The following is a 60948-nucleotide window of genomic DNA, read 5'->3' as shown; positions in this document are numbered from 1 at the left end:
TTTGTACGTGGCCTTATTATAATTACAATTTTTTTTTTTTGACTGAAAAAAATCAATTTTTTATTTAATTTTATTTCAAACTAGTAGGTATTTAGTGCGTCGTTTCTCTAACGTATGTTCTTTAGGTCAAATTTCATAATAACTTTGATCACTGTTCCAAATAAAAATTTCAGATAAAAGACTGTTTTGAAAAGAAAACAATTGGAGAGGGGGTCAACCCCCTACCCCATTCAACTTCCCCGTTTTATGCATACATCATTTATTTATATAGACATAATTGTAGAACACAGTCTGTTCATTGTTTACAACTAAATGTCTAAGGTTTACTACTAATATGTCCTGGTATAAAAATAAATGAAATTTTAAAAAAAAGCTAATGTATGTATATATATATTTGCATATTTTAAACCAAAGTTGTCAGATTCAAAGCATCTTTCAGATGGTTAAATCTCCCAAAACTTTCCGCCATGATGTTAATTATACTACGTCCCAAGATATCCTCGATTCACGTGGAAAAGACTACAATCAACCCGCATTCCTGGGCACCCTGTTCTTTCAATCAAATCTTAAATTAAATTATTTCATTTTAATTATTATCTTTTTTGTATTTACCAGAGATATTCGATCGAAGGTATCTGCCCGCGATGCATGATGAACTCGTCCTAGTGCACTTTTCGCCATGACGTTAATTAATCAACCCGCGTTCTTGGTTACCCTGTTCTGAAAAGTTCTATCCCATTCTCTCACCAGAGGGTTTGCTTCACAATGAGTTCTATCCATCAAAACTAAAATCGCAATTCAAGAAACCAATTGCCTTAGTTTCTTTATTCAACATTTGTCAAATTTTAACTTCTCTGTGTACTCTAAGAACGTTCCCAATAAATGTATTCACACTTTAAGTAATCATTCAATATCATTTCATTGTAAGTATATATTTTGATGCAAACTCCAACTGACTTGGATCCACCAAAGCGTGTCCACCACCTTACTCTGATATTTGCTATTTCGGACTGGTTTTTTGAAAATGAAAGAAGGTTTTACAATAATAACTTATCAGGTAAAATTCAATTATAGTTTACGGACATCATATCACACATGTTGAAATACAAAGGGTGTAAGCAGGTACTCTAGTGCGGGCATTTTATAGTTTATTGGCAAAATGTTTAATATATAAGTATAGATTTAAACATGATCAGATCATAGTATCAAGGAGTCAGGAAGAGGCCTTTACATGGGTTAAGATTTTTTAAAAGAGTTGACTTAGATGTGTTTTCCCTGCTTTGTGATCTCGTGTTTCAGATACTGAACATGTTTTGTTTAAAAAAAAACTGCGCTGTGTTTAAGAACCTCAATACGTACTTGGATTTTTTGTACAGTATGGCCACAACTCATAAATATAAAATGAACGATATTATTATTGATTTAATAAGCGACACTCATTCCTATAGAAATTTGTCTTAATTTGCATGTCTGATAGCAGAATTCATCTACAAGTAATTGAAACAAATGTCGGAATCGAGATCATTTATCCCATTCTGTTTACTGGAGCTGAGTAATAAGCGCTTCCGGTTTATCACTCCCTTTCGATCCTCGTTGATCACGTGGGTTGTGATAGTATATAAGCGGCTACAACGGAGGTTGTAAGGCTGTTGCAGTCTGAAGCTGAATGTGTTCACTTCGTAATAGGTGAGGACAAACCCTTGGTATAAGGGTAAGTCTTATGTGCCTGAATAAGGCTTTCGAGACTTGAGTTGTTATTGTATAAGCTTGTGATAGCTGTCATGGTTAATAGAGAGAGCGCGCGCTCCATAATAGAGTGGGATATTGTAAATATTATTGATTAAAATATTTGATTGAGAAAGTTATAGTTTATTTACATATTTCTTAAATTGCTCAGGCAGAGCAGCCGAATACCTGAACCCAGAAACGTTGCATTAATTTGGTGGCAGCGTCGGGATTCGGCAAGAGGTATAATCTATACTAATAATTTTAAATCAGTATATACAATGGAGGAAAAAGTAAATGAAGAAATCTCTTTTTTGGAGAGTAGTTGCGAGCGATTGCGCAAGGAGATAGAGAGGTACTCAACACCGTTAGATAGACGAGCGCAAGCGCGCGATTCGGGTAAAGCGACTTTGGTTGGTGCGACCGGGAACCAGAGTCATGCAACTGATGATACAGTGGTACTGCAGGAAAATGAGCAAAGTGGAAATCTTGTTGAAGGAGCATCAAATGAACATGTTACAGCGCGACCAGCGAGAGCGCAAAACAGAATTGGCAGAAGTGAAAAGGAACTTGCGGATGCGCTGTATAATTACAGCTTAAGGAATGATGAACATCCAGTTATGGTGAGCGCACAGCGGAGAGCGCAAGCGCCGTCGATTGTGAATGCTTCTGCTTTATAAGCGAATGCGCCAAATGATAGACAAAGAGATTTTCATAACAGCGCACAGACGCATAGCCTGGGAGATGGAACCAGAAATTTGATAAATGAAAATCGACTATGATAGGAATTTGACCACGGTAATAAAGGTTCAAGGTGTAACATCAAACCAGCGACATTTGATGGAAGTAATTCTCGGCTTGACTACAAGTCCCATTTTGATGCATGCGCTACTATAAACAATTGGTCGGAAAAAGAGAAAGGCCTGTATTTAGCTGTATCACTTAAAAGGACAGCTCATGGCGTACTGGGAAATGTTTCGAAAGAAACAGGGCAGCATTATGACATGTTGGTTAAAGCTCTAGAAGAACGGTTTGCGCCACCCAATCAAACCGAACTTTACCGGGCGCAGTTAAAGGACAGAAAACAAAGAGCGTCTGAGACCCTGTCCGAGCTAGGACAGGCCATCCGTAGATTGACGTGCCTTGCTTATCCTACGGCGACAGTGGAATTAAGGGAGACGCTTGGTAAGGACGCATTCATTGATGCACTAGTTCATTCGGATATGCGCTTGCGCATTAAACAGAATAGGCCTGAAAACTTAAATGATGCAATCCGACTTGCTGTAGAACTAGATGCATACTATAGAACAGAAAGGCGAGGTGATTTGCGGATGATTGAGGGTAAGGAACGTGATTGCGATCAACCCGCACAATCAACAGAGCTTATTGAATTAATGACGAGGATGCAAACCCAGTTAGATAACTTGGAAAAACAGGTCCAAGATCAGAATATTCGGAGGAGACGAACATTACAGTTGCCAGTCAGAAACACAAATGATGGGGTGGCTTGCTATTATTGCAAGGAAAAGGGACACATTCGTAGAAATTGTTCGAAACTTAAAGATAAAGAAACAAACAGAAACAGTAATGCATCAGCGAAGAAAGGTGGCAATGCGCGGCAGATTCGTAGTGAGCGCAGGAGAAAGCAGCGCAATGCGCAAGGATATGTTGGTGAAAGCACCATGATTAACGAATCTGGTATTTTTGTTGAAGCTGATATACATGGAGTACGGTCTAAAATGTTGATTGATACAGGTGCATCATTGACGTTGATCTCAAAAAGGGTGCATGATATAATTTCAGCAGAAAAACGCCCAGCACTAGAGGAGAGTGGACAGAAAGTTTTGAACGCAAGTGGAAACCCACTTTCTCTATATGGAAAAGCAGAATATCATCTCAAAATTGGAGAGACTGAAGCATTTATCCCAGCAATGGTTACAGATATTACGGTCCATGGAATCCTTGGTCTAGATTTTCTGAAGAAAGGCAAGGGTATTATAGATCTCAACTCTAATACAATACGACTTAACAATGAGGAATATCGCATTTCTTGTGAGGGGACCCTGGGTTGTTTTCGTGTTGTTGCGGCCGACGATATTTGTATCCCTCCTAGGAGTGAAATGATTGTAGAGGCTAAAGTTCCAGGACAGAATACATTTGGAGCCTCAGACTATATTTTCGAGCCAGAAGAGAGATTTCTTGAGAAGGGGCGTGCTTTCGTAGGTAGGACATTGGTTAAGGGCAGTGAAACGGTGCCTGTATGGCTGATGAATGTTACAGACGTTGCTCAGCAAATATACAAGGGAACTTTGCTGGCAAAGATGACGGCTGCTGATGAAGAGAATCCGCAAGAAACAGCGGTAGTAAATATTTCAAAACTACGACCTGATTTGCGAGAATTGCTTGATCGATGTAAGAAAAATCTATCTAATGCACAAGCTATGCAAGCCGATAAATTCCTTCAAAGGTATCAGCACTTGTTTGCTTCTTCGAACTTTGATATAGGTCGAACCTCAGTAGGTAAACACAAAATTAACACTGGGCCTATAGAGAAACAAATAAAACAAGGGGCACGAAGAATTCCTTTGCCTCTAATGCAAGAAGTTGATAAACAGGTGAACGAAATGTTGGAGAAAGGGGTAATTGAACCCTCTAATAGCCCCTGGGCTTCACCTGTGGTTCTTGTGCGCAAGAAAGATGGGTCGATGTGCTTCTGCATAGATTATAGACGACTCAATGAAGTCACAGTTAAGGACGCGTATCCCCTTCCAAACATAGAAGAAGCATTTGATCATCTGTCAGGACATGCTTTATTCTCTACGCTTGACCCCAACAGCGGCTACTGGCAGGTTGCAGTGGAAGAGGATGACAAGAGTAAAACAGCTTTTGTAACGCGCAAAGATTTATTCTAATTCAAGGTAATGCCGTTTGCTCTTACCTGTGCGCCTGCAACATTTGAACGCTTAATGGAGACGGTCCTTGCAGGTCTACAATGGGACAAATGTCTTGTTTATCTCGATGATATTATAGTTATTAGTAAGTCATTCGACGATATGCTTAGCAATCTTGAAAGGGTATTTGATAGACTGCTGAGAGCGGGGCTTAAACTAAAAGCAAGAAAGTGCAATCTGTTTGCCACTAAAGTCTCGTATCTAGGGCATATCATTTCACAACAGGGCATTGCAACAGACCCGGAAAAAATCAAAGCAGTTGCGGAATGGCCAGTTCCGTCTTCTGTGTCTGAGGTCCGCTCCTTTCCAGGATTGTGCAGCTACTATAGGCGATTTATCAGATACTTTGCTTCAGAAGCAAAACCGTTGCACCGCTTGACAGAGAAAGGGCGCAAGTTTCAATGGGCAAAAGAGGCACATGATGCTTTCGAGACACTTCGAAACAGGCTGATTTCTGCACCAATATTAACACTGCCAGACATATCAAAACCATTTATACTTGACACAGACGCAAGCAATTGGTCTATAGGCGCAGTGCTTTCTCAAGGTATATATGGAAAGGAGCGCGTGATAGCTTATTCAAGTCGCACACTGACAAAAGCCGAAAAACGATATTGTGTGACTCGAAAAGAGTTATTGGCTTTAGTGCACTTTATTAAAGACTACCGCCATTATCTGTACGGCAGACGGTTCCTACTAAGAACAGACCATGGATCGCTTAGGTGGTTGCTTAAATTCAAGAACCCAGAAGGCCAATTGGCAAGATGGCTCGAGGTCATTAGCACGTATGACATGATGATTGAGCACCGCCCAGGTAAGTGACATTAAATTCGGACGCGCTTAGTAGGATACCCTGCAATCAATGTGGATATGTCCCTAATTGGGAAGATTCGCCTCTTCCATCAGTGAAAACTTTGCAAGCGTTTCCAAAACTCGATAAAGAGTACTCTGAATCAGAAAATGGAAATCTACTTGAAGCGCAAGGAGGTAACAAAGATATTCAGCTAGTGCGCCAGTGGGTCGAAAATGGCAGACGACCAGCATTTTCTGATGTGACACAATATGGTTATGTAGTGAAGTCACTATGGAACCAATTTGAGAGACTGAGCATTCAAAATGGATTCTTAGTACGGCGATGGATTTTGCTTCCTTCAAACCGAGACACATTTCAAGTCTTAATACCTGACTCAGAGAGGAGGAATGTACCAAAGATGTGCCATGATAATAAAACATCAGGCCATCTTGGTGTTACGAAGACATTGGCCAGAATTAGACAGAGGTATTATTGGCCGGGATTGCAACAGGACGTCCATCATTACATAGCAGGATGTGATGCTTGTAGTAGACGAAAGAATCCAATCCCTAAGCGTCGGGCTCCAATGCAGATTGTAGCATCTGGTGTGCCAATGGAAAGATTAGCCTCTGATATTCTGTGCGAATTACCCGAAACAGACAGGGGGAATCGTCATATTCTCGTCGTGGCCTATTATTTCACGAAATGGACGGAGGCGTTTGCTCTGCCGAATATGGAGGCGGAGACTATCGCCCGCACAGTCATGGAGCAAGTGATAGTAAGATTTGGCGTGCCCTCTATTATCCATTCAGATCAGGGGCGCCAGTATGAAAGTAAGATATTTATGGAGATGTGTCAGTTGTTGGGAATAACAAAAACCAGGACTACCCCCTACCATCCTAAATCGGATGGGGTGGTTGAGCGCTTCAACCGAACGCTGATATCAATGTTGAGCACTTATGTTCAAGAAAATCAAAAGGATTGGGACTTGCATCTTCTCTATATCCTTATGGCGTACCGCTCAACAGTACATGAGAGTACCAACTTTTCCCCAAATATGCTAATGCTTGGAAGAGAGGCAACAACACCTCTAGATTTAATGTTTGAAATGCCAACGGAGATGAAAGACATTCCAGCGCATCAATGGGTCTGGGTTTTGCGCGAGCGCTTAGAAAACGCGCATGCGGTTGTAAGAGAACATATGCCAGGTGAGATGCTTCTACAGAAAAAGTAACATGATACTAAGGTGTCTTGGTCTTCATTCGAGACAGGAGATTTGGTATATATATACTTTCCGGTAAGGAAGAGTGGATGCTCTCCAAAGTTAACATCTTTTTGGATGGGGCCTTTCGAAGTACAGAATAAACTGTCTGATGTTCTTTACACGACCACATGCGGCTCTCGCGGGAAGAACACAGTAATACATTGTGATAGAATGAGAAGATGTCAACCTCAGATCCTTCAGGGAGAAACTGAGGAAGATCTGGTTGAGAGAGAGGATAATCAGATTGTTGACGAGAAAACTCAAGACAATGTTCTTGTTGCTGAGGGACCTTGCGCATTAAAAGAAGAAATTGGCGCATGCGAAAATAGTAGACCGCGGCGTACTAAAAACTTACCTAAATGGCTGCAGGACTATGAAGTCGATTACAGCGCTTAGAGCTTTAAAATTTCAAAGTAGATAAGTGTAAATGCTGTGTTCATTTGAGTTGTTGAAATTCACGAGGACGAGAATTGGTTTTAAAGAAAGCGTTTTTGCAATTGTTGAATGAAATCTTTTGAAATCATAACATTTTTTTTGTGATCATAAAACAGCGGCGCTTGCGCCACTCATAAATCATTGGCTGATTTGTATTATGATGGATTTCTTTTTACGACAATGACTCTTTTTGCTGATTTTATTTGTTCATAGAGCATACTCTATTAATCATTTGTTGATTTATCAGAATAATTGAAAGTCGTACATTTAGTCTTTTGTTGTTGTCATTATTATAGTTTTCATGTCCCTTGCGTGATAGTTAGACCAGGTTAATGATTTAAATGCGAGACGCATTTCCTGGAGGCGTGGGTAATGAAACAAATGTCGGAATCGAGATCATTTATCCCATTCTGTTTACTGGAGCTGAGTAATAAGCGCTTCCGGTTTATCACTCCCTTTCGATCCTCGTTGATCACGTGGGTTGTGATAGTATATAAGCGGCTACAACGGAGGTTGTAAGGCAGTTGCAGTCTGAAGCTGAATGTGTTCACTTCGTAATAGGTGAGGACAAACCCTTGGTATAAGGATAAGTCTTATGTGCCTGAATAAGGCTTTCGAGACTTGAGTTGTTATTGTATAAGCTTGTGATAGCTGTCAGGGTTAATAGAGAGCGCGTGCGCTCCATAATAGAGTGGGATATTGTAAATATTATTGATTAAAATATTTGATTGAGAAAGTTATAGTTTATTTACATATTTCTTATATTGCTCAGGCAGAGCAGCCGAATACCTGAACCGAGAAACGTTACATAATATTTATTACATGTAACTTAACGCCATTAATTTACTTTTATTTTTTAAGAACTTGCCGTAAGTTGTTTTGCGTATAAGTTAAATTGATATATCAGAAAATCATGTATAAATTTAATTTTAGATGACCAAATTTTTTTTTAATTTTTTTTTTTTTTTTTTTTTTTTGGGGGGGGGGGGTAATCAATCCCCGAATGAAAGGTGGAATTGATGGAATGGGTAAAACATGCTTGGGCATGGTAGATTAATTGTTGCTGATCGTGGCACTTTCAACCAAGACCCCGTAACCTGTAAATGACACTATTCATACGGTGTGGACCATATTCACCATCTTTATTTTTTTCTTTTTCTCTTTTTTGTATTCTTTTTTCTACGCACATGTGTAGATTCATTAATTTTTATTTTTTTTTAGAATATTGTTGTAATTTCTCAGAAAACAAGAGTTGTCGTAATTAATTATATTTTGTTATTTAGAAACTTTCTAAAAGAACTCACCACAACTTTAGGCAAATAAAAAGCTTTTAAGAAAGTTCAACTAATATTAAAAAATGCAAATATGAGGATGTTTAGCTTTATTTATGCAATATCACAATACTACCATGCTCAATTTTATCAATTAAAATGTTTCTATTATATAACCTTTTCTCAATTTTTTTTTTATAAAAGAAATTGTATAAATCATAAGCCATGAAGAATATATTACAAACCAACTTTGAGTTTTGCCAATTACAGGTATTGTACAATATCTTGAAAATAACTTCAGTATTTATGGTTGTACACTTTCAAATTACAAATATTGTGTAGTAAGTTAGAATTCGTCTTTTCCAAATACTTAGTAGCTTTTAAGTTTTTCTTTCTTTGTCCAATTTAATCTCAGAGCATTGATTTCATAGTTATTTTGCCAAATATCAATTCCTAAAAAGATGTTTTGGTAATTCTTTTTTCACTGATAAAAGACTAATTGGTCTTTTCATTTACATGTACAGGTGAACAAGTAAATAATCATTCAGGGTTGTTTTGGGTATTTTCTATATTAAGTCTAGGTTCGGCAACTCTTGGAAAGTCTTAAGATTGTTCATGATGTTATGATTTATACTGTGTTATCTATCATCACACTTGTGCGATCATCGACTAATCTAAACGATTAAACTATTTTTATAATTCTGTTATTTGTGATATTTTTTAATAGAAAAGCCCTTAAATATCATCATTACTGCCTAGTTGAACAGAAAATATTTCTGGTACAAATATTTTTTTTAAAAAATAAAAGAAGTAGAAACCAGGCAGTCTTGACGAATTTCTTTTTGCTTTGCAAAACGTTTTGACATCTTTTTTTATTATTCCTATGAAATTGATCCAATGTTTTCAACTTTAGAATTTGACTTTTCAAGATAAAAGTTGGAAATAATTTTTCCGAGATTAAAATTGGAAATTCCAACTTTTATGATGGCATTTTAAGAATTATTTATTACCAAATTGCACTAATATACTTATGTAATGATTATAATAGAATCAAATGCTTTTTCAAAACTCTTCACTCTAAATGATTTTGTAAATAGTACTCAAAAACATTCAATATCAATCGTGCATGTTCGCTAATATATCCACTTTTTATTTTGCCACTTTGGTTTATGCGTTTATTAGTTTTAAACTGTCAGGCTGGTGGGAATATGAGGCAGAAAACAAAACAACTTTTGTAAAAAATTGTCTTCAGATATATATTGATATAAGTGATGTCAGTTTCCGATGGGAATTGCGCCGCGATTAAGGTAGTCCATCCATAACTAAGGTTAATTTAACAATTTTGATTGATCTATCCTACATCAAATACATATTTTGAAGCTATTATGAGGCTGACATAAACCAAACTTGGGTGTATGTATGTAGTGAACTGCATGAACTTTTTGCACTTAAAACTTTTTTAAAGAGTTGTCTGTCCTTTAGGAAAATTTAAAAAAAACATTTTCTGAAAATATGTAAGGTAAACTATGAATTATTTTCCCATCGAAGACAGAGAAAGCTTTTGCAACTTTTTACCAAGAGAAATGTGAGAAAATCACTTTTTCTTAAGAAATATATTTAAAAATGCATTTTTCTCATAGACTTCAATGTTAACTTCAACATATGATAAATCAATTAAAATTAATTTTTTCTAAAGATTTCATCGGTGAAACTTTATTATTTAATAAACTCCTTAAAATCACACTTAGATTTTAGTGATCAAACTTGCAATCTACATGTATTAGATATGAAATGTGATAGTTATGGATGGACTACCTTAAATAAACCTCATGTCCCGAGATATCTATTTGCATCGTGCAATTTCCTATGAATACACTTTGATACAGTACCGATCAGACTCAACCTAACACCAGAGTAAACCCCAACTAAACCCCGGGTTTACTTTTGGGGTTTACTTGGGGTTTACTCTGGGATTACTTTCTGAAAATTTGGGTCCAATCGGGGTTTACTTTGGGTTTACTCGGGGTTTACTTTAGGTTTACTTTGAAATTGCTTTTGAGGTAAACTGTATGCGTTGAAGTGTGAAGCAGACTAGTATTTTATCTTACCATCCTACTGCCTGTTATTCCTACCCTTTTTATATTCCGAATACACAGTTAGCGTCTGCTTTCAGGGGTATACTTCTGACTGGGTTTACTCTCTGTGTCCACTGTGGGTTTACTCTGGGTCCACTCTGGGTCCACTCTAGTAAACCCGAAGTAAACCCAGAGTAAACCAAGAAAGTAAACCCATCCAAAAATAAGCATTCAATGCTTAAATGATGCATTTTCCGAATAGAAAATAAATAACATTTTGCATATTTGGTTATATATTTACAATATATATTTATTTATTCACCAATCAAGGGCCCTCAGGGGGCATATACATTTAAAAAAAAAAAAAATATTAATAATATCATGATTATAACAAATAATGAATGAAATACTGTTCACAATGTCCAGGCAACAATATGCAAAATGTTTCATTAATACAATGAAATATATGTATGGGATTTACACATCAGTGAATACAACAGCTATACAGAAACAAAGTGGCCTGAAAACAGAGAGTACCAAGGGACGGTGCCTGCACAGTCGATTAGACTGGTCTACTTGTACTCAAAGTGTTCAAGCCAGTATGCTTATACATAACATACCCCCCCCCCCCCCCCCACCAAAGTATATACATTGCATAATATATCTGTATATATAACTATAACCATTATATTCCACCTTTAAGAATCATTTCACTGAATTGTACAAGTACTTGTAAATCTTCAGTCGTCATAAGCCAGTAAAATTTTTGATTATTGTCCATATATTGAAAATTTTTACAAGAGTCATTAGCTAATTTGTACAGAGTATCTCTTAATGCCTTATTATGATCACATGAGAATAAAAAAATGTTTTTCATCATCCACTGATTTGACATTACATCTATTACAGTATCTTTCTTGTCGTGGAATGCCTTGATATCGTCCTCTTTCAATATTAAGTCTATGAGCGGAAATGCGAAAACGAGTTAAACTTCTCCTCTGCTCAAAATTTTTAAGTAATCTTAGGTAGTTCTCTTGGCCAAAATTTTGCTTAAAATTGCTGTAGCAACTTAGTTTTTTGTCAGCGTGTATAGTGAATTTAGAATTCCATTCTTTAATATAATATTTAAATAGATAGTCTCTAAGTGCTCATTTGAATTTTTGTATCGTTACCGACAGCAAATTGTTTGTGCCATCCATTCTGTTAGTTAAAAATTGAATTGAGCCATACCAGGAGGGAGTATTTTGTTGAAACAACTGTTTTGATTCACAATAAGCATTATACAAAAGTGGAAATGATTGACTTTGATTCTCAAGTCTGTACCAATAACTTAACATAGATCTTATGACCGATGGTATATCAATTTTGGACATAACTGATAACAAGTACTTAAGAACAAGTTTTTCTTTTATATATCCATCTCTAAAATGTAATTTTAGCCCAATAATATACAGTCTTTGAGGATAAAAATGTATTCTAAAATGTTGGAGTCGCCCTGAAAACGGCCTATAGAGAGGGAACATATCCTCAGCCGGTCATTTGCTAAATCACTTTAACCATAGACTGATATATTTATCAGCTCTCTATAGTTATTTCAGCATACTGTATTTTGATATCACTACAGTTATTTTTTTATATCTAATCAATTATATATCTTATTTCTTAAAATTTTAGAGTAAGTCAGTAAATAAAATATGTTGAAATGTTTTCAATTGGAATATTTTTTGCATACTTAAATCTTAATTTTATTGGAACATGTATATATATTTGTGTATTTTTGGTTTTTGGTCGTTGAAAGTCGATTGACTTTAAACAATTTTGGCTGAGCTTAATTTATTCTGATATATTAATTTTCTTTTCAGCTGAAAAGAAATTTCAAACACTGCCCACTCTGAAGATAACCCGAGTCAAACGTTTATATTTTAGAGTTACTCCTCTTTCGCTTCCAATGCGCATTAATAACATTAACGACCCGTTCAACTGTGAAGATCTCATAAAATATTTTATTTTCCCTCTATATCAATTTTTTTTGCAAATAAACAAGTTGAAACACATTTTCATGTATATGGGATTTTTTTATTTAATTTTATTTCTTATTTAATAATTATGTAGCTAGTTACATGTAATTTCCCATAGTAATATTTTTTTTATGCTGCTGATTATGAATTTTCTCACTCACACGAGGGAAATACGTAGTTAAGTTGTTGTATATCCAATGCTTCATTTTCTCATTAAGTCTATAATACTTCTAACTAATTATAAATAGTGCAGATTGCGTACTCTAAAAACTAATACTGTAGATTCCTTATTAAATGCAAAGAATTTTAAAATATCCGTGTAAAATCGCGAGAAGCAATCCCTCGGGGATTTTAAAATCTCGCTTTTATTTTTTAGCCATTTTTTAACTTTATGAAATTATAACAAAAATTTGGTGCTCGTGATTTCTATATTTGTGTGTTTTCAAAAGTGTCAGAAAATTTGACTCCCTTGCTCTGTCAAAATTTCCTTGGCATTATTTATGAAATAAAGAAAGATCAAATATATATCTTTCGGTTGTCAAATTAGTCTGAATAAATGATTTCTATTTTAATTTTTATTTCACCGTGTTCAGAAATTTTAGTTCCTGCTCTCCAGCATTTTTAAATGTTATCAAACATCTATGTTTGGCATCATTTAAATGTATTAAAGAGCGTACTAAAATTTTTGAACATATCGACGAGCAAGTCTACTCAACCTTAAAAGTCGAGTTTTCTAAAAATTAAATTAAAAAAAACCAAGACCGCTTCATCGCCTGGATTAGTTTTCTACTGGATCACAAAATGTTGTCTGAGATATTTAATATTATTATCTAAATAACGGGTGTTGTCTCTGGCAAGATGATTTATTTATCCTGTATAGAATTCTAACAGGAAGGAAAGTATTTAATTTTATTGAAAGCATCGCCATTCACAGTCCAACAAATGCTTTGTATCTGTAAAACAATTTTACTAAACTTCTTTCAAGAAATGACACACAAAGATGCTACATAAAACATTTTAATGATCAAATGTTTCAAAAAAGAATATTGCTTGAACAATCGCTACAAAATAAAATTATACGTACACAATAATAAAAATAACAATATAATTATATACAAAATACAATTCATATTCCCTGAATTGCTACATATCACAAAATGATTTTTTTCTCCTTAAAAAAACACATAAATATTTACAATTCATTTTTAAGTGTCGAATTATGCATCACAAATTCTTTAGCAATAACTCTGTAAAATTGTGGGCAGCAAACAATGAATACCCCGGGGGAAAATCTGCCATAATACGACAAAAGATAAATATGATATGGTCATTTGTAGAAACGATCCAGTTTTTGTCCAAATATTCTTTGCATATCTATCTTGCAAATATACAATACAATGTACCTCAGACAGAGACAAGATGTAGCGACCAACCCTCCAAACGAAATACATTCCATTTCATTCACTTATTGAATATCTGAATGGCATTTAAGTGTTAAGTTATAATGCTGCTTTTGGGTTGATTGTTAAGTAATTAAAAATATGTAAATGTATGATGTACAAGAAATATTAAAATACTGCCTAAAGGTGACACGCGATTACTAAGCATTTCCGATGAAAAACGTCAATGGAATATATAATTTTTAATGTTTATGAGAGTGAATTCTATAAGTTAACGGTTCGCCACAGAACTTTTACATGAGGTACAGGTCTCAAAAGGTAAAGACCTCCTAAAAAATACAAAACAAACAACCGTTTACAGCTTTACTGAGGCCTCTTTTGTCTGAATGTGTCCAACAATAGAGTAGATATTGTGTTGGCGTTCATCGCGTTCACGGTTGACGTATTCACGCCCAGGAGTTCCGCCATTGATTTACTGTCCATACCGGAAGCAGCGAACACTTTGAAAAAGTCAATCTCCTGTCCGTTATACTGGTTCCGGAAGGTGGGACAAAAACTATTGCACCACTGAGGTAGGGGGCACTGCTCGATCAGGTGATGGCTGCAGTTACTAACGTTCTTTGCAGATCGCTGAGACCTGTTCTTCTTTCTGTTTTCTGTAAAGTTATTTAAAGTTTGTCAGTTTGAATCATTATTTCAAAACCCTATACAACGATATTTTACTTTTACCTCTTTTCTTTTTTTTCGTATCCATACCGCAATATAAGCATGTTTTCTTATCCCCTGACTCACAAGGGTATAATTAAAGTTGCAGAATAATTTTTGATCTCGTCGTTTATACTTAAATAATATCAAAATGCTCATTTTTCAATTTTTCAAAATTGTTTTCCTTTAAGACCTTAAATATATTTTTAATATATTACTTACTTCCTTTTCCCTTTCGCTTCTTCTTTCTATTCTTCTTTCTTTTGTTCTTCTTGTTTTTCTTGTTCTTATTTTTTCGGTTTCTATTCTTCCTCCTTCGCCGTCTCTTGTTTTTATCTTTCCTCCTCTTATTCTTCTTTTTCTTTCTTTGAGACTTTTTGTTTTGGTTTCTAGCTTTAACTGGAGCATCTCCATATGGTCGTATTAGTTTTACGCTGAAATTACGTATAATGCAAGTTTAAAGTTTTTCGTTTGTACATATTAATTTTTCAATCCATATTTGTTCATATGTGCTATATTTGCTACATATGCTATGTTCTTTTTATCTTTTGAATAATAAAACAGAGTAATTGTTCTTAAAACGTTTTAAATCTCTACCTATGAAATCTTTATATCTTTAAAAAATGTCAAATATAAATGAAATGCTATAACACATTGAATGCAGTCAAACATTAAATAAATGCAATCAATGTCACATATACATGTATATAACAGTTACTATTGATATGCTAAAAGAAGTTGTTATAAGTCACATATAAATATTATGCTAGAATAGAGATGTTATAAGATATCTACCTTGTGCTGCCATTTGTAGCAGAAATGCATTTTTCTCCCTCAAAGCTGTTTTCCCAGCAATAAATGGACTGGGACAAGGAAATGCCCTTCACGGATATAGAGTGCCAGTCCCTTGCAAAAGAAATTCGTCAGTTGTTTTATACAGTCTTCGAAATAGAAATTTATCATCCAACATTCAATCCTTAACTGATTTTGGATAATTGCATTATCTATTTATTTAAAATTTATAAATATTTTTATATACAACAAATATCATTGAGGTACTATCTGGGTTTTGTTTTGGTTGTGTGTTGGGGGGAGGGGGGTATGATTGCTGGTAAGATGTAATTCTTACTTTTTCAATAAAACTTCATGAGACAAACAAGCTGGCGCAAACACCGCCCTGAAATCAAGAGAAATAACATAATAAAAAGAAAAATAAATTACCACAAATTGCATTGATTTTATTTTGAATTTAACGATTATCATGTATTTCATTGAAGCAGATTTACTTACGTCACATTGTCAAGCGTCTGTTTGACTTTTTCTCCGAGTTTGTACAAATACTCCCACTGTTCTTTAGACAGCAGCTCGTTGCTGCCATTATAGTTCATCAATTTGTTTTGGTTGATCAAATTGTTTGCTAGGATTTGCGCTTCATCGAATAAATATTGCACAATAAAAACAGGAGCTGCAAGACAAAACATGAAACAGGATCTAGTAAATTGTACAAGAATGGATCCACAAATAATAAATTATATTCTCATTAGAACGTGCAATCGTATATGCATGTAGATTCTAAATAATCTTTTAAGCTCAGTTTTGATTTAATTTAGTCTTTTTTAATTTTGGAGGTTTCTAAAAAAAAAAATTGGGGGCATACTCTTTAAAGTTGGATACATCCTGTATCCAAAGTAACACCGCCATTGTTCCTGGTCCGGATATTCATTTTTACAAGCTTCCGGTACTCGACCTCTCCACTGACTGTAAGAAAGTAAACAAACATCACTCTAATTTTGTAAACACTGTTAATTGTTCATTCATTTCGTTAAATATATGTATATCGATTAACCGTGTTATTGAACGTTAATGAAAGAAAATGATGCACAAATAAAAGTCCAAGCCTTCGATTTGTTCGTATACTAGTATTTCCCATGGTCAAGCGTGTCGTTTCCCCGAACCTTGACTTCAAAGGGAAACTTCAAATATCGGGTATCTAATTAAATAAGACCATCAATAGCGTTTAGTTTTCATAAAGTCCTTTGAACCCGGAGCCGTAAACAGTGCGTTATGTCCTAGTAAACAAAGGAACTGTTAGGGAGAAAAAAACTGGAACATGTTAAAGCAATCGGGATCGGGAAGATGAAAGACTTTTGCACCTGACACAATTTAAAGGCGGGAATCAAGATTTAATTTAGTCTTAAATTGGAGGATATTTGTAAATCAAGCTCAATTCAATTACAGATGAGAGAAAATGGAATGGAGGGTAGAAAACCTTGTCTCATTAACTTCAAAGGGACTGATATGAGTTTGTAGAAGAGATATGAAGTTGTGGGTTCTTGAATATTTCCTTAATATCTGCCACGGAGTCCGTTGGGGTCTTTTGGAAAAATGATGATTCTCCGATTATATACTCATTTCAAAAAGACCAACAAACGTTCATCCACGAAACTACATGATTTGGCTATTAAGCGATATATCTAACTGTTAATGGGATATTTTTGCTAGTAAATCTTGACCATGGGAAAAGAATATGATACACTGTAATTTAAGGTTTAATTAATATTTTTGACCTTCTGTTTCCCATGATCCTGAACAGAAACCCGTTGACAGTGACCTTGAAAGCTAGGTTCTGCTATTTGTCGTGTATATCTCAAAGTTACATTGATATTGCTTCCATGATAGCTCTCAGTGAGATTACTAGGGTTTGTACTTAATAATGTTAGTACTTACTCGAATCCCTTTTTGATTCCCGTGGTGGGCGAACAGGAGAGAGGCTCGGTACAGGTCTTTTCATTGAATTGTGGAATGTCTAAAAACCAACCGGAGTCGGCGATCCCCCGGACCTCCACCCTCGGGGCCAGCGACTTCACTAGGTCAGCGACCCGGTCAAGGTTCATCAATACACCTGTCCCCCCAGCACTGCATCAAAGATTTAATAAAAGTATATCATTAGTTTATCATGAATTGATGATCTATATCTTAATACTTTTTGGATACATAATCTAATTACGACAATATTGCAATGGGTCGTTAAGGGCTCTCTCTCTCTCTCTCTCTCTCTCTCTCTCTCTCTCTCTCTCTCTCTCTCTCTCTCTCTCTCTCTCTCTCTCTCACATATCACATTAGTTTTAAAATTATTACTCGTCTTCTTAATAGGTTATAAAACACGTTGTTTTATCAATAAAACAATCCAATGAATAACATAGTCACAAAAATAAGAGCAAACCTAGTTCCTGTCAGAAATAGCTTCTTCCCCCTGGCCAGGCCCCGTGGAATCAGGTCCCGGATTACCTCCTCTATTATATAGGAGCCCAAGAATGCATATCCGTCCCCTGGAAGCACAAGACTGACTTATTATCTCAGTAAACATCATTAAACATTATTATCAATGAACCCAGGGATCAATTAGCGGAGAATTTATGACCGTTTTTTCCTGGTAATTTTGATACATATATTTATTTAGTTTATTACCGATAGGGTAATGTTAATATGTGTCAAATTTATAGGATTGCTGCCGATTATCTGGTACAAATAGAATTAATTTTTTCACCGGAAGAGTTAAAAATTATTGCGTCTAGGAATAGAACACGATTCCATATTTGCAGGAACGAGACTGATACGGCGTAATGTAGTTTACTATATATAATACTACATTTGTCATCATAGTTGATTAAATTTACTATTAAAGAAATAGTTGTGTCATTGTAAGTCCAGACGGTTCACTTGCTAAATCTTATGAAATTGCTTATGTATCAATTCTGAATTTGCAATTGTGAATCGATCGCTGCGATTACGACAATCTCTAACAAAAAAATACATATCTAACGCGACGTACCGTTTCTGAGCGAGGTACCCGTCCAAGAATCGCTAGAGCAATATGGAACATATCTGAAAGAGAAAGTGAAAGTAAAATATCAAAAGTTATGCAGGAGAAGGGGAGGGGGTGTGGGGGGGGGAAGAATTTCCTTAATGTTTGGTGCAATTAATTGAACAAGTTGTGAGACGAAATCACGAGGAAAACGTTATTTGATTTTTTTTCTTTCGATGGATATTTGAAATCAATTTGAAAACATTAAATTTGCTTTGTTCATTAATTGATTAATTAATTGATTTAGATTTGTTCTGGTTTCGATGAATACTCACACTATATTTGCATTGAAGTAATAAGGATTTTCTTTAGGATCCCACGAAAGGATTCCAGTACCTGAGATAGAAAGAAACCATTAAAATTAAAATATTAATTTAGTTCGAAACGATATAAAACATCTTTATTAATTTAAAACATTTATCTTAAGATTGTTGTGATGCATTCAGTTAAGATAATGATATCATCATCAGTGTGTATACATTAAGGATGTTTCTTCTCGCGTATTTGAACTTCATCGACTATTTAACTGACATTTTTTTTTTTTAAATGATTTTTACTGGATTTCGATTGGAAGATAATTTTCTTCTTTAAAATAAAAAGCTTACATTGAAGAAAAAAAAACCTATGTCAAACAGAAATTTCTACATTAAATAAAAATCATAATTTGCCAATCATCGAATGAAAACATCGGCGCCATTGTAAAAAGGATGTCGCAAAACTACTTTTGTATTTTGGTACACTTGCAAGACGAAAAAATTCCGACAATGTGGTATTAATGTGGAAGTTGAAAGTTTTCCGAGACATGATCCGAATGTCTGTCGATCGAAATCGACCTGAATGGATGCAATTTGACGAGGCATGTAAAGAATATTTAAAACCGAATGGTAGATAATGTATCGATATGTTTTATGACCAAACGACCGTTTTGCGGTTTGTCGTAACGTCGCCAAGTTGTGGGCGTTTTTAAGTTTTTAAGTGTAATTTTGAATGAAACCTGGTCATGAGTGATATTAATATGGTACTTAATGTTTACATATTTTTTACCAGTGTAATTTTCCACTTAGTCGCATGAACGAATTAAAAGCTTAACTTACCAACAACGTAAATATTTTTTTTTTCTTAAATATAGGGGGCGTATTTCAAACATTTTTAATAACTTGGTCACATCAATTCAAACGTTACAATAAAATCGCAGAGGGATGTCAATTCCATGCCTTGGCCTCTCTTCGCATTAGTGAAGGTTAATGATCAATTATACATACATATTTTTTTCGTACTGGCTTTCTGCAAATGTTCATTTTCAAATAAAATTTCATGTTGATTAATATTAATAGTAGTTTATACTGCACTAAAGTAGTCATAACATCAAATATTTAGTTTTAAATAAACATTTATGTGTAGACAATACCTACGTGCTACAAGTAACGTGCAAGAAAAAGAGAAAAGAGGGGGAAAATATTTTAAGAAAAAAAATCCGCCCAAGAAAACAGAACCTGTACAAAAGATCATGAATTACTACTACATAAAAACCAGAACCTAGGATCGCAAAATAAATTCAGCGAAAAGAGAGAAAAGACACATCGTTTATTTATAGGCGTTTTCGTCAATTAATTTGCGTCAGATTTAGAATTCATTGCGGAGTTAATTCATTCGGAGATGAATGGAGAAAAAGAAATCTTTTAATATTTTTTGAAAGCTTAACTTATCGTGGCACATCGTTCAAGGGAGCGATGATTAAGTTCAGTATCTGATTTAGAAGGGAAGGGGAATAAATTGTAAAAGTGTGTCTGAAGTACGAACACAAAAAATGGCGACACGTTTTCGTAAAGTCTCTCGTGTTCTGGTACCGACCATGACGGTCAAACCCCCAATAAACGTTTCTTTCTGGGGATTTCTGGGTTTTCTCTAATGGCGCTGTTGAATTGTTTCTTGTATTGTTATCTTTTCAGTGATAACGAAGTCATGTGCTGATCTCGTCTGTTCCTTGGTCTGTGGCCACCTAGCCACCCATGCATTGAATGCCCTCCCCAATCGTTTTATGAAGGGTTTTTTTAAGAGGTTTGGGGGTGGGGATGTGGGTTTGAAATTTACATGTAGAGGTATAAAGATTTCATCAACTTAACCACAAGACTATCCCATTTCTTACTCAATTTTCCAGACTACCTTAAGAAATAAATTAGAAGGAAATTTTCTCTGCGAGGACCTGTTGATGGTTCCCTGTTGTCATAATTGGTTGGGAACTATCGCCAACTGGGTTCAAGAATGGAGTAACACTTTGAGATATGCGGGGTTTTTATCAAGAACGTAGGTGGGATTTACATGTTTTCCGCATTGAGCTAAGCGACCTTTAATTAGGGTTAATCTATGTTGACTACTTGCTGAGATAAACGCCGTTTTAAGTTTGTTTAAATTCACGTTTGGTGGTCTGCCCCTTCACAAGATTAACGTTTAAATTTCTATGTATTTCTACGTATTTCGCATTCCTTGGCGCTGGAGACTTTCGTTCAGAAATCGTATTATCTGACGAGTAACAAAACGCAATACTAGTACCATTTCAAGTGAACCAAAAAACTACGTCATCAAGAAGATGTAACGCAGAGACAGTAGAAAGTACATTGTAACATTTTCCTTTTGCTCTATATATAAGCTGTAAAGGTTAATTCTTTAAAATTCGCGAATACGTAACTACGGCTTGAAGAGTTCATTAAGATTTTCGCCTTAAAAGAGGAATCTTCTTTAAATCGATGTCGAAGTATTTACACAGAAGTTCTTAAAGATACTCAAAGTTTGACTTTTCTAATCCCTATTCTTAAAACCCCTTTATGAGTGATAATAACATTGTTCGTCTAAGCCCTTTGCAATCCCTACGTTTCCCTTAAATCGACTAATCCAATAGCGGTCCCTTTGATGGTTTTCGACAGGTGTAGTTTTGAGATTATATGTGGGGCCTTCAAAGCCCTCATAATCAAGCATTATCCCATAAAAGGTGTATTGTTCTCTGCGCTCTGAATGATAGCTCTTTAGGGACACCCAAAATCAAAATATAAAAATGTATTTTCAAAACTACGCATTCTTAAAGTTTACTTCTGAAACTACACTAAGAAAACTCGATTCCTATTGTGCCATTTTTTAATTTTTTTTTTTTTTTGCGGGGGGGGGGGGGGGGGGGGGGCATGGTTTGATAGACTGAATATTTAAAGAAATTTTTTTGTCTTTGTTTTTGGAACGTTATAGGTATGCACCTATGTACGGTAAGCGTTGTTCCTGCAGATGTCATGATTTTTGTTGCAGATAGACATGTCTATTACATTAATGATATTCGATGGCATTTCTCGATTTTTTTTTTCAATTATCCCCGAGTGCATCAACAATTACCACTGAGAATATTGTCTTTACCGTTTGGAGGTCTACATATGGTTGTTCATGCTTTAGACACTGCATTGCTGTAACTAGTTGCCACTTACCCGTTTTGTATTCTGGCCACCCATTGGATGTCATGTATTTTCTCATTTTACTGCTCCAACGAAGTTCGCAGCTGAATCTGTCGAAGCAATACCAACCACCTAGAAATAATCAGAGATATTTGTTACTTTGTAGTAATCCAGAATATTGCTAAAATACAACGTTTACAACAGTGTGGGACATTCAATACGGTTAGACTGGCCTACCTTCTAAAAATATGATCCATTTTTTGCTGCCATGAGATTTTCTTAAATAATACCTGAAAAACAAAATGAACAGTTATGAAAATGTTACAGTGTATAAAATCTATCTGTATAATTCAAATATCTTTAAACCATGAATGGACCTCCAAAAATTCATTGAAACACGATAGCGATTTTCTATTATTCTGATTTTGATCCGAAGTTATTCGTATAAGATACCGTTACTCTGTTATATTTACACTATACATAAAATAATAAGCTAAAAAAATTAACAGATATTTTTTTTTTAAATTGCATGAATATAATTGTATTAAAATGATATTTATTACAAGTTTATAAATTGATAATCAAAAACATCAGCTTGCTTAAGTAGACTAAATATTTCATGCACAAACGATAGTTTCTTAGTTTTCCTCCTTTATTAATACTCTAATACAAATTCGGAAATTAGACCGGAGAATTGTTTCTATGGTCAAATATTTCATACTGCACATGTTTCCATCGAGTAAATGCAGGGTCAAAAACCGCTGTTAAAAAGACGCTCTTTTTATAATCTTCTGTCAACTATAATGTTTGTAAAGCTATCAATGAATGAATAAGCTGAGTTTTTTTTAAATACATGATTTGTTTACTATACAAACGTTTGCAGTGCCGTAGATCACTTCATATAAAAGACTTTAAAAATGCTTGAAGAAGACTTCGAAGATATTATTGGAAGAGGGAGTTTAACCTATGGGTGTAGTTAAAGAAAAGCCGTGATGGATAAAAGTGTACGTTGATTTATGAGGGTTGCTTCACAAGTATTTATCAAGTGCACCGTTCATTGGAGAGAAATGGGCAAATTCGCGCGACTCTCGAGAGCACTCGAGATTTCGAGTGTTCGATATCTTAACAGTTATCCTATCAGTTGTCACAAGCTTTTGATATCGAGTCAGAATCAAAAGAGTAATTCCAGGACCAAATCCGCAGAACGGAAAGATTAAAGGAGGAGAAAACATTGTATTTCGTATGGTGGGCCTTGCTATAGACTTTATGACGTCTGCTGGTCCATTCCAGACCCCCCGGAGATCTTTGGTCCCTATGACATCCTTAGAGACGGTCGTGATTCGCAAATACACGCGTAAAGACGTCATTCCAGCGTTGCGATCGCTTGGGACTGTTTGCAAAGCGATGCTTAATACGTCACCGCGAAATCTTGGTCAAATGGCGTCAGGAGTTCTTGTTTATTGCCAATGTCCCCACGGACATGAAATGGCTCGCACCATAAAGATATCAAACCGATTTCCCATCCTATATTTGGCCAGTTCAAAAGTAATTTTATCTTATTTACCAAGGTTTCGTGATTCACACAATCCCCTTTTCCAGTGATCGAAAATTAGCAAAATTATTGATAGAAACAGATCTGAACAAAAATCGGGAACAAACCCAATTTGCGGACAATCCCCTTCGTTCCGATTATAAAACGCAGCGCCCCTATTTTATACTACAAGGGAGTCTTTTTGTATAATGGTCGATATTCTCCCAGCAGGTTAGGGTACTTTTTCACGGCTTCAAAATTCAGATCCGAGAAAACTTAACTAATTAGCGACTTCATTATCAAACATCAAAGCAGGGTTGATTCTCTTTCGCGTTTGATATTCTCAGACAAATTGTCTTCTTTGGCCATTGAAGTATTATTACCTACTGTGACAGAAGATGTTTCTATTATATATGTGAGCCAAACCTTAGATATATATTCAAATGATTTCACAATACGAAAGACCTATTAAGTTTTGATATACAGTGTTTTCTCTATTCTTTATCCAAAAGTACGTAGATTCATTTTCCAGCACTGATTGTTTAACAGGAGATGTTTTGGAACATCAAAGGGAACGTAAAAGACCATTCTTATCGTACAATAAAGATCCCTTCTCAAATATTTTTTTGCAACAATTTCATCAGCGTTTACCGTCGTCATAAAAATATCATTTCTCAATTAGCGTGATAAACTAGAATGAGTGCACGGCATTTCAATTTTAAGTTCCAGCGTTCTTATTCCCCGTATCATCTATTCGAATGATTTATTACGCGCCCAAAATAACCAGGATTCATTGTTTTTTCACCAGCTTTCGTTCCTATACTTAATCTTCCGTGTTTTCTTATATGTGCACATTAAAGCAATCGTTTCGCCTTTGTTGTGTTCAAACACTTGCCAGACCCTGTTATTCTCACTCAAGCGCTTGATGACCTTCTCTGTAGCGCTGGCTTTGATGGTGGAAATAGTTTATCAAAATTTCGACAAACAATTTGTTCCTATCTCGTATTTATTACTGATTATTGCCTATTTATTGAAATAACAGGCGGGCATAAATTCTTTGAGAGAGAAAAAAAGTACAAGATAAAAAGTGTTAACAAATTATCATGAGAAAAGACACTTTGTAAAATTCGCGCAAGAAACCGTACACGTAAAACTTGAATTTCTTGAATTTTGAAAAGTGAATTTTGAACTAAATTTATCAGTCAATGATTAATTGATGAAAGACTTACATGCATTTAATTAATAAAACGATATGATTGATAAATTGTAAATGTTTCTTTAATTAAACTTCATTTTTGAAAAAAAGATTTAGGATAAGATTTTTTAGGTCGTCAAATTATAAATTGACATTACATGTACATGCGTGTAGTTTTAACCCCCCCCCCCCCCCCCCCCCCGAACACACACCATTTTACGCACAACTTTACTCTCTGGATAGTATCGATCAAAGTTGCTCCTTCAAGTGAAAATCAAAAAGACTAGTCATTCTAAGTGTTTTTATAACAACCCTGGTCAGGTTAGGGAACCACTATATCTTTGAAGCCAAGCCTTTCGTTTCTTTGTACAAAGCTGAGAAATCACTTTGAACTTTCTCTCTTTCTATCTCTCTGCTCTCGTTTCCTACGATCCTACTAGACGTTTTAGTTGGCTTGTTTCGTGAACAAGTCCCTGAATGCGGACTTGAAAGAAGACAGGGGATATATCAGATCGGTGCTGCCTCTATTTGAAGTCATCGAATTGTACATTTGTCATGTTTTATCGCAAGAAGATGAAAGGTGTTGCTTTGGATAGAAAATAAACAATCTTTCCAGAACAAAAGCCCGATATTTACACCAAGACGATCCGCGAGTCGACAAATTAAACGAGAATTTTCTCTACAGTGTTTATTTGTTTTGTTTTTCTCACACAGACGTTGTCTTTGAAATAAAAACAATTCTTTCTTCTTCTTATATTTGTGCCGATGCACTTTGCCTTCTGTGATGTTGATTAGAAGCGAGGATGGACCAATTGCAGGAAATAGTTCTATCTTTAAAACAGCGGGAATAAAGAGAATATATATATATATACGTTTGTAGTTTGCACACATCAAATACATAATTGTTGGCTGATGATACGAATGTCTTTTTTTATGCGAAAAAAAAAATGTTTGAGTTTAAAAAAAAAGATTCAAATCTAACACTTTGGATTCATTGTGTTGCACTAAGGCTAAAGGTCACCTTTCTGAATGAATCTCTTAAATATATAAACCAGATATTTGGATAATCTAGATTATAGCCAGAAAGACAAGATGTTCCTTTTGATATAGACCTGCAGATTAAAGATCAGGACTGAATGCAGACACCTGGTTAGCTCAGAACGAACAGATTAAAGGCGACCAGGTGTGTTGGAGAAAAGTGCAATTTTGGCTGACATTATAAAAGGATTATACAATATTTTACTTTGTTCCTTTTTCTGCTTTATAATTTTCCGAAGAGCTGAGCAAGATCAAATTTCGTAATAGGGTTCTTAGCTACTTAAACGGATTATTCCGACTTTTTATAGCTTCATGAATGACCAAAAGATATTGACTCTCGACTTAGGGGGTGTAGCTAAAAGACGCAGAGACCCCGTTGGTAGAAGATTGCGACAAAGGTGCAACGTGAGGAATTTTCGGTAATACTGGATCAGTTGCCAATACTCTATTACTTTTGATTGTAGAGTCTTTTCTCTCTCATTTTTGCAACGCCTAGCAAGTATTGTATGTGACTTATTAGATATTCTTATTATACGAAATCGCGATGAATGATGTAATTTTAAGAAGGGGACTGTTGATAACACCTTTAATTTCAACTGTCTAAAGGTCTTTTCATCTCGGCTAATATAATATTCATTTTTATGAATGAGATCGCGAACGAAATTTTGATTGTGAAAGTAAATCTCTCAATGACGAAGAAAAAACTCATTTCTCGTTTACTCCCTTTGACGAAATCTCTCAGAATTTTTCATACAGGTACCCCAATGACAGAATAACGAATTTCATTCCGAATCGCGGAGAGCGTTGCTAGTAAAATAGAAATCCCTATAACGTTCCAGCCGCGAAGAAAATTAAACAAACATCAGTACGTACACAAAAATATGAATGAAACACGAGAGCCACAGATAGATCAAAGGCTGGGATATTTGAGAGAACATTTCCAGAGCGTTTCGCCTCGCGCCCAGCACAATGCCGCAGGGATCGAACAGTAAACACAGATAAAGACTGTCCCCCAAAGCACGCTTTGAAGGGACACTTATTTATCTACCATACTTTATCCAAAACCAAAGATTTTACTTCTGTATTTTCTCTCTGAAGTCGAGGCGATGAAAGAAACAGTTCCCTTCCAAAGTCTCCTATGCTTAGCACTTTCTCGTCCTCTGAAGAATTCGCAATCGTGCTTGTCAAGCGGAAGTAATTGTTACAAAGTATTATCTGAGTACGGAACGTTCTCTCATTTGCAGCATCGTTAATCTCGACCTCTACAAACTCATTACACTGTTTGGTTTTTTTTCATGGCAAAACCAATTGAATACTTAGAACAGCAAGGATCCATCTATTGCACGGCTCGGTTCACTTTAAAGATATGGGTTGACGAGATGGAGAATGACACGAGATATTTACGATATGTAAAATATTTCATTGAGCCCCTCTTACCACAATTCCTTCTTTCCATAACGATCCAATACGCCTCAAAACATTACAATGGGGCACTTGAAAAACAACGTAGCTTAGGTTGTATTAACAAAGTGGAGATAAAGTTTAGACATATTTTCTCCGTACATATACCCTATAGATCTGCGGACGATTGCCACACATATCGAAAAACCTGGAACGGAAATTCCTCACTGGAATGTATAAACAATACCATTGAACCGCTGAAGGACACTTACTATAAACATTTCCAAATACTCTCTCTCTCTCTCTCTCTCTCTCTCTCTCTCTCTCTCTCTCTCTCTCTCTCTCTCTCTCTCTCTCTCTCTCCAATCTTCATATTGTACTAAAAATATTTTTATAACAAAAATGTTATCAGACCAAATGTCGTCTGCCTTTAAAGATCACGTGGTACTTACCCTGCACGAGACCCATCATTGCATGTCACACTTGTATTCCTGAGGTAGTGCCGACGTAACTTTGGTATTTCTTTCACGCCACAATTGTGCGACTTTTGAGCAATGTCTTTCAGAGATTTCATAAGAGTGTCTGTATTTCCGAGACTCTCCAGCTTATTTACATCTAACGGCATATCTAAACGTCTCGCCATGCTTGATGCATCGTATATTGCACAAACCCAAAATGTCACAATGAAATATATTTTCGTCATTCTAATAAAAAAGGTACGTTCAGTATTTTATATAAAAGTATTTTGCTATAGATATCTATATTTCTAATGTTTGTTCACTTGATCATCGTTCCACATAGGATAAATCACATCTAAATTTTATAGCCATCCTCGGTAGTTTGTGAATGAAAAAAAAATGGTGTAAATTTCAAGTCAAGTAAGTGAGTATCAAGTAAAGTTGAATATTTCCATGTTTGTTAATTACATCGCACTTTCGTGTAACCTTTAGATTCCACTGTCATTTTCGTATACGTTACGGAAAGCAATTGACAAAACACTGTATTTTTCGTGAGGAGATCAAGTATAGGTACAACAGGTGGCATTTCTGTGAAATACCAGCACTGAAAATCCTATTTCAAGTTATTCTAATTTTTCAATTATATCCTGCGTCTTGTTTTTTTTTTCTTTTTTCTCTTTTAACGACAATTCATCGATGTAAATAAAATCCAAAATCAGGCTCCATAGTATGAATATATACGTCCACAATTGATAAAGATTCGGTGTAAATATAAATTGAAATTCCAACAACAAAGAGTGTTTGTGCTATATTTCAGAGATCAAAGTCGGTTTAACAAACTTGCTTGTCTCACTTCAAAGTTATTAAGGAATAATCATAACCGCCGCTTTATAACTCCAATATAATGCTCTTTTCCTCTAGTCCCGCCGATGGTCACTAACATACTATGCAAAATCCCGAGCGCATGGTTTTTATACAAATAGTTTTTATTCGCTTGTTCATTTGTCTCCTTTCATCTTTTATCGTATAAAGAACAGTTTATAATAAAATTACTACAATGAAAACAAGCATGATTGAGGCCCCGCCCCTTTCTTTTGATTCTACCTGTCATCGTCATGAATATTCATGAGGTCGCTCTCTGATTCGCCCCGATATCTGTCCGGTCCCACTTTTCTCTTGTTATAAATCAGAAAACCACGATTAACCGTGATAGAAACCTTGTAGCACATGTGTTTTCTGTACCGTTCGGCAAGCTTCAAAGAGACTGCGATTAGAGATGGACAAGAGGATTTTTGTATCTCCCATACTTGAAGAGTATCAGAGCATCAGTGTTCATAACCCGAGAATTGTTGGGGCATTTTCATTCCTTTAATGCTCAGATTGTAACACAATTTACAGATCGACGAATCGGAACGAGCCAGAATCATTAAAAATCCTGCCGTAATTATTGGGGCCATTAGCGGTTATGAATGAAAACGAGCATGTAATGTGGCATTAACAAACGAAGAAAAAACTTCTCGCGAAGTTTAACGCTACTTTGCTTTGGTGCGCTCCCAAACTGCTGCTATTTCAGCGTTGAGAAATAATTGCATTTTTATGAAGAAAAAGAGATTAAACTTGTTTAAAATAGAACAAATTTAATTCAATTGCGATCTCAATTATAACAACAAAACATATTCAAATGGTCAGACGGTATATCAAGTGTGATTTGGGTGTACAACCTTTTTTTAATAATAAACCGGAGATCGACTCTCTGTTGCTCCATTACATGCTAGAACTCTCAATTTACCCATTCCTTAGGGTAATGACTTTTTCCGCTTCCATGCTCCTCGTACACGAAGCCTCGGTGAAAAACACTAATAGCCCAGTGTGTTTGTCAATGAAATAATTATAGAGGTATAGTAACTTCAATCGATTTAATCCATACTTAACGTACTGAAGAATCTTAACAGGTGAAAATTCATATACATATATACAACCTTCTTCTGTGAAATCTAATTTAAAGGTCCTTCGACGACGAAATCATGGCCAATTCACAAAATACACACAATTTGCAGCAAGTGAAAGGACGAATTTATCCCAGTTTTAAAGAATTGGCGACGAAAAGTTTTGAGAAATATTAGATTAAAGTTTTATCTCGAAAGAAAAATCTAAACCGGTGACGGGTCAAAGAGTAAATTCTAATCCATACATTGATGTTTTTAACGAGATCAATGTATAGACCGCATTACTTCTGAAGGAATCAAAATATTTGATATTTCAATTTGATCAACGTTCGTAATTTAGCGGTAAACAAAAATATAAACAGGATTTAAGGGAAAGATCGATATGGACTGTACTGATATTTTATGACCAAATTTGAGAGGGGAAACACCTTAAATTAAGATGGAATTTGATGAGAAAATTGAATGGAAATTTAAGTGTGAAAATTAAATGGTATTTTTAAAACATATGGTCATAATATATTTCAAAACTTCGTCCTGGTTAAACGATTAAACTGCTTCAAGACAACTTCAATGACGATAAAGTGTTTACAATGCAGAGACATTTTTGTAAAATGTATACTTTTATCTACATGTATTTTGATAGAAAAATTAAGATTTATTAAAAAAAAACCGGAAATATAGCAGCTAGAAATATGGCTAAGTTATTGAAAACTGCTTCGACAAATTCACATTTCGATTTTTCCCATCCCATATTATTTTGGAATCTTTTCTTCTGAACTTCTGCGGCATATTGGAATTTGCACTGAGTTTATTGTAGCATGGTAGATGAACGATAATCAGGATATTTATGCCTATGTGGCTTAAATTTCAAATATTTCTTCATTTTACGAAAATTATAGTGACATTCGTAACAAACGTATTACAGAAAAGATAATTTTCAAACAATATTTCCCGCAGCTATATAAGACGTCTTGAAGCTTCGGATGAAAAAAAACGGAGACCTGAAACATATTACCATCTATCAACCTGTCACTTGAAATAATCCGTTATTACACCCTGTAGAATTATGGCTATAAAACGTAGGAAAACAAATATGACCAGAATTTCAGATTTTCCTGTTGGTTTCCGTGCAAAAAAAAAAAACACTTTGCACCAAACATTTAACCACATCAGAAGATGTCACTGTATCATGAAGGAGTTATAAACCTGTGTTCGGCACTGAAATACCCCCACTGTCTCTGCTGGTCCCTGGCTAGTGTATAAAACGCTTAACTCCTCCTTGCAATTTAATGGCCATAAAAGTCCAGTTCTTCTCTTTAAACTTCAGACATGATGAAAGGGAATCATCGTTTTTTATTCTCTTTAATTGATTGGAGACTTCTTTTTTGTTTTGGGTAGAGTGCAACTTCTTTTTTCAAAAAATGGGCTTTCTGCAATCCTTCTAGATCTTTTGTGTAATTGTTGGATTGCACTTTCTATAAACGGTAAGCGTTATGTACATGTACTTTGTAGCTATTCTGACGTGAAATTTCAGCATTTCACTTGTTAGAGAGAGGACGGACGTATACTAGTATATATATATGGGTACCAAGAGTTTACTGTAGGAAATAATCGCTGCATCGTAAAGAGTTCAAAATAAATCTAAAGATTCGTAAAATAAAGGAGTATAATATCACGATATAAATGATGCACGAAGAAGCATTATTCCATGACTGATAGAAATGAGATGACTCCTAGTATAAACTGAACAATACTGGTATTGTCGATAACTTTTTCTACTCCAAAATCTCGTGAAGTCTCGAGAATGTCATATATAGGAGACCAAAAAACTCATTAGTCAGCAGGTTTGATATTCAATACGATAACAATTTTCAGATTTCCCACATTACAAACGAGGAAAAGCCAACAGCTACTATCTCGGGTCAGTCAAAACATTACGAAAAGGTAAATGCTCGTTAGTATTTCAAATTATCATTTATAAACTCGTTGAAACATTTCCGCTCATAACAAAGATTATCTCCGCTGCAAGAGAACTCCCTAGTCTCTCACAAAAGATTAATAAATGGGGAACATAAACATGTGAGGGTGGTGTCTGCGAAATATGAACCGTGATATATTGTCAATTTGTATTAAGTAAGCCCTCTGTGCTGGCAAGTGGCAAGGGTCCATGAAAGCGTAGTAATACATTATGGCTGTCTGTCTTGATGGAAAAAAATAGATTCTTGTCGCAATTCACAATTGCACTCGGTAGCATTTTCTGACATCGTAAAAGAAGAAATACACGAAGTGATCTTGAAAAACACAACAATATTTTAGAGGCCTATGAACTGACAATTGTATTGTACAAATTGATAATGAACATTTCATATAGTCAAACTTATTTTTATAATTTTGGCAATTCCGTACTTAGATTTTGCACCAAATACTTGTTATAGATTTAAGGGAGGTTATAAAAAAAATGCAGGTTTCATTTGACTGCTAGACTACCAGATTCCTTTTGCGTCGGGTCAGTGTCGTTCAATTCCTATCATAGTCAGAAGAAACAGTCATCCTTATGAATATACTATGGTAAACGTGTAGGACAAGTTTTAGCTTTAAAATCCTAACCAAAAAAAGGGGGTTACACAAAATATATCGCACTCTTCACTTTTGTTTTGGGTTTTGTTTGTGTGGGTTTTTTTTTTTTTTTTTTGGGGGGGGGGGGTGGTGGTATAATTAGGTTGGTTTTTTTTGGTGGTTTCTTTTGGGGGTGTTGATGGGGGTTGGATTTTGGAGGATTTTTCAAGATATGTTTATCTATAAATCCAAATAATAACTCTTAGAAAAATGCAAATCTTAACTAGTGCAAAATCAATAATAAGATTGCATTGCATGATTGAAGCTTAGATTATTTGGTAACTTTTTATAATATGATAGAAAATATACAGATTGATTGGTTTTAAATTTCAATATACACTGTGGTTTATATTTCTTGTTCTTTTTCTTTATGCTCGTCATACATTACAATATCAATCTATTTGTATTTTCCCTTTTGATCGCGACTTATTAATTTTTTAGTATTGCAATACTTTAAGTGTTTGTATTGCAATAGTACATTAAGTGATCTTTGTTTTAATTGTACTTCATCACACAAAAAGGAAAAAATGTGACTTTATTAATTTAAAAATTCAGCACTTAACAAGTAAATATTATTAATGTTTTGATGTTACTTTATTATATCTGAAAAGCAAATTTAAACGTAGCCATCTGGCCGTCCTTGCAATGGTTAAAGGTCATATGAAACGATTTTTAACACTCTGATTTTCTTTCATGAATATAAAGCTTGGTATAAACTAATGTTAAAATACATGATGTAAGATTTTTTTGCCTTTGCATTACTGAGAAATAACCGTGAAAACTGAGCACCTGAAAAAATTCTTGCCCGCTTATCGTTCTTGATTTTGTGGATTTATGACGTCACAAAGACCCACCGATGTAAACAATGCATTAAAACTAGTGTAATTTTACAGTAGTTTATCGATTAAATTTTAGTAATTTTTGCATATATGAACGTGTCTTTCTTTTCAAATGAGATCATTTGATTTCGTAGTAGCCTACAGATGACTTAGTTTTAATTGGTCGTTAATGAATAAATCTAATATCAGCTTCTCACAAAAGTAAAATCATGATGAAGATCCCGTACCGGAGTGGAAATTTAACAAAAAAATGCTCCAACATTTACAGCTGATTAATGAATTATCCTTATCCTTTTGAAATAGAAACATCATTTTCTTCTTCGGTACGTATAATGATTGAGCTACATTTAAAGGGAATTAAAGCATTTAAATTGATTTGATTTATTTTGTCACATAAAAAAGTATATAAGGCAGGCCAATGAAAATGTTTGAGGCATTGTGTATTTAAGAGCTGCTATAAAATGCCGCAAAATTATTCTTAAATTTTATTTCGAAATAATATAAATTTCTGACTTTTTGATATATACATGCAGCAATATCTTTAGAAAATACTTTGTGTACACGTGTATTAACGTTTTATTAAATTAGATCACGGAAATATGGCATTTACGGATTTAGAAATGTATCGGTAAAATAAATCGGTTGTTTGATTAAAATAGTTGTGAACGAATGTGAAGATAATCAACAAATTTTATTAAGAACAAGCATCAATAATGATAAAAAAAAGAAAGAAAACATTGCGGAAGAAAGTGAGATAAAAGGGATCTGTGAGTAAACACCGCACATACACGTTTTAAAATCAAAACACCGCACATTCAAGTACACGTTTCAAAAACAAAACATTTGAAGAAATTTCTCTTAGACTAAAAATAATTAAATGGTAACATATTTGTGAATTTGAAAGTGAAACAAACAATATAATCGTGAAGCGAATGAGGCACAATGAGGCCTACAAGTTGTTTAGAAAAAAAATCTTAATGAATGGCATGAACGTGCAAATGGGAAAAAACGATCAGACTTATTTTTGAATTTGTCAATTTCATTAAAAAGATCAAAATAAAACATATAAATATGCTAATATTAAAATTATATTATACTTGCATGTGGATCTATGAAGAAAATGATTTATTCTCCCTGCAGTCTCGAAACTGAATATCATTATGTACACGCTATTACATGTAAATAAAAACGCACACGATTTCATTTCTTGAGAGAAAAAATACTGACGTGGTTGATTATTGTATAATTATACAAGTTTTTATGTAAAATAGTATTTTATTTCTTTTAAAATGCTGCAAAATGACATGGATATTTGTATTCACAACATAGCTTTATAAGGCGATTGGGTCTTACTGACGTCATAAGCAAGGGAGGTAAGCCGCGTAAGTCAATGTTCCTTTTCCCGATTAAGTAATTTTGATCGACTGTGGCGCTCACATTTTGCATAAAATATCCAAAAAACAATGTCATTCTTATTAAATAGGCACTTATGAACTCATTCCCGTATATAACTCAATATGGTCAGGATATCGTTTCATATGACCTTTAAACTCGTCCTTTGCCAAGAGTGATGACCTAAAAACATGATATTAGAATGATAGAAATTAAATTCATGAAAATAAACAAAAATGCAATTAGTCTGAAAAATAACGAAAAAAAGTGGACCATTTCGTTTTAATAAAATGTCCTTACATTTAAAACACTCACATCTTCACTGATTAAATGACATTTTGGACAAGTACGTAAAGGTAAGATTTTCACCAACTTGGAAAGAAAGAATTCGTGTCGATAAAATACATATAGGTGTTCCACCAAGAGGTCGCGAAGTATGGCTAGAATATAAAGGCTTATAGGCGGTAGATACAATCGAAATTGCCTTATTAAACAGAGGAATCAACACGCGTGCGTTTCTTTGATCTTTGCCGGCCAAGTGAACATCAGCTATTTGGACGATTGAGATAACGTGAAAAGGAGTTGTGTGTGTTGGTATATACCGGTGAATGTTTCTTTTCCGTTTGAAACCATGATCTATAACAATATGGTTGTTTGTGAATAAAGTTTGATAAAGAACTTTCGTTGGTTTCAATAATGTATTTGCGTGGCCGAGCATTTTGCTGAAGAATGAAAAGCATTAATTTTTCATGCATAGCATTAGGGGTGACTAAACATTATATAATGAATTCTTCTGTGTAGAATGTTGGGGGTTTTATGAATATATTCAATATATACTAAAATAAATCGAAAGAAGATAAAGTTTAAAAATGTTGTATGCATTTAAATCTGACTGTAAATTTTCTCGCTTATCATTAGATTACAAAACACATATTTTCAACAAGCAGTTAATGGCAAAAGCCGCGCACAAATAGGTGTTTTATTTCAAGATATGAAAACAATTGTAGCAGTTCAAACTGTTTCAGCTTGAATAACGTATACATAGGCAGGAGAGTAAAGAAACGACTTAATTTCTCAGCTCAAAATAAACAATTAACCAAAAAAAATTGCTGTAAAATCACAATTGATATCGAATGAGAGTATAACATTTAATATTTGTTGGCTGTTAATAAAACGCGACCATTTGCCCCTGATATCAAGATGGAGACTGTATGTAAACTCCACTTGTAGTTATGAAATCTACCAACCGGTGTTTCATCGTTTATCTGTTTGGTTCCCACATGCTTGTATAAATATTGTTACACTGGTAGTAAAAGATACGCTTGATGTGGGAAAAAACTCTCCTCTAATAATGATCATCGCCTTGCTCCCAAGTGTTCTAAATAACAGACTCCTTAATCCGTGTGGAAAGCGATTATCCGGAATATAATTGCGCTGTGTGATTTGGACAACAATGCATGTCTGGCACAACGGGGTACCCATCGATTTGATCATATGTAATACGAATTTCTTCTCTCTAATTAAGTGACAGGTGAAATATGAAGAGGTGGAAAAAAATATACATTTTAAGCTTTACTGTCAACGCGCGGCGTCCTTGAAACTTGAAAGACGACGTCCATGTTTTCTTTTACGTCACAAATCATTTTTTTCTCTTGATATATGCGACAAAAGATTAAACTTTTCTGTCATTAAGTCTTTGAGGTTTTTTCTGCACAGATGTAACTGATTACACCAGCTTTGGTATTTTAACATTACGGCCCCTTGAATTGGTCTTTATTTCTTTTGTCCCTCCGCATTGTTTCGTAAAGAATTTAAAAAGAAAAATGGAATTTTAACCATTTTGGATAGTTCTAATCTCCTATTACAATCTCATAAAATATTCAGATAAAGATCTTTTCTTAGGTTAAAATCATCACGAATATACAAAATACAAGTTAAAAATCAGATCTGAATGAGTGATAGCTCGGTCTTTTAAAGTTCATCCCCTACTTTCACAATTTAAACCATTCATGGTTTATAAAATGATGTTTTATCCTTGCTTGCTTGTTGCTGTAATTTGCCAAAAAAGGGAACCTGTGTTAAGCAGCTCGCGAATGAGACGGTACAAACTGGTCACTTATCGCAGTAGGAGTTCTGACGCTAAATATACCCGTATATTTAGGGTTTCGGAATGTGATCTTAGTATTTATGCACTTGGGTCATCGGAGCTCTCGAGTACGGGGAGATAACAATGTACTGCAATGTCCAAATGGACATACCTGTCTGGGTATGAGGCAACATTTACGTGTACCTAACATGTGTGTAACGTATTGCAGGTTGGATTTTTACTAATCATTTTATGTACTCTTAATAAAATAAAAAACAAACAAAACAGTAGAGAACAGGCACGTAGCAACAGGGGACGGGAGACTTGTCCTTCCACCCTTCAATGTACTTTTTTCTTATATTAATTAACAACTGAAAAATAAGCATACAAATTAATTTGTCCATTTTTTTCCTATCATTTTACTTTGAAGAACAATGCTACGTGCAAGTTTGATTTTGTAAGAAGTATCAAGCAAACACTAAGAATAGCACTGTTTCATAGAAATAAAGTTAATGAACTACTCAGACAGTAGTAAAATAAATAACTGGTAAATGAGATACTGCTACATTTTGATAACTAAATCAAAACAGTTGTCAAAGAAAACAATTCAATTCATAGATGTTATTTTTTGTAAAAGGAAAACATAACGAAATTAAATGTTTGTTGGGGTTTTTTCTTTGGGTCTGTGGGATTTGGTAATGCATTCAAACCAATATAAAATCACTAATAAATTTAAATCTCTTTGATAGAATTAATACAACGTCTCGAATTAAACCACAGAAGTCGGATCATAGGGGTATGTCCCTTTAAAGTCAACCTTTCAACAAACTGGCAAAATCCGCGCGCCGTTTGAAGGGAGAAATGACAAGAAGAACAGTCTTTTATGTAGGAATTAGAGATTAAATTTCAAACAATTTGTTTCTTTTTCATGTCCCCATTATGAATTCGTCCCCCTGCGTAGAGACACTGACCACATAAAGGGCTGTATATAGTGACCATTAATGTTATTATACATTCACGATTTATCAATACACCCCTAATAACATTAAAAAAGACTTACAAGAAATTGTATGTAGGAGGTATAAATTATGAACACTATTTCATGTCATGCACACTTATCTGTATAATTAAATTTGTGGGGAAGATACATTAATCTGCGGTTCGATGCAATGTTCTTCAGTTCTGTCCCACCGCTTCCTGATTATTTCTCTACAGTATCAAATTGATATATCAACAATGAAAACTCAATTGTAGATATTGCGCTTTTTTATATAATAGATCTGTAAACAAGGTTCGGTCGGAAATCTTTGAAGTTTTAGATCCTGGCAAGGTTTCTATTATTACAAGTAATAATCGCTTCATAAATCACATAATGTCTCTTTATTGAAAATGAAATTAAGAATTGAAACCTTTTCGTTTGATCTTTAATGCAAAACAGATTAACTAATTATTATACCATTTTATTTGTATGGAAATCGACCAGTTATCACTTACCCCTTTCACAAGTATACTGACATCGTAATCCCTATTGAATCATGGGTAATTGATACAAGCGGCGAACTTCACAGGAAATAAAATATTCACATTGGATTAACGTGTTGTCGAATTTAATATGATTTCTCATTATGTGTATAAACATTAAGAAATGCTTTGTAGGCGCAAAAAGGTTATCCAAATATTTGAAAGAAACATGCTTGTATTTATAATTTATATTTTTTGGTTGATTTTAATTTCCTTTATATTAAAAGATACGGCTTTTACAATGATTTGAAACATTCACATTAGCTTATAAAAGTAATTTTTCAAGCGTAATGTTATATCACATAATGTACAAAAAAATGTGGTCTATCTTCATTCATTAAGGCAGTTTAAGATGGTATATTAACACTTCACACAAGTACGAGTTGATTTTGAACATTTCATGATGAACTAGGGTAGTACCGGTAGTACAGATGTACAAAAAAAAACTTCTTAATATATCTTTGACGTAATGCTATCTGGTATATTTCATTCTGCATAACGTACCAAATTGATCTGGCATCAAACGATTTCAGTGATTGTGTATAGATGGCGCTGTAACGGAAATAGATGAAAGGGCGAAGAACGTCAACAATTAATTGTGGTTCTACACGTTGTTGTCTCGTAATGTTTTACGCTCTGAAAATTAGGTTTCCAAAATAACCACTTCATCTCTATCTCTCTTCTAGATCATTTTTAACAATTTGACGTACATGTATTTCGTTTGCGCATAAATATCTTATTCTATAATATATCGCACCTAACATTCGATACTATATAAATCCTTGTGTTATACCTATTGCTAAAATTATTTATGCTATAAACAAATATTATTTTGTGATTATCGACTGCATCGGCTTTGGTGTGTCATATTTTATTTGATTTTAGTTTGATGGTGCAAATATAATGTTCACAACAGAATACATTGTGTATTTACATCCATCCAGTAAATTCAAATCTTACAATGTGAAAGTTGCCCGTTTCTTTGTTTTGTGGCTCACTTACAAATTTAAGGTCACTTAAAAAAGACCCCCTTCTAAAAAAAAATACCCCCAGAAGACTTTATATACATCTTAATAAATAAGACCATTGTTTACATATAATTGACTCCATAATGAACCTCTAGTTTAATTAGTTCATTTGGGTTTGTCCCGTCAAAATCAATAAGACAACGGTTCATTTTACTCAGAGTCGCATGCTGTGTTTCAAAATAATTAAAATTTTACCTCTGCCTACCGCATAACAACGTTATGCCCGTATGTTCTCAAGAAGTGTGCCAAAGTTATACAGCGTTTTATGCCGTCGCCCTTAGTAATACATGTATAAAATTTAAGATTGATAAGTCTTATTATTATTAGAGTTAATATAAGCTTTTTCACATTCACATTGAATTTCATAATAATTGGGTTTTCCATCAATGTCCCAAAGTACATTTGTCATGATCATGAGTGTCTTTCGCTTTTTCTCGATCGTAAAGATTTTATTAAGACAGTATTAAGACACAATCAAAGATTGCAAATTTTCAGTTCTGTGATTTTTTTTCTGATTTTTTTTTTCAAATCTATATATCTGAACTTCATAATATTGTTGTTGTAACGATTGTTTAGTCATAAATTCATGATATTTTTATTTATCAATACTGGAATTTTTGTCGACCTTGCAGAACACGATAAACAAAATAAATGCTGCCTGTTTCAAAGTTAAATCGATAGTTTCGCACTGAACACAAATCAAGTCTTTGTTAAATTTTTAAATTCTGAAGTGCGCCTTAAGAATGAATTTAATTGGCCCTATTAAGATAATAAAAAAAAAATAACGAGACGCTTTATACTAATTCTCTTCTAGGATAAGTGCAACAAAGTCACAACAAAACCCTATGTTCCATTGTGTTAACCGAAAATATTGAGTGGAAATAAAATTGAGTCAGAGGTCCTATCAATTGTCCGAATTGAAATTTCATTGTGCAACTTTCAGAAAAAATTAATACGCGAATACTTGAAGTAATTAACCGATTGCACTATGGTTCAAGTTCATTTATTCATGCACTCAAAACTTATGACACAATTCAAGGACAATTAAGAAAAAGTACAACAGTGCACAGAAAATAGGTTAGTAATACATTTGGGTTTTTTTCAGCAATGGGAAAAGAAAGGAATAAGGTTAATTTGAATTTTTTAAAAAATTATTCATTGAAGAAAGCAACATTTTTTAAATTGTGCATGACAGTAATGTATTGTATGTAATAATATTCATGAAGAGGACTATTTTTTTAAAACTTGCGTCCGATGTCAATAAAATATGTATATTTCAAAGCATCCGATGAAAACTTAATCTTGCAAGGAGTGATCAATCAATATTTTGATAAATATATAATTCTAACAAACAATTAAACAAATTTTAAATCACATACAATTACATAAAGATAATACGTATACTAAATGACGTAAGAAAAAATATATATATCAGGTCAAATTGGGTTGTTTTACTACAATACTACGTAAACACTCCATCTCTACTATTTCTCTTTGATATAGTTTATGTAAGATATGTACAAGTCTGAAGGTTGCAGACGATAACTATAATATATCGTCTGCTTGTGACGGTTACGTAAGAAATACGACAACATTGGATGTGACACGTGTGTAGATTTCCGCGTCAACAGAGTTGAAATATACATGTTAATCCTAGCATTAAATGAGGGAAATCGGCCTAGATCTCCCCTGCAAAACAAACCTTCCGGGAGGGTATTGAATTCGTCCTGGAATACAAGAGCTCTATTTTCCTTCATTGATATTGAGAGTGCAGCGACGAGTACATGATCTATACAATATAACTTGAACGCATTTTTCTCAATGATTTTTTGATGTGTATTTGGAGAAACCTTTCTTCAAGGTTTTAAAAGAAGCCAATACCAGAGAGAAAACATTTCAGCATTCTGTTCGATCAGGGGGGTGAGGGAATTTTGGAACCCTTGCAGTGAACTCGCATGCCAAATTTGGTGGTAATTAAAAAACGATCTTTTAAACATTTAATAGCTTTGTATAGGTTGATAAACCCTGGCGATTCAAACGATGAAAGGTTTCGTTTTACCTTATTTTCTTGTGCTTGCTCTCGAAAGAGAATTCGTAAAAACTAGATGCTTAGGGAAAAAATGTAAGACTACATAAAAGTTGACGGCATTTCATTCAATATGACATTGCAATTATTAATTCAATTAAATAATTCTCGGCTTCATAATTCACGAGTATCTTCTTAAGAAATGAGAAACAGTCCTCTATTTGGTCCTGTTTATTATCATAAGAAAAGAAGCAAGGACACATGAACCAAACCATTCCATTAAAATTTAATCATAATTAAATTAAATGCTCCTATTATACGCGAGTTTAGTTGTATAATTTTGTTCCAAACAATTCAAGTAAGTTCAAAAGAAAGTTCAAAATCTTTTTCTTTAAAAAAAATCTATTTTGGAAGAGGTGTGAATAAATATTGCAACTTTGATAAAATATTTATGAGTGAATGAAAATACACAATCGGATAAGAAAGCGAAAAGAAAACAGGAGAGGTATCAAATTTTGCTGGCGCCATATATCATTTAGAATGAAATACTGATACATGTACGTTTGGGAATTATCTTAACATTAGGGATGTTTCTTTTATGACTTTGTCATTTATCATTTACATTATATCTCTTAAGCGTAATATGGAATGCCGGTTTTTCTCATAACTTAAATTTCTGGATGTTAAGATCAAAGGAAGTTAAAAATCATATTAGGGTATTAATCACATCCATTGAGCTATTCCGGAATTTGTTGAAAGACGCACGCTCTCCTATTACATCATTAAAAAACGAAGTCATATTTCGCCGATAAGCCACTAAAACCCCTGTCTGGCTTTTATATTTGGATTTATTAATTTTTATCTGTCTTTCGTGGGATTGAGGGGATATAGAGGGTCGAAGTAAAGGTCAGACGAAGCGTACAGAGGGGAAAACAGAACGTGAGGGACGAAAGAGATTGTTCTACTGCGATTAGTCCATATTGTGACTAATAAACCATCACTTCCGGTCACTGATGACGCAATGGTGATATCATCGCGTGTTTTAAGTGTAAATTTGCGAGGAAAAAAGTTTTTAGTAAATTAAGACTTATATTTAGTTTAATATCCATCTTTGGGACCCTTTTAATGTGTAATCTTGATTTTCTATGATATGATGTGAGTAAGCGAGAATTCTAAATGTGGGTGGCGAAGCTCAGGGACAAAAATGAGTCTTAAAGTAATCGTTCGTCTTTTTTTAATTTGGCAAAATAGTTTTAGAATTATATGTTTGTTTCGGGGGGGAATTACTCATAAATTTTTCGCCGTTCCTCTATTATCATATTTTTTCGTTCGATACCACATCAATGAAAACATACGTCATAGTGAAATGAACTTTATCGAATTCTATTTTTTTATTTTCGTTTTTATTAATGACTTATCAATGAAAAGTCATGTTCTCCATTCGTTTACGAAACATCATGCACTGTGACAACGTACGTATTTAAAAGAACACAAAATCCGTCACAGAAACCAAAAACCAAAATCGACTTTAAATTAAAAAAAAAAAAACACCACCAAAACAACTACCTGCTTTGAGTAGCATATACGAAGTTAAAAAGAAAGCCGGCAGTGTTTAGATAATTCTCCAGGGAGCATCTGTATGAGTTATTGCTGCATTCAACGATGAATCGGATTCCTGTCTATACGAGACCTCCTGGGTCATGACACAGTTTTACCTGGCCCAGGTGTGCACTATGAAGATCTTCTACTATAACCCCTTTCTTTACGCTTATTAGAATTTTTTCTCTCTCTTTAAAGAATCCATTCTTGTTGGGTTTTTTTTTTTTTATATTTTGCTTTCTGATGATATTTTACACATAATTTACCAAATGAATTTCATATGTGTGTGTCTTTTTTAATTAAAATTGTTATATTCTGTTTTCGGGTTTTTTTTTTTTGGGGGGGGGGGGGGGGGGGTTGGTGTTTTTATTATTATTATTTTTATTTTTTTTTAGGGGGGGGGGGTGTTAGTATTTTTATTTTACTGCATGGATTTTGTTTTCTTGTGTTGTTTTGTTAGACGGGAGGCGGGTTCGTTTGAGGGTTTTTTTTTTTAAATTCTTATAATTCGTTCTTGTTTTGATTCTACTTTTTACCGTTCAAGATAAAGAAAAAAGGTTCAATGTTTCTTACATAAATGTCAGATTTTGAGCAGGATAACTTGATCAACGAAAGTATTTAAGAGGTTAATTTTGACAAATGAGCGCAAACAATTTATATTAGAAAAAAGGTCTCATTTCTTATTTTATTTTTCATAAATTAGATTAACCAGTGCAAGGAGGGATGGGACGTTTGTTATTTTAACCAATATGAAATTGCATTACATGACTTTAATAGGGGGCCGAACCTTTGATCTTTTTAACATCAAACTTTCAAAGTAAATGAAAGGGAGAAGTCACTTGAGCTTATATGGTAGATAGGCGCCTAATTTTCTCCAAAATTGAAGAATGTCGACGATTTCATTTATCAAACTACGCGACTGATATTATTTTTCATATTTGGTGCCTTTAAGATCTCAATGGAAAAGTTAAATTTGAAGTTGACCATAAGATGATTTTGTAATCCAAGTAAAGTCATTTTAAATGCTCGTGTTTCCCTAAGATATTTGTAAAGCACTTAACTTGTACAAGGGCCTTCTGATTTGACTGTCTATGGGGTATAGCTTCGAGCCCATACCTAAAACAACATCAAATAAAATATTCGAATCCCCCGTACCCTTTCAAAGATGATAATGCTATAATTAGTCCAAAGCAGTTTGCCATATTATCTTTCATGGTCTTTGATCACGCTGGGACGAGATTAAACGAGATGTGGAATTTCTGATCAAATAACTGAACATCATGAGTACTGCGAACGTCCATTTTCTTTGATCAAGTTGAATGTGATTTTCAAAAGTTTGTAAGTTCATTAAATGCCCAAAGGGAGATAGAAGGACAGAAAGAAAAAATTAACCATATAAAGTCACAAACAGATGTTCAATAAAACCATCAAAGGATCGGTCAGTGTTGGGTCCCCCTTTTAATGGAGTCAAAGTTTTCGTTGTGATAAAGAATCGGCTGCCTTAACTAGGAACTGATTTGATATTGGATCAAACACTTATTTCCTTATTGACCGTCTACTTCAAAGGACAATACTTTGGCAGGAATAGACATGCATTTCACCCATTCCCTTTCCCTATCCCTAACCCCTTACCCCCCCCCCCCCCACCCCCACCCCCAAAAAAAAATAAACAATGAATAAATAAATGAAATTATGAAACGACCCCCCCCCCACCTGAATAAAAAGCATATAATTTGTTATAAATATTACGAATAATTTGCGAAGAGACCTTTGCTTTTTTCCCAAAGTGTCTGTCAATTTCATGGGTCATATCTCCCACCCCCTTGTTCCTTTGATAGCAGTTTTTACAGATGAGATCGTGGCGTGTTCTTACAAGGTCCTCAGATCAAAAGGTTCTCTCGCTCAAAACCGCGCGCTCTGTGAGCACAGTAGTTCCTGCTAGTTAGCATGCGTGAATCTATATGTTCCCCACCGACGGTTCCAGCTGTGGACACAAAAAACCAAGCAACACCAAGAAAAGACTGGAGGCAACACCCAAGGATAGATGCTCAAAGAGGAAAAAAAACCAAAAACACGGTTTCCAGTGTCGTGCAAATGTTGACGGGTTCTTGCACCTGTACCTTAAGAATTTTTTTTCTCTCTTTTCTTTTTGTTTTATCTTTTGAAGTTATCTACGGATCATATTATAGATCGAGAACATTTTCTTGAGTTATATTTTTTCAAAGGATAAGAAAAAATAGAACACAAAAAATGTTGGAAAATAATAACTTTTTAGTTTTTGGAGTTATTGTCGAAAAATTTATGTTTCATAAATAAATGTACATCGTTAGATCGATCATAACTTTATTTTTAGCTATAAAAAAAGTAAAGAAGGAAAAACTAACGGACGGAATCAATTTTTTTAATTTTAAAAACTCGGTCAAATTTGTAAGAACTATTTTTACTTTAGGACATTAACTATAAATATGTATTTGAATTAGAAATGTAGAACTATATTAGCATATGAAAGAAATGCAAAAGGTTTAAAAATCTAAGATGTAAGAAATCAAGCTGTTATAAAGCTAGTTTAATTACCTTGCATGTTTTACCTTGCTAAAGTGCACAGTGCTGTGAACTTGCGTAGTGTTTGGGTGGTTCAACATCAACAAAAAAATCAAACAGTTTATCGCCATTTTTTTTTTATAACTAAAAATTTCTAATATCTCATAATAAAGAATTACTGATTAACCCTTAATGCAAATTGCATAACATCGCTTTTTTATAAATATATGTTGGGATGAACGATTAATAATCAGTTTTTAATGCTCCGTACATTATGAATAAGCAAGATATAAGTGTTGATTTCGCAGACATGGAACAAACCGAAATAGTGAGTCAAGCTGATGGAAATTACATCAAAAGTTGATTATTACAATCATAAGAATTTATAATTTATTTGTTTGTATAGATTTAAGATTTATAAATAATAAACTTATATTTTTCTATATCATAACTAAATTAATGAATTATAACTTGTGCTAGTGCATCATAGAAGAGAATATATCATAGGCAATAACAGTACTAAAAATACAATGTACAGCGATAATTCAATAAATTTTAGATAGTGCTTGTACATGTATATCATACAAACATATAATCTAATGGACATGAATTCTTGAGACAAACACAGTACTACAAAATACATGTGCAGCCAGCCTGGCGGAAGGAGCTAGTACATTATCCTTTGTGGGATTTCATTCAAAAGCCGCAGCAGCATGTTATTACAGTACATACACTACTCACAACAGGTCCCCCACCCGCGATCCGTCACCATTCATTTACAAGCTGCTTTCATCATCCGGGGATTTACCGGAGATAAGCCCGCATGATGGGACAGTATCTTGGCGTTCTGTACACGCTTGAATATAGGTAACAAAATCTTCAAAGGAAACTCCAGAAACCCGGTTTATTTCTTCAAGCGCCTCTTGACCTCCAAGTTTCGCGGAGGTTAAAGCGTTGTTTTATTGTTATTGTTGATGTTGTTTTGTGTTGGGGATTGCTGAGAGGAAAGTTGTTCTTGAATTGCACAACAAAGGGGTGTGTAGGAACGTTTTTCTGTTATTTTGCAAAACTGACCGTGTTTTTCGGTTAATGTACTTCTTACAATAAAATTACGGGATTTCAAGTGTAAAAGGAAAACTATTTGGTATATTATGTATTTTGTTACATAACTAATAACTTTAAATAATTTCAGCTGGGTTTTATATCGTCTTTTTTAAAAATTGCTTTTTCATACCTAAGAAAATGTCACTCAAATATTGAGCCTTCTAAGAAAATCGCTGATGGGTTTCATTTTTTTATGCCTTCGTCTTTCGATGTCATTGAAGATTAAAGCCTGCTGAAATAAGGGTCAGAGTTTATTCCGAAAGGCCAAAAATCCGTCAACTGTACATGTACATTGTATTAACGAAAACCTAATAAAAAAAGGCAGGGTAATACCAAAAAGGTACCTGTTTTTCTGCTTCTTAGTGTTGCCTTTGCATCAATATTGTGTTAATTCTTGTCCTGACTTTTTGGTACCCGGTCTTTTCGTTACCTTTTTACCACGACTTAAATGTAATATTTAATTTGTGATAATAAATGATTATGTAAATAAAATAATTTGAAGAGGTTGCTTTTGACATTTATGTTCTACCAATATGTTTTTAAGATGTTTTATATTCTGATCACAGCCTGCCACATTATTAGTTTCATGTAACTATTTTTGCTTGCTGAGTTATCGCTTCAGTTTACGTATATACATGTATGTAGAAAAAGGTTTAAAACTTAGGCTATAGCCTGGAATGATACAATACATATACATCGATAAATAAACGTCGAATACGATGTGGGTTTTCTTTTCTGTGCATTTTTTAAATATTCTATTGTAAATGTAATATGATTTATTGTCTGTGTATGTTTATTTGAATAAAAAATGGCTGCATGCTGCATTGCTATATGAATGAGCCATTTATCACCCTCTACGTATCTTTAAGTAACAGTTCTAGACTCGCAAGTGAACAATGAGTTTATAAACACAGAGGGATGAAAAACAGCGTTTACTATCTTAAATCTCTCATACAATAGCCATAACACTTCTGCATTATGTGTTTCCGTAGACGTAATGTCTTGTTTCCCTTCGAACTCATTCATCAACAATTTGTAAAAGGGGAATAACACTTGCTATCATCAAGTGTCGGGGCACTTGAACGTTTTTTGAAAGGACGCGAGTGAGACAGCGAGCACAAAACAAAATGACGTTCATGAGAAAGCTGACATAAAGCAGAATCCACGGGGCTAGGCCTTTGAATCGCCATTAGTACTTGCTGTAGACAAACCGTTTCGTGATAAAGAAAAGAGAAACCACTGATACATAAGTCTGACTGCTTTTTGATTGATCTCCTGGGATTATTTGGGAATTGGTGAAGTTTTTCTTTCTTTTACGCAGTTCGGTTAGCGATCATCCGACAACAATTGTCTGAATATAAACGAACAAAAGAAGAAGAACCCTCTTGACGGATAAGCAAGCTTTAAATGATTCGATTTCAAAGACGAGGGAAAAGGTGGTTTATTTGTTCCAAGATACATCTATTACAGTTTCTAAACGTCTGCTAAACTTTCATTTACTCTAATCGTGCAAAACACTTTAAAATGATATAACCCAAAAGATCGACTTTAATCTTACTTCTTCTTACAAAACCCCCCAAAAAATATCCCTCCAGACATCTTTCCTGAAAATTGATCGTCTGCAAATGCCAAAATATTTCACTCCGATCCTAAAACAAAACCCAAGTATTGGCTTACAAAGGAATTGAACATCAAAGAAATCAGAGAATTTTGTATACGTGATCAAGCAAATTCTTTTTATAAAGAATCGTAGGGATAGAGTACCGCCGGGGTGGAGAGTGGCCAAACGGCCATGACACCATGCCAACGTCTGTCTTCAACCAAGATCTATGGTGTTCTACATGCTTTGTGATTCAGCGTGAATTCCGACGATTTATCTATACAACTGATTTCTTGTTAACAATCTCTCTCTCTCTCTCTCTCTATTTCTCTCTCTCTCTCTCTTTCTCTCTCTCTCTCTCTCTCTCTCTCAAAATGGCAGATAAAATGTTTGAATTAGAATCAAATTATTTATAATTGTTTTAAAAAATCACTGCTAAATATTGATTATTGGAACTAGTATAACTGGTATATTAGGGTGGCAGTTTTAGAATTTTGTGGTTTTATTCAAAAAGTACATCTTCGCTAGCCAAGGGTTTCCGATACACTATGCTTCTCATAAACCTTGGCTAGCGAAGATGCAAAAAGTATTGAACAATGTATTAAAGGACTCAATATCTTTTTTCCCCCTACAATGAAGAACTTTGGGAGGATTTGTTCGCTGCAGATGGGTTGAAATTAAGAGGACGTGGTAAAACATCGAAATTGATTCCCACTTAAAATTCAAATCTCTGTGGATTAAAATATCAATATATTAAAATATCAAATTATCTACAGAAAATCAAACTATCTAACAATATTATGGATGATTTAAACAGCAATAATTTTTAAAATCCAATTATCTACTAATTACATGTATCTAAAATAATTTAAACACATGTTTTACATTGTATATGTATATTTTTTCACAAAAAGACAGTATTGAACCGTATGCTACAAATAAAATACATGTATCTGTGTAAAAATTTCATTTGTCATTTACTTATACTTTATAATGTATATATGTATCATTTGGAAATTATATTAATCTTGTATTATTTTCTAAAAGACTATCTAGTCTAAGCTAGAGAACCTGCATCCAATCTTTTTGTAACTTGTAAGTATTACATATATATGGTCAATTAAATTCATTTTCCGAACCGTTTACAACTGTTGGTTATAGATCGATAAATCAAAATTTTTCCAACGTGTGAATATTTTTGACTTTTGTGAAAATGCACCGATTGCACACTAGATCTTGCACTTGATTGCCATGCATAGCAATGCTATGGTCCTAAAGTTCTTCGGAAACAAAATAAAAACAAGGAAGTTGAGTACAGCTGTACGTATCTAAATCATTACAAACAATTGCCGACACTTTTTTCTCAACAAATTTCATGGACTAATCAAGTAGAGTTCGTCCCCCCTTAACGTTGGCTTTGAAGGCAACACAATTGGTTCAATTATCTCATTTTCTCGTCAACTCGAGATAGGATCCGAACAACACATCTTCTGATGAAGACGGTCACTTAAGCCTCGGGTGACCTACTTTCGACATATAACTGTCAAATATCAATAAATTTCAAACATGTTTTGGAAGATACATATCGATAATTTTTTAGGCATGAAAAAATATTATTCAACTTCCCATTAAAGTGTCTCTGGTAATTTTGTTGTCATATCTGTAAATCAAATTATGAATTTTATGTTTCATTGTATCAGTGAATGCAGAGAGAGAGAGAGAGAGAGAGAGAGAGAGAGAGAGAGAGAGAGAGAGAGAGAGAGAGAGAGAGAGAGAGAGAGAGAGAGAGAGAGAGAGAGAGAGAGAGAGAGAATAATTCTGAGAGAGATGATAGAGAGATAGAATAATAGTTGAGAGAAATACAAAGAGATTTTATCAATGATACATATATTTTTCACACAGTAGGATTAAGGAAGAAAAGAAGAGTTTCTATACAACAGCTTTCAAGAATAAAATCGCTTTGTCATGCGGCATTCACAGTATATCAAAAACCCTCGTATCCCCCCGTGGTATCTGAAATATGCAATTACCGGTGTAATTAGGGGAAAATCAAAACGATCACAAGATTTCTTTGTCACATGGAGAAAGTCTCGGGGTAAGAAGAGTTACACGGCTTAATGTGTGGATTAGGGGAATAATATGTGTTACGCGATAATTCTCCGATGTTCATCTCGTCTGACAAAACATATAACATGATCTGAATTGTGTTTCTGTCAGATGAAGAATACAAATTCAGGTTCATTTATGATGGATTGGGTTTGATATGCGATGAATAGGGAAGGGAAATGGTCGAGTGAAAGTAGAAATGTAAATTTAATTTCAAGATAAACTTAAATTATCCAGGTACAAAGCGTTTGGTTGATTCCATTGAAGAAGAACAAAAAAACGTCGACTTTATTATCTTACAGAGATCTTTCAGATCAATTTCCCACGATTTATATCATTTTAGAGCATGTCATACATATATATACATGTAGATTTCAATTTCAAAATATAAATGCACTCAATGATATAAAATTCAGCAATCTGATTGGTTCATCCTGTTCAATTTACCATTCTATATAATGTAGATGACATAAAATCACAATAAAATATACATAAACGTCGTTTTTAAAATACATTTATTATATATGCTCCTGTATACAACACGTACATACATGGAAGAAAAAGGTAAATCATTTTCACCTCAAATTAAATCTTTCACTTCTTATCTAATAAATAAATGTCCATCTACCAGACAAACCACCGTATATTATGGTCCTTTTATATGTATACATACATGATCTCTCTTTCTCTTTCTCTCTCTCTCTCTCTCTCTCTCTCTCTCTCTCTCTCTCTCTCTCTCTCTCTCTCTCTGAAACGGACCCACCGCCGTACATTTTATCAATCACATATCTGAGGTTATACCATGAATACAAATCGCTTACCCAGGGTATCGTTTTAAACTTTTTTTAATCGCCTGCTATAATTGATATGATTATGGGCTTTCATTGAAGAGATCGGGACTCTCTGATTATACATCACATAAGATTAAGTATTTTTTAATGGTTCCGAAATCTCCCGTGAAATTTTTGACAGATAGAGAAAGTTCACGTAAACACGATGCCTTTTACTACATTGGGTTTTCTTTTTTCTCTTTTTTTCCCCAAATAATGCCCACAAATCGATTTAGATTTTTGATAACTTCACAAAAAATAAATTGTTTTCTTTTTTCTTCTCCTCATTAGATTATTTCTGATTAAGCCATAGACGGGTTTATTTAGTGCGCGTATTATTCTAAACGCACTGGAACAAAAGAACGGCAATTTTCGATTTTTTTCTCCTCTTTCTCTAAACTTCCACCACCACATGTGTTCAAGAAATATATCTTTACATTTCAATAACTTTCAGACACCCTAAAAATTGGCTCTGTTAATCTTCGATTCATCAACAGATACCGCTTTCCACCAAATTATTATTTGCGTTTTCAGTTTAAGGAAGATATACATAACAAACCAATTGTCTCAGAGAAAAATGTGTCAATATTTAATCCATCAAGTCTGTCCACAAAACGCATAAAGAACTGTTAATCACTTAATACAATTTGATAATTAATGCACTTGGGCAGATTGCAAAACTTCCCATCTCGAACGTCCCAACCCTTTTGGGCACACCCAAACGTCAAACATGGTACGAGATATATTTTATTTCAAAAGTAAACACAGCGAAACACACTTAAACACAAGAAAAAATTGGGAATGGTAATTAGGTACTGTTGTACAATTCATATGATATCCGGCAATTGTTCGTCGAGTTGTTGATTTATCAAGGTGTAATTCTAATAACCTTCCTTTTTACCTATTATTTTTTTTTGATAATTTTTTTAAAAAATCCACAATTAATTGCTGACCAAGGACAAATCGTGCAGTGTATTGCACAATGAGATTATCGTGTTTACTTACCTAGTTTTTTTTTTACATTGTATATAAATATAAGAATGGAGCACGTATTGTGCGTATCCAATATTTTACAAATACACAAAAGGTATATAATAGGCATGGAATTTCTCTCAGGTGTTTATTACCTACCTGTTCCTGACCTATTCGGAGAGAGGTCGATGATACTTGACCCAATTTGTTCCCTCCTTATTTTTGATTGACATGTCATTTCTTTTCTATACAGGTATACATGTACGATCACAAACAAGAGCATTCTTTCATACTAGAATTTTCCTTCTATTTGAGAGTACAATGTGTATTAAATTACATGGTTAATTTTGAATTATTCATATTATAATGCTGAATAATATCAAAAGTCGAATTAAAAATAAGAAATAAGAATGTAAATTTCATACTGAAGAAGTTTACTGAGACACTTTAGCACATGTAAAACAAAAAGCAAAATCCAAAAATAGCAACAAAAAATATTTAAAAAACCCGAAAACAAAACAAAACAACAAAAACCCGCTTCTTTAATTGTTTTAATGTTAGGATTTTTTCTGACCTAGAAGAAAGGACCATTTGACCTTTTAGGGGGAAATCTGCATTTTATATTCCCCAACATTCACGGAAAATTAAATTTCCAACATCTCCAGCATTCTTTGCTACAGAGGAAACTTCTATTGGGCGCATGCAAAGATATGTCTGTCATCCTTTTGATAGTATTGAAATCTTTCATTGTTGGCAATGGTGTCAAAGAGAGTGAAGTCAATATGCGGAAAGGTAAAGTGATTTTTTAGCCTAAAATAAGAAATAAATAGTTTTAAAAAAAAAGTTGCACCGTGTTGTATCAAAGATTTAAAAAGAATTTCTGTATAAAAAAGTTTCTGCAAAAATTCTTGCCCAAAACGAAAATAAAAAAGTTTCAAGCAGAATGATAAACACTTTGTTTCATTTGCGAAAGCCAAACTATTCTTTTTATCCCGATTCGGAGCATTTTTGCAAGGTTTTAAAGTGCAGTTACTAAGTAAAAATGCATTGTTACAGCACCTATAGGTGCTATTGAGGGAACGCAAAAAAGGGATTTTTATCCGACAGTGAAAGATTCTTTTCAAGAAAGCCCACAAATATAGGTGAGGGTAATTTTAGTTCATTGTGACGTCAATAGGACACATCACCCATTGTTTCCGTGTGTTGTTCCGCGAACGGGAGTGCTCTGAACAAGTCCTTCCTCCCCATGTTAAACTCCATCACCGAAATCCACATCACACAGAAGCAAATTCCAGATGCTTGTTTCTACAAGCTTCACAAACGCAAATCTAACCCCAACCAGACACCTAAAGATCGGCCTATCTCGTAAGAAAAATATAAAAGTTCATTCCCCGAAAAAGTCGATACTTTTTTTATGTGTTATAGATGAAAACAGAAAGTTTCAGAAAACGCTCTTGCTGAAAAGTCCGTCTTTCATCAGAAAAATAATATTATTTGACAATTATTGCCGTTATAAAAATGTTTCTTGCTGAAATTTTTATTTTTCTTCTTAAAAAATTTCTGCTGACAAGACAATGAAACATTTTATTACGTTTAAATTTCCGTTTGATCTATATCTGATAAAACCACATACATCTGAACTACTCCTCCCACGAAATTATGCAATGTAGGTCAGTGTTGCAGTAAAGGGTTTGATATGAAACAATGCGGAAATCGTACAGATCGTGGGGTTTCTTTTTTGTTATAATCCGACAGAAGTTTAATAAGAAAATGTAAATTTAAAAATTTGATACATATTTTCAAAATTTCCAACGTATTTTGATTTTAATCGGCTAAACATGATTATTTCAAAACTCTTGGAAAAAAAGAAATCACTACCTGCTTTAGTTAATTCAAATCCATATTAACATTCAAAAGTAACAGAAATCATCATCCTAATTTAGCGCATAATTCCTAACAATATTTAAATTTTTTGATTGTTGAATTATATAAGAGAAATTTTACAAAGATTTGAGTATGTATAAAATTAGGGGGGGGGGGATGTGTTATAAAAATGAAGATATGAATAAATGTAATATAACTGACAGTATAATACTTTGTATCGTTTCATGGCAGAAAATCAGCATCAAGAACACACTTCTAATAACCTTGCATCGTCTGGCTTTAAAAAAAAAAAATAGACGTCAAAAAGAAAGAGTTCCTGTGGGGATTTGAAGGATCTGATGTGTGAGGCGGAATGATATTAGTTCTTCTATATCACAGCACCCGATGCTGTAAAACTCTTGATCGCATGGCCTCCTCACAGTGATAATTCCTCTAGAAATTCGACTTTTTTTTAACCCTAAGTACAGGATGATGGGTTTGATAATAAGGCCCTGTCAGCCTTGCTTCATCTTGCACAATAGAAATTAATCAGAAAGACAAAGCTTCCATTTATTAGTTTTGTTTGAAGTCTGGTTTTTAACGACTCTCTTAGGCAATGAAGATAAAAAAGAGAAAGAAAAAAAAACCTCGAATGCATAAAATCGTCTGCTGATTGCATGATTGCGGGGCTTGCTCCCACCTTTTCTTAGAAAGAGAGCGAGAGATTGCGGGAGGTATATACTTATCAAATCTGTGGAATAACAGCTAATTCGACATTTCAATGCTTGTTAGTGATACCGCCTCACTTTTTTGTAAATAACATGCCTGGGTTATCGTAATAAACCGATCTTTATTGATATAACGAAGTGTGCACATAACTTACATTCGCCATATTGTTTTCATCCGCGTGATATAAAAAATAGTGTGAAATGTAAACAAAAAACGCGGAAGGTCATTCTCCCGACAGTCTGTGATCAAACGGAAAAACATAATTGTTACAAAACATAAAAGATGAATAAGAATTTACGAACATCTGTCATTTACGCCGGCAAAAACTCATTTACCATTGATCTATGGGACCCTACGCTTGTTTTGACATCTTTAAGTCCCTTAAATCATCTTCTGCTGCACAACAAAAAATTAAGAGAAACCCTATCACCTTGTGTTTGTCATCTTCTAAAGGATTCTTGGCGGGAATATCGGCAATTACCGCAGAGGCCGCTAATTAGCGGTTAACTATACGACTACCGAGGTATATAAACATCGCGACATCACAGGTGTCACTGCATGCTACAAAACAGTTGCAAGTCTCCAAATACATGCTTGTTGGAGTGTGCATTTAAAACATCAATTAATCCGCTCAAATAAATAAGCACTCTTCCATAATGGATTGTTTCTTTGTATCCGCTTTTGTCTGTCTGTCTGTCTGTCTATCTGTCCGTCTGTCTGTCTGTCTGTGTCTGTCTGTCTGTCTGTCCCTCTGTCTGTTACTTCCAATCTTTCTCTACCAACAGCCTCCTTTTAAAAACTGCATGTGAACGGAAATTATAGGGTCATGGTCAAAAATACATGTGTATGTCAGTTACAAAAGACCTAGTTGTTCAATAAGGTAATACACTGTACACTGCTCCAGTTGGTCGCGGTTGTGCTTCGGGGCAAGGTGTTTCACCAGGACGTCTTGTTTCAGGAAATCTTGATTTCAGTAATACAAGCTTAACAATCGAAGCTCGGCACAGTTTATATTTTTCACCACCTGTTATTCAAAGTCTAAAGAAAAATAATTTAATGAGAATGAAATAAAAATTTCGACCACAATTACACTATTAAACATACTACATGTATCGTTAGTATGGCAAAAAACATACTTTTACATGCGTGATAAGCCCATCCCTCTTCCTCCAAAAATGGTGCATGAAATGTACAAATATTTTTACGAAATAGAAGTGATTTATGTTTCTGCAGCGTGAAAAATACAAACAATGATTTTTATTTCATTTTCTTTTTCAAATCATGTTAAACAATAGTACAGGAATTGCTTGACAAACAATGTCATAAACTGGAATTACTTGACGGACAATGACATATATGCAAGAATAACTTGATGCACACATAATTTCATATACGCAGGAATAAATTGATGGACAATGCCATATACAGGTATTAATTGACGGACAACGTCATTTTCATGGATTACTTGAATGTCAATGGCTTCCTATAATTACTTATATTACTTATATATATATTATATATATTATATATTACTTACTAAGATGGACAATTTCATAATTATACAGGAATTACTTGACAGTGTGATATACAGGAGTTACTTGACGGGCAATGTGATATACAGAAATTACTTGACGGACAATGTGATATACAGAAATTACTTGACGGACAATGTGATATACAGAAATTACTTGACGGACAATGTGATATACAGGAATTACTTGACAGACAATGTGATATACAGGAATTACGTGACACACAATGTGATATACAGGGATTACTTGACGAACAATGTGATATACAGGGATTACTTGACGAACAATGTGATATACAGGAATTACTTGTCAGACAATGTGATATACAGGAATTACGTGACACACAATGTGATATACAGGGATTACTTGACGAACAATGTGATATACAGGGATTACTTGACGAACAATGTGATATACAGGGATTACTTGACGAACAATGTGATATACAGGGATTACTTGACGAACAATGTGATATACAGGGATTACTTGACAAACAATGTGATTAACAGGAATTACGTGATGGATAATGTAATATACAGGAATTACTTGACGGACACTATGATATACAGAAATTACGTGATGGACAATGTGATATACATGTGATATACAGAAATTACGTGACGGACATTTGATTGATAGACAATGTAATTTACAGGAATTAATTGACGAACAATGTGATGTACAGAAACTACGTGACAGACAATTTAATATACAGAAGTTACTTGACAGACAATGTGATTTACAAAAATTACGTGATGGATAATGTAATATACAGGAATCACTTACGTGATGGATAATGTAATATACAGGAATTACTTGACGGATAATGGCATAGTCAGGAGTTACTTGTACAGGAACTACTTGAGGGGCAATGTAATATACAGGAACTACTTGACGGACAATGTGATATATAGAAATTACGTGACGGACAATGGAATATACAGGAGTTTTTTGTACAGGAATTACTTGAGGGGCAATGTAATATACAGGAAGCACGTGACGGACAATTGATATACAAAGGTTACTTGACAGACAATGTAATATACAGGAATTACGTGACGGACAATTGATATACAGGGATTACTTGACAGACAATGTAATATACAGGAATTACGTGACGGACAATATGAAATACAGAATTTACGTGACGGACAATGTGATATACAGGAATTACTTGACGGACAATGTGATATACATGTGATAAACAAAAATTACGTGACAGGCAATGTAATATACAAGAATCACGTGACGGACAATTTGATATACAAGAATCACGTGACGGACAATTTGATACACAGAAGCTACTTGACGGACAATGTGATATACAGGAATTACGTGACGGACAATGTAATATACAGAAATAACCTGACGGGCAATATCATATACAGAAATTACTTGTTGACAATGTCAAATTCAGAAATTACTTGATGTTTTAAATGCATGTCATATACAGGAATTACTTGACGGAAAACGTCAAACCACCGTACAATATGTAACACTAGAGCATAGGTAAGCACTTTGAAAATATGGGTATCTACCTAATTCAGTACATGACGGAAGAAATCGGAAAAAAATCCGTACTTTGAGTAAATCTTCCGAGGTTGTATGCAAAATTGTCTACCATAGAACAAACTTGAATGGCAGCGTTGGTTTCGAGGGATCTACAAGAGCATTATGTTCTAATCAAAAGGAACTTGTAATTAGAAAAAAATCTCATTTATCAACAAAGAGCAATAATTAACCCCCTGTCAAAGCGTAAAAATACTGGTATAATCACATAATGAGTTTTACCGATTTTCGCTCCTATTCAAATGAAATTGGTCGTAAGATCTTAATACGATCACTTTTTAGAGGGCGGATATGTGTACATGCGATTTTAAATACGCTCTGTATCCGCTTTCCCGCTGAATCAAAGGCTTAAGAACATTTATTTGCTGTGAAAATCCTGGGTGCAAAAGTGTCCGTCAATCCACGTACTTTGGCTGTCGCCAAGGTCCAGATTTCCTGAGTCTGCGACCATAATTCATTAGTCGTTAACAAAGCCCACGATAATCGTAAGTCATCGCGGGATGCCGATGGACTCAATTGAGTACACGGAAGGATTTCTTGTATGCCGTTTAGAGGTGTTTGTAATAGTATGATTAAAGCGCGATTTATGGTCAAAAGATGTGTACGGCAGATATTATTGAGGTTAAAGGACCTCGTAAAAGTACATAGTATTTTACAGAAATTGTTAGAATTGTTGTACTGAATTTTTTGTCATAATTTCTGTTCACATGCATGGAGATACATTGAAAACTAAAAGAAAAGAAGATTTACGGTTTTTGAAACTAAAAAGTCTTTTGTAATTTTAAGGTTTATAAAAAATAAGCCCATTTAAGAAAAATAAAATTGTTCACTATTTAAAAGAAAAATCTTAGAAACATATCTAAAAAATGTTTTATCACAAAATGGCGTGTTCTACAAAATGGCGTGTTCACTGTGTCAGGGTTTTTACATAAAATTTAAAATTTTAAATCAGTTCATGATGAGACGAGGAATGAATATCAAGAGAGGAAGGCGGTTTCTTGCAATTGAGCACTTTTTTTTTGGTCGGCTTTACTTCAACTGGGTGCGACAAACGAAATTGACCAATTGTCTCTTAATTGAAGTTTGTTTACAGTTTGTTCTGTGCTGTATCAAGTATACTTCAAACTCGAAAAATGTATCAACGCATTACACGCATCAGTAAGCCCTTGAAGTTTAACGAGCATATTATATAAATAGTGCCTGTTTGGGAGGGTAACAGTTGAAATTGACACCCCGAGAAAACCATTGTCAACCGACGCGAAGCGGAGGTTGACAATGGTTTTCGAGGGGTGTCAATTTCAACTGTTATCCTCCCAAACAGGCACTATTTATTTTGTTATACTGAATGTCTTTTTTAAAATTTTTAAGAAAATTTTACTGCTTTTATATAGGAATAACGTGAATTCTACAGCGAACCGTACGCGCATAATTTTCGCGCATGTAACATTTTTTAATGTTACCCGTTGCCAAGTGCGTTGCTAACGCTGAGGGTAATAGTAAATATTATTAACTGCGTCTTAACCAATCAGATTTCAGTATTTAACATGAAAGTATAACAATACATAATAACAAATAAAGTAATAGAGAAAGGTGATGATACATATATATTGTTTCAAACACTGATGGTGAATTTTAAAATACTTTAAGATATATTAGTTTCCATTTATGTTTAATATAATTTATAATAGTCATAATGATACGATATGCACATCAACTCAAACGTCCTTGACATAATTATATCAATGCGACAGATCATTGTAATGATGAAGCATGTTATACGTACTGTTGTGTCGGAAACTGCAAAAGTGTTACATGCACTCTTCTGATAAAAAAAGGTACAAAAGTGAAACTTGAGTAAAATTTGAACTTTTTCATCAATTCATCAATCACCCGGAGGAATGCCGTGAGTCGACATACCCTGGTGTTATCACAATAGGACCTTGGTCTAGACCCAAGTGATTATTAGATTATTTCCTCACAAAATATGCTCACGGGCGCACTTTCGCGGAATATGAAGCTTCTTGTATTTCGTTTGCAGTTCAAGGTAAAACTACCCCGTGACAAAAGACATTATTGTGAGTCACGAAAGGTCAGGGTCGTATCTTTTTCAAAGGGGTGTTTTCTTGAATAATGGCTTCCAGTGTTGCCTTTGAGACATCTTGTGATGTCAGGGTGACGAGCACTTGTGAACCAATCAGTGGCTAATTGTCAATTACTTCCAAACGATCGAACTGTTTAAAAAACAATAATATTGCTTTTGTTCTTGTGGAACAATACACATCCATGGAACTAGGTTAGTGGCGAAGGAAGCGATTTATTAGGTTCCCATCAGAGAAGTTCTTTCATCATCGAGGCAGCAGCAGAAGACTTCCACGCTGAAATTGGTCGAATGCAGACGACATTGAGCGTTTGAAAATATTTTTCTTTTATTTCAAAAAAAAAATTGACATGGTTTCGACATGAAAGACACAGTTTTAGACATGAAACTGAGTAAATTCTTCTCACAAAAGATGCAGACTCATTATTCCAAACACAACAAGGGGTTTGGTCACCGTTTACAATCATAAACGAGAAAATAAGTACTTGTATTTTCCTTCTGACATATTCTAATTTTAGCAATAAAATATGCGTTATGACTATTCTTTAATTAATATATATTAAGTTGTTTGTCTAGTTGCTGTAAAGCTGATTAAAGGAAGTTGTGCATGTTATTCTTTTTTCACCAACCCCAATTTTAATGAAATTGTATTCAAAGTATAGTTATGTTTCTGTTTGTTTTTCTTGTTGGCAGAACCCTTTTGTAAACTCTCTCAATAATTTTATTGAAAATTGTAACGAATAGTGATATGATGCATGATAGAGACTGGTTGAATTCTTAACACTGGATGAAATAAAGTAACTATACTTGTGTAGACTATATAAAATCATCCAAAAGTTAAGTGATGGTTTGATAATCACTACAGTGATGTTCATTGTGATGTATAACTAAATGTTTTGCTAGTATAGTTGCTGTACTGTAATGGAATATAACGATCAAAAATTAAGACAATACATGTATTTCGTTCGATTTCTTAACCGATGCTGAAACACGAGGTAAATATTTTATTCTTCTGCGTGACACCAAAGTCGTTTCTTAAAGTCTATACGATTATAGTTCAGTGACTTTATATATTCGTCACTAATATGTGAACTTAACGACCGAAAAAAGAACGGCTACGACGCGTCGTGGCTATCTTAGATGTAGGTCTTGAGAAGCCTTGGGCTATCATGAATCTCATCGCGATGAACACGATGCATGCGAACAGTTTTGAAGAGGCTCAAGTTTCATAAGCTTTGACAAAGTCTTGAATTAATTGCCGTTGGTACACCTTGTATAGCAATAGATGGAATTAATATTCATATTTACTACGGTCTACAGAGATACATGTATGTTTTCGCGATTGCTTTAATATAGAACCAAGAATACGCCATAAGCCGGTTTCAGATACCGTTT

The 60948-nt window shown here is 34.3% G+C and overlaps 2 protein-coding genes across 2 annotated transcripts; one reads left to right on the top strand and one right to left on the bottom strand.

Moving 5' to 3' along the window:
• Window positions 1-2006: 2006 nt before the first annotated feature.
• Window positions 2007-6703, top strand: LOC136271460 (uncharacterized). The gene is made up of 4 exons (XM_066071522.1): window positions 2007-2348; window positions 2511-4599; window positions 5338-5490; window positions 5583-6703. The coding sequence occupies exons 1-4, from the start codon at window positions 2007-2009 to the stop codon at window positions 6701-6703; spliced, it is 3705 nt and encodes a 1234-aa protein (XP_065927594.1).
• Window positions 6704-13427: 6724 nt separating this feature from the next.
• LOC105322000 (palmitoleoyl-protein carboxylesterase notum1) lies at window positions 13428-28655 on the bottom strand. Its single transcript, XM_011420511.4, has 13 exons — window positions 27551-28655; window positions 22171-22223; window positions 21967-22065; window positions 18778-18838; window positions 18470-18522; window positions 17861-17966; window positions 17365-17553; window positions 16295-16395; window positions 15928-16102; window positions 15767-15814; window positions 15433-15543; window positions 14860-15071; window positions 13428-14588 (listed from the first exon to the last, which is right to left on the bottom strand). The coding sequence occupies exons 1-13, from the start codon at window positions 27799-27801 to the stop codon at window positions 14296-14298; spliced, it is 1752 nt and encodes a 583-aa protein (XP_011418813.3). The 5' UTR covers window positions 27802-28655; the 3' UTR covers window positions 13428-14295.
• Window positions 28656-60948: the final 32293 nt, after the last annotated feature.

The sequence above is a fragment of the Magallana gigas genome, chromosome 9, assembly GCF_963853765.1.
Source record: "Magallana gigas chromosome 9, xbMagGiga1.1, whole genome shotgun sequence".
In the NCBI taxonomy this organism is placed as follows: domain Eukaryota; kingdom Metazoa; phylum Mollusca; class Bivalvia; order Ostreida; family Ostreidae; genus Magallana; species Magallana gigas.
Note: the sequence above shows the minus strand (reverse complement) of the source record. Positions and strands in the feature narration are given on the sequence as shown.

Excerpts from the sequence above, each read along its gene's own strand:
- LOC136271460 (XM_066071522.1), top strand. The coding sequence starts at position 2,007 with ATGGAGGAAAAAGTAAATGAAGAAATCTCTTTTTTGGAGAGTAGTTGC. Across the intron at positions 2,349-2,510 it reads ATGATGAACATCCAGTTATG|GAATTTGACCACGGTAATAA; the intron begins GTGAGCGCACAG and ends CGACTATGATAG. Across the intron at positions 4,600-5,337 it reads AGTGGAAGAGGATGACAAGA|ACTACCGCCATTATCTGTAC; the intron begins GTAAAACAGCTT and ends ACTTTATTAAAG.
- LOC105322000 (XM_011420511.4), bottom strand. The coding sequence starts at position 27,801 with ATGACGAAAATATATTTCATTGTGACATTTTGGGTTTGTGCAATATAC. Across the intron at positions 22,066-22,170 it reads ATGGATCATATTTTTAGAAG|GTGGTTGGTATTGCTTCGAC; the intron begins GTAGGCCAGTCT and ends GATTATTTCTAG. Across the intron at positions 14,589-14,859 it reads GAAGCGAAAGGGAAAAGGAA|AAAACAGAAAGAAGAACAGG; the intron begins GTAAGTAATATA and ends ATAACTTTACAG.